We start from the raw sequence: 70,562 nt of genomic DNA on the forward strand, positions 1-70,562 counted from the left end.
AAGGTGACTGCTGAGGCTTTGGAGAAGACCAATTTGGAGTTGGCTGGGGCCTAAGACGACTACAAGTTCTTGGAGGGCCAAATAAAGTTGTATATGGATCAATTGGCCAAGGCAAAGAAGGAGGCCAATGTGGCGAGGAAGAGGCAGTCAAGGACTACATTGCCAATTTCCACAACACTGAGAAGTGCAAGGGCTTCAACATCTACTGGAGAAATTATGCTTATGCCAAAATGATGGAGAGGGCTGAGGAACTCTATCCAAATTAAGACCTGTCATAGCTAAGGTCAGATTTTGTGGATGAAGTGCCTCAGATCCCAGCTGATGAAGCGGTTGGGGATGAAGTAGCAGAGGTAGAAGAAGGGAGTTCTGATGCTCAGGCTGCGAAGGCTCCTATGCCGAGGCACCTCCACCATCATTAGAGGCTTACGATAGTTTACTTTTCAATTAAATTCGATGTACTGGCCTCAGGCCCTCCTTTTGTAACTGATTGAAAATCAATACAATCTCTTTCATTCAATGTTGTTCTTCTTCCAAGTGCATTGGCTCGTTAAGTAATTGAACTTAAGATTGATTGAAGAATTAAATAACGTTGACTTGATATCCCAACTCCAATCACTTAAGCAAGTAAATTGTACTTAAACCACACGAACCATGATTGATATTGGACTTAAGCAAGTAAATTGTACTTAAGCTTAATAACTATAACCTGAATAGATCCTAAGACTAGACCGTCTTTCAGCTGAACTGAGAACATTGCTAGGTTTGATTGAAAAGGTAGTCACGTGAAGCTCGTAGTGGTTCAGCCTTGTGAATCAATGGGTAAAGAAGTTCGATCCTCTTTGAGGCCTCTCTCCCTGGCTTTCAGCCTCGTTAAAGGGAGGCAAGTTGCGTGAGCCTCGGAGTTCAAGCGAGGTGACCCAAAGAAGGGACGCGGACCTCTTCTCTGAGGTGACGATGCTTCCCAACATGGTGGATAGTTCATCCATGTTAAGGCTTCTCTCAGTGGCGTTCAGCCTTGTCAAAGGGAGGCAAGTGGCGTGCGTCTCGAAGTTCAAGCAAGGTGGCCCAGGTGGGACGCTGACCTCTCCTCCAAGATGACGACGCTTCCCAACATGGTGGATAGTTTAGCCATGTTGAGGCTTCTCCCAATGGCGTTCAGCCTCGTCAAAGGGAGGCAAGTGGGCGTGTGCCTTGGAGTTCAAGTGAGGTGGCCCAGAGATAGGATGCTGACCTCTCCTCCGAGGTGATGACGCTTCCCAACATGGTGGATGGTTCAGCCATGTTGAAGATTCTTCCAATGGCGTTCAGTCTCGCCAAAGGGAGGCAAGTGGGCGTGCGTCTCGGAGTTCAAGTGAGGTGGCCCAGAGATGGGACGCTGACCTCTCCTCCGAGGTGACGACACTTCCCAACATGGTGGATGGTTCAGCAATGTTAAGGCTTCTCCCAATGGCGTTCAGCCTTGCAAAAGGGAGGTAAGTGGGCGTGCGCCTTGGAGTTTAAGTGAGGTGGCCCAGAGATGGAATGTTGGCCTCTCCTCCGAGGTGACGACGCTTCCCAATATGGTGGATGATTCGGCCATGTTGAGGCTTCTCCCAATGGCATTCAACCTCACCAAAGGGAGGTAAGTAGGCGTGCGCCTCGGAGTTTAAGCGAGGTGGCCCAAAGATGGGACGCTGACCTCTCCTTCGAGGTGACGACGCTTTGCAACATGGTGGAAGGTTCACCATGTTGAGGCTTCTCCCAATGGTGTTTATCCTCACCAAAGGGAGGCAAGTGGTCGTGTGCTTCGGAGTTCAAGCAAGGTGGCCTAGAGATAGGACGCTGACCTCTCTTCCAAGGTGACGAAGCTTTCCAACATGGTGGATGGTTCAGCCATGTTGTGGCTTCTCCCAATGGCGTTCAGCCTCGCCAAAGGGAGACAAGTGGGCATGTGCCTCGGAGTTCAAGTGAGGTGGCCCAGAGATGGGACGTTGACCTTTCCTCCGAGGTGAAGACGTAGTGCGACACTTGAATTCAATCATGGACAATTTTATTGAATCATGGAAATGTTACATGAGCTGGGAAAGATCATCCAGCAAGGTAGTACATTAATTGATAATAGATTCGGAGGTGCTCAATGTTCCATGAATGGGGTTGTGCCTTGCCATCCATGTCTTCAATCTAGTATGTCCCAGGTCGGATATCCTCTTTGATTCTATATGGGCCTTCCCAATTCGGGCCCAAGGTACCGGTGCCTGATTCCTTGGAGGAGAGGAAGACTCTCTTAAGGACCAGGTCGTTGATTCGAAATGACCTCTTCTTCACCTTTGCGTTGAAGTACTTCGTCATCTTTCTTTGATATGTGGCAAGCTTCAGCTGGGCGTCATCTCTTCTTTCCTCAATAAAGTAGAGGTCGCACCTTCGAAGCTCGTCGTTTGTTATTTCACTAAAGTGCTGACGTCATGGAAATGGAAGTCCAACCTTAACGGGGCTCATCACATTAGTTCCATATGCCATGAAGAAAGGTGGTTCCCCTATGGGGGTCCTCGTAGTGGTTCGGATTTCCCAAAGCACTTGTGGTAGCTCATCCACCCGGCCCCTTTTGACACATCAAGCTTTCTTTTCAGGATGTATTTGATGGTCTTGTTCAAAGTCTCAACTTGACCATTTGCTTACGGGTGGTGAGGTGTAGAGAAGTGCTTCTTGATGCCAAGTTCTTCACACAGACTTCTGATCTTCTTGTTGTCGAACTATTTACCATTGTCTGAGACGATCGAGTAGGGAATCCCAAATTGGCATATAATGTTCTTCCACAAAAACTTGGAAGTGTTTGCTTCTATGATTTTTGCCAGTGGTTCAGCCTCAACCCACTTCGTGAAGTAATCAATGGCTACAATTGCAAAGCTCGCGCCTCCTCTGCCTTTCGGTAGAGGACCTATGAGGTCTACACCCCACTTCGAGAAAGGCTAGGGGCTGGAGACTTTGGTCAAATCTTGCGATGGTTGTCTTTGGATAGGAGAGAATCGTTGGCATTTGTCACATTTTCGTACAAACTGGAGGGCATCCCTTTTCAACCTTTTCAAGGTAGGCCAATAGTACCCCTGTCTTAGTATTTTTTGCGCCAAAGATAGACCTCCAGAGTGGTTGCCGTAAACACCCTCGTGGAGTTCCCTTTAGATATAGGTAGCCTTTTCTCCTCCCACGCATCGAAGGAGTGGAGAGGAGAAGCTCCTCTTGTAGAGTACATCATCAATGAAGAGGAAATGAGTTGACCTTCTCCTTAGCTTGTAAGCTTCATGCTTATTAGTGGGAAGTACCTGGTCCTTTAGGTAGGCTACAATGGGCAGCATCTAGGTAGGAGTCCCAGCCACCCACATTACATTGGGGGCCTCGGTTGATGGTATGAGGAGGTGCTCTATTGGGACTACTGTGAGTAGTTTGGAGTCCTTGCTACTTCCGAATTTGGAGAGTGCATCCGCATGTACATTTTCAACGCAAGGGATCTGGATCAACTCAAACTTTTCAAAGGATGGGATGAGATTTATCACCTTTTTCAAGTAGGAGGCCATGGTTTTGTCTCTACCTGAAAAGTTGTCGTTCACCTGGCTAACGACCAGCTGGGAGTCACTACTGATAAGTAGCCTCTTCACTTGCACTTCTCTGGCTAATCTGAGGCCCGCAAGAAGTGCCTCATATTCTGCCACATTGTTGGTGGCCTTGAACTCGAACCTCACAGCTGAGTTTAACTTGTGACTTTTCGAGCTGATGAAGGCAACTCCGACACCTGAGCCGGTATCCCCAGTCGATCCATCCATGAATAAGTTCCACGTAGGGAGCTCGGCATGTTCCATGATTTCATCCACCTTGGGTAAATTGGCAAATTCTGTTACAAAATCAGCTAAGGCTTGGCCCTTGATGACTGTCCTAGCCTTGAATATGAGGTCAAATTCACTTAGCTCCACCGCTCATTTCAATAATCTTCCTGAGACATCAGGCTTTTGAAGTACCTACCTCAAGGAAAAAAGTTTGTTAGCACATGTATGGTGTGGGCTTGGAAATAGGGTCTCAATTTCCTGGAAGCCGTGATCAAGGCCAAAGCGAGCTTTTCCATATTGGGGTAACGAGTTTTCGGTGATATGAGTGCTTTATTTATATAGTATATGGGGAATTGGGTGGTCCCTTCTTCTCGAATTAGAATCGCACTGATGGCCTCATTGGAGACGGCCAAATACAGCTGAAGAATCTTGTCGGGCTTCAGTTTGGAGAGGATGGGGGCCTATCTTAGGTGCCTTTTCAGGCCCTGGAAGGCCTCTTCACATTCCTCGGTCTATTAGAACTTCTTCCCAGCTTTCAACACTTTGAAAAATGGGAGGCATTTGTCTGTAACTTTGGAGACGAAGTGACTAAGTGCGACCACTCGCCCAGTCAAGTTTTGTACCTATTTGGCTTTTGGGGAGACCTCATCTTGCATAGGGCTTAATCTTCTCAGGGTTTGCTACAATTTTGCGTTGGTTGACCATGTATTCTAAGAATTTTTCGGAAGCAACCCCGAAAGCACACTTGAGGGGGTTGAGCCTCATCCTATACCTTCTCAAGATTTGGAAGGTGTTGTTGAGGTACGTTACGTGGCCCCCAGCTTCCAAACTTTTCATAAGCATGTCATCTACGTAGACCTTCATTATCTTGCCAATGAGGTCCACAAACATTTTGTTGACAAGCCTTTAATATTTAGCTCCGATGTTTTTCAACCCGAAAGGCATCATCTTATAATAGTAAAGGCCTCTGTCTATGATAAAAGAGGTGTGTTCCTCATCGGTCGAGTGCATGGGAATTTGGTTGTAGCCGGAGTATGTGTCCATGAAGCTTAACAACTCGTGCCAGCCGTGGAGTCTACCAGTTGGTCAATCCTTGGGAGTAGAAAGCTGTCCTTCGGGCAAGCTTTGTTGATGTTAGTGAAATCAATGCATACCCCCCATTTTTTTGTTGTGTTTCTTCACTAAAACTGAGTTGGAGATCCACCTCGAATAGGTGGCCTCCCTGATAAAGTCATACCTCTCAGGGTTGAGGGCTCTTCTCTTTTGTCTGTGCGGGACAATCTTAAGATCAATTTTCAAGTGGTGGCAACTGACCTTGAGGTCTATGCCTACCATGTCATCATGCCTCCAAGTAAAGACATCAAGGTTCCTACTTAGGAAATTCTTGATCTTTTCTTTCAAAATGTTGGACAAGCCTTTGCCTACTTTCAACAATTTGGATGGGTCTCGGGGGTCCACCGAGAAGCTCTCAAGTTTCTCAACTGGGGATGCTTGAGGTTTGTGTTCAATTATGCGGGGGTCAATCTCATCGATGACCAATACTTCCGGAGTTAGTGGTACGTTGATCATTTCCACATCTTCTGATTCGGAGGGAGCATCACTTGGGATATCAGCCATGTCTGTGTCAGCGATAATCACATGGACGTCTCGGGGCTCTACCTTTCTGATGGAGCTTAGATAACACTCTCTTGAGCCTCTTTGGTAGCCTCTCACTGTTGCCACCCCATTTTTCGTTGGGAATTTCATGCATAGGTGGTGGATGGAGGTGACGACTCCCAATTTCTTTAGAGCTGGCCTACCCAATACTTCGTGGTAGGTCGATCGACTGTTAACAATGAGGAACTCCATGAAATTCATTATAGTTTGGGGAGACTCCCCCATCTCCACTACAAGGGTGATCTTTCCTCTCGGAGTGATGCTATCTCCGATAAATCCGTACAAAGGAGTAGAGGTGGGCATCAACTCGTGGTCCAGTATCATCTTGTCGAAGGTGGACCCTAATAGAACGTTGACAGAGCTATCGTTGTCAACTAACATTTGTTCGACCCATTTCGGGCTATGACCGCTCTCACGACAAGTGCATCGCAGTGGGGGTAGTGAACTCCTTCAGCATCCTCCTAGGTGAAGACAATAGGTGGAACTTGTTTCCTCTGGGAGCTGTGGTTCACAATATAGCTGGTTAGCGTGGGTGCTTAGCCTCACGGGCGTAACTCCTTTTAGCATTCCTTGTTTCACCGCCCACATATGGGCCTCCAAATATGGTATCCACTTCGTGGATAGGGGCCTCATCTTGAGTTTGCCGATTTCTTCGGTGCCTGCGCCCTTCCCTGGGCCTCTCTGCATCGTGTACCCTTCGTTGCAGAGAAACATCTATTTGACGGAGAGTGGCCTCTTCATGCCCAGGTCGATTGTCATACCTAGGTGGGGGCCTGTTCGCCTGGGGCAATTCATTTCTATCCCTAGGGGTTCTTATCGGGTACGGTGAGCATATCTTGACAATTTGCTGTGTCGTGGCCATAGGACCGGTGGTATATGCAGTATCCGGGAGGTTTGGATTTGAACTATTTCTAGGTCCCGAACCATGGTCGCGGCCTCTCCCCCTACGGAGTTCCCATATGCTGGGTATCGGTGACTGGGTTGATATCCTCATATGCCAAGGTAGGAACTACGTTCAGAGTGGTGGTAGCGAGTGGTGCTTCTTAGAACTCTCATTACCGGCTTGGTTCATTTGGTAATCCATCAAGTGAGAGATCGGTCCTCTAGCACGCTGTCTTTGCGGAGGTGAGAGGCCTTTACTTGCCCTGTTCCTATGCTCAATCAATTCTTCATTGATGATCTCCCGTTTCATCATCTCGAGTAGAGCGTCATAGGTGGTGGGGTCTTGATTTTGCATGTTCATCCAAAACAGGGTGTTCATGTTCAGGCCTCCTCTCAGTGCAGATAACGCTTCACGGTCGGTGACTTGCACATAGTACGTCATCTCATCAGTGAAGCGTGATAGGAAGCTCTTCAGGAACTCCCCACGTGCCTGTCTCATATCTTGGAGACGTTGGATGGGAGTCTCTCCCTCTTTGCTCACAGCGAACCTCTTCAAGAAGGTGGTCTTGACTTTGGGCCAACTTCTAATGCTCCCAGGTGGTAACATACTATACCAAATTTCAGCTGCTTCGCTAAGTGTTAAGTAAAAATCTCTGCATTTCACAGCTGGGGTGGCGTCCCTTAGGCTCATGTGAGTTTTGTTAGCATTCAGGTGCTTCTCTGGTCGCCTCTTTTGTCATACTTTGGTATCTTGGGCATAATGTGGTAGTTCGGGACCTAGGCACTCCTTAGTTCCCTTGAGAATGGCAGGTTTTCATCATCATCGTCCAAGTCATAGGACCTTTGCTCCTCATCTGAATCGTTTTCATCAGTCTCATACCTTGGTAGTTCGTAAGAGGTGTCGAGACGATTCATAGTCTCCTCTTCCCTCCTTTGGAGCCGATTTCTAGGCAGTGCAGCACGGGGGGCATTTTCATGCATTTCTTCCGACTGTTAAGGCATTGGAGGTGGGGGCTGTGGCCTTGTCCAAGGCTCGCAAGGCTATTGTTGCCTAGGCCTCAGTTATGCAGGGCTGATTCTATCAAATACACTACCTAACCTCCTATGTTTTCGCACTTGCTCATATAGAGGTGGGAAGTTATCATGGTTCAAAGGGACCTCGATGGGTCGCCCAGAAGCGTAGTTGGAAGAAACATCAACTTTCACTTCCCTTTCAAATGGGCTTCTACCTTGGCTATAGTCCGGCAAGGCAACCCTCTGACTTTGAACTTTATCTTCTTGTCAGTAGTGCCCTTGGGAGGCGTATGGAGGAATAGGGAAGCCTCCCTGGCCTTGCATTTGGGCCATGAGTTCCCTCATAGCCATGTTCTGGCTAGCAATGTCCCTCATGTTGGCTGCCATGGTGGCCATTTCTCTTGATAGTCGGGCTATCACTCGCATTCCACCTCTTCTATGGCGGTGGTGGAGTCGGTGCCGAGCTGCTGGGGCAGCTGCTGGAGGGGGCACACCTATGTTTTCTCTTACCCTCTTGGGGTGTATCTTCGTTTGAACTCATTTTCTTTGTTTGACCTTCCGATTTTTGTTAAGTTGTGGAGCTTTCTCTTGTTCTTTTTCAAGAACAAATCTTTTTTCAAGGGGGATGTCCAAATGTTCCTCTTCAATAAGCTTTCACCACAAGGTTGTTCGTGTTTATTGTATGGATTCTCACAGATGGCGCCAATCTGTTGACCCCAAAAAATGTTGTCAACAGATGTCGGACCCACCCACGCACACGTGAGCAAAAGTCCAACACGCTAAGACACGTGGACGGTCTAAAACAGACTAATCAAGGGTATGGGAGTAGCTCAACGGTGCGGGACGAGAACGTTCGAAATTTGACGGGATGTTCATAGATCGATTGTACAATAATTACCAATCAATGTTCGCAAATGTGTATCTTAATATGTATGAACTCGTTCGTGTTGCAAGATAATAAGAAAGAGAGAGTTGAGTAAGTATGGTTTCTTGTATTGATTCTTGCATTAGCCTTTGTATGGGGTACATGGGGGAGTATTTATAGTGTCACAAGTTAGATCGTGACCTTTGGTTTTGGGGTACACGTGGCCTCATCCGGTTAATTTACATGTCAAATTATAGGCATCAAGTGCACCTAGCCTGCTATACATTTATTGATTGGCAGAGCCGCCTCTACTAGTGACAAGACTTAACATTTACACTCATGAAAAACGTCCTATCAATCATTTCAAGTAAGATCTTTGTGTAGAGGATCTCTTGGTAGAAGTGTCTATGGAAGATGCTGCTTTGTGATTCGAAGGCTGCTACCTCGACTACAGAGCTTCGGCCAACAGGGCCTCGTCTACCTTCAAAGGGCCTCAGCATATGGGCTTCGCAAGCTCCTCAAGAGGCAATGATAGATGGGCCTCGGTTTGTGTGGACCTCGATTTGTGTGCCACGTGGTTCGACATGAGTTGGCTGTGGGCCCTGGTGGGTTGCCCAAGTATGCAAACACGTAACAATCTCATAGGCTCCTCTCTGTAAGTTAAATAACATCTTATCTTAATTGTATGGTGCTAATGTACCCTAACTTTTACATTCTCCAGGACATTCTCACCAAGGAGATCATTGGGCGTGGCACTAAGAGAGGGGGGCTCTACTATATGGATGATTTTAGTATGGGTCGAGCACATCATATGCAACATTCTCTTGGTACCAAAGAAAAGGAAATATGGCTTTGGCACCATCGATTAGGACATCCATCCTTCACCTACATGAAACACTTGTTCCCGACTTTATTTTCTTAGGTGACATTTTAATTTTCAATGTGAAACTTGCATTTTGGCAAAAAGTCATAGGGTATCTTATCTCTTGAGCTTGAATAAGAAAAGTACTCCTTTTGCATTGATCCACTCCAATGTGTGGGGTCTTTCCCCAGTTACTACTGTATCCGAGTTCAAATGGTTCGCGCTATTTGTTGATAATTATACCTGCATGACTTGGCTCTATTTCCTAAAACATAAAGATGAAGTGTTTGGTGTGTTTAAGGCATTTCATATTATGGTGCAAACACAGTTTTCATCAAAGGTTTAGGTTCTTTTATCAGATAATGGTAGTGAATATATTAATCACCAATTTCGTGAATATTTTCAACAACATGGCATTATTCATGAGACTTCATGCCCCCAGACTCCTCAACAAAACGATGTAGCTGAGCAAAAAAATAAACATGTCCTTGAAACTGCCCGAGCTCTCTTGATTGGTACCCATGTTCCTAATAGGTATTGGGCGAATGCGGTTACTACTATGGTGTATCTCGTAAATTGAATGCCCTCGAAAGTGTTAGGTTTCCAAACACTATTACAAGCCCTCTCTACATATACCACTCTGCCCACAATATTGATGCTTCCACCTCGTGTGTTTGCGTGCGTAGCTTATGTCAATCTCTATAAGAACCAACGAACTAAGCTTGATCCTTGTGCCCGTAGTTGCTTATTTTTGGGCTATGCAGTTTATCAAAAAGGCTGTAGATGCTACTATCCCTCTTCTAATCGCACCTATGTTACCATGGATGTCACCTTTATGGAAAGCGAAACCTTCTTTCCACCCAATTCTCATCTTCAAGGAGAGCTGGACAAGAAGAACCAAATTGGATGAAATTAGATTTGCTAGGCTTATCTGAAGCACATGTAGAATTGATGCAATCAGAATATGTGCCTCTAGCTCCTGAACACCATGAATATTTGCCTCCGATTCCTTTGGCTCCTAAACACTATGAAGCTAATCAAGAAGTTCCTTCGGCTTCTGAACACTATGAAGCTGATCAAGAAACTGCAATTTCTTTCCCCTCTACAGTACCCGAAGGCCCAACTCTTGAGAATGATTCTGAGGTAAACTCCTTTAACACAAATATCATGAAATCTGCTATTGGTTATATATTACCTTATAGGCACAATTGTGGCAAGCCTCCAAGATGTTATTCACCGAACATTGAGGAAATGAGATCAAGATACCCTATTACCAATTATGTCTCCACAAAGGGATTGGCTGAACGTCTCAAGACCTTTATGCATAACATTTCTGTTTGTCATGTCCCAACAAGGGTGGAAAAAGTCTTAGAAGATCCGAAGTGGACTCAAGCAATCAAAGATGAAATGGAAGCATTAGTGAAAAACAAGACATGGAGCCTAGTGCCATTATCAGAAGGAAAGAAAACAGTTGGTTGCAAGTGGGTGTTTTCCATCAAACACAAAGCTGATGGATCTATAGAAAGATACAAGACAAGACTCGTGACAAAAGCTATACTTAGACATATAGTGTAGACTATCAAGAAACTTTCTCTCCCGTAGCCAAATTAAATACTATTATAGTATTGTTATCTATTGCGGCAAACTTAGATTGGCCACTCTACCAGTTTGATGTGGAAAATGTCTTTCTTTATGGTGATCTCAAAGAAGAGGTTTACATGGACATCCCACCATGTTACTCACTGACCATGGAAACTAATGAGGTGTGCAAGTTACAACGAGCCTTATATTAACTAAGGCAGTCGCCGCGGGCATGGTTTGGGCGATTTAGCTTGGTAATGAAGAAGTATGGTTTCCAACAAAGCAATGCAGATCATATTTTATTTCTCAAAAATCGACAGGGTAAGATAATAGCTTTAATTGTCCACGTCGACGATGTGATCATTACAGGAGATGATATTGAAGAAATATCACGACTTCGAAGGCGGTTGGCTAGTGAATTCGAAATGAAAAATCTAGGTGGACTTAAGTATTTTCTAGAAATAGATGTTGCCATATCAAACCAAGGCATCTTTTTGTGCCAAAGAAAATATGTCCTAGATTTATTATGTTAGGTTGGCTTGTTGGAGTGTATAGAATCACAAGCTCGGAATATATCCGGATTAGCAACCAACTGATAAGGAAAGATACCAATGATTGGGAAACTAATTTATATCTCTCATACCCGTCTAAATATTACATATGCCGTGAGTGTAGTAAGTCAATTTATGCATTGTCCAAGTGAGGAATACATGGACGCTGTAATTCAGATACTAAATTATTTGAAGTCATCTCCAGGGAAAGGGCTCATGTTTTCTAAGAATGACCATTTGGGAGTTGAAGGTTATACAGATGCAAACTGGGCTAGGAACATCATGGACCGTAAGTCGACTTCAAGATATTTCACATTTGTTGGTGGAAATCTTGTTACATGGAGAAGTAAAAAACAAAATGTGGTGGCACTCTCTAGTGTAGAAGCAGAATTTTGTGGGGTGGCCAAGGGTCTATGTGAGCTTCTTTGGTTGAAAAACTTGCTAGCTGAGATTGGTTTTGCCCCCAAATCTGAAATGAACCTCTTTTGTGACAATACAGCCGCCATAGATATTGCGCACGATCCAGTTCAGCATGATCGAATGAAGCATGTAGAGGTAGATCGGCACTTCATCAGACATAACCTAGAGACTAAGACAATCCGGTTCCCATTTGTCAAGTTTGAAGACCAACTAGCAGATATACTTACCAAAGCTGTGTCCAAAAAAGATTTCTATAACACACTGGTCCAGTTGCGCGTAACGGATCCATATACATCAACTTGAGGGGAGTGTCAGTGTGAATTGAGGAAAGATTGGAGGAATTATAGAAAATGGGATAGAAAGAAAAAAATTTCCTTACATAGTAGCTTGATTGTAGGAATAAGATTTGTATATACTAGAATAGGAACTCTTCTTCTACCTATAAATTTGTAACACACGGCTGCAAACAATATATAAGAAAATAGATATTATCATTTTCTAACAGAAACAACCTCGAGTTAGAGGCTCATTATCGTATAGCAGGATCTCTATAGGTTTATGTGAGAAACAATGTCTAATCTCTGTTTTTCATTGGCATTAAATCTTTGTATTACTTCAACACAGTTTATTTGGTGCATTTGCTTGGTCTCCTTGTATAATAACTAAAAGTCTAAAAGAAGTCTAATCTTAATATATGCATACTTGTTGACCTTTGTGCTTCACTGGGTATTGCTCACATATTTGATTAGACACTACTTTTTACTTGAAGATCTCCAAGTTGAGAGGTGAACTTTCACCTCTTGGGTTCCCAGATCTGCGACTTCTACACCACTCAAGACTTTTGAATTATGGAAATCAAATTCTATTCACTCTGATGGAGTTTTTGTTCAAATGAGATAATATAATGGATGTGAAAAAGAAACTCAAACCAAAAGATTATGAAAATTTAATTTTGAAGAAAATTTTAGAACTAAAATTTGATCATTGTACGTGAATGTTCTTTAGCCTTCCCTGTATGCATACAGCATTTATTCATCATCTTCGTTCTTCCTCATGGATACTGTTCTTCAAACATCACTTTAAGAGTTCAATATACAAACACAGCAAATTACTATACGGTGTGAGGAACAAGTCTACTAGTCTCCAGACTCGTGGGTATCATCCTGACCCACTTATCAGATTCAGTTTCGCCGTGAGTAATCACCATTGCCAAGCATTCTTTAATTTCCATCACTGCATAAGTCATGGTTGGCCTTTCGATGGCATTGTGAGATACACAAGCCATTGCTAATTCCACAAGCTTCCACACAGAGTCAAGAGAAAAATTGTCTTGTATTCTTGGGTCAAGAAACATCTTAACGTCCCCTTGCGGAAGCATGGAATTCACCCATGGAACTATGTGTGTCGCTTCTTCATTTCCCTTTAATGCTGGACGGCCTGTAATTATCTCCAGAAGGACAACTCCAAAGCTATATACATCACTTTTCTCCGTTAACCTATTTGACGAAGAGTAGCTGCAAGCCAAAGTTTGTTGAAATAAATCACCAATAAACCCTGAAAAGCTAATACTTTCTTGCATTGAATATGTACATATATGACGTAACTGAGGACTCAAAAACTCACTCAGGGTCAAGGTATCCTGGAGTGCCTGCGAGTACTGTTGATATATGGCTACCACCTTCAACAGGGAAAGCTCTTGATAGACCGAAATCAGCTAATTTAGCTTGAAAGTTTTCGTCAAGCAAAATATTAGTCGATTTAATATCTCTGTGAATTATAGGTTGCTTGTTACAACCCACATTTTTATCTAGTCAAAGTCAATAGTGGAATTTTCAAAGTCAAGTCCAATGAGGACTTGTATGAAATAAATCATTTTTATTGGGACTTGATTGACCAAATCATTTTATTTGGGTTTATTTTGCAATTGGCAAAATATGAAGGCTGAATTGGATATATTTAAAAGTTTGGAATTTATATATATACTTTTGGAAGTTTAAGGATTAAAGGTTACTAAAAAGTAAAGTTAAGGGACTTAATTTGCAATTATGGGATTGTGGACAATTAATTCAACCTTTGACCCATTTTTTTCTCATTTTCACACCAAAACACACACACACACACGAAGAGAAGCAGAACCAGCCGAGAAAGAAGAGAAAAAGAGGAAAAGAAAAAGGGAAAAAAGGAAAAGAAAAAGGAAGAAGAAGGGGAAAAAGAAAAGGAAAGGAGGTAAGGTTGATATCTTCAAGTTGGGTTTAATTTTTCCATTTGTCTTAGATGATTAAGTATGGTTTATATTAAAATTTTTAGGGTTTTATCATGTAATAATAAAATGTTAAATTTATGTGATATATGTACGATTTGGAGCTCAAGCTTAGGGATTAATTATGTTTCAATTTTAACAAGGTGTTTAGGCAATGAAAATTTTGGAAACCCTAGAATCCGATTTTGGGGATTTTAATTAATTAATTGTGGAAGTGATTATATAAATGGAATATTTCATTTGGGAGTTGATTTTAAGGAGCAAATGTATATTAGATGGGTGGAAATTATGGTCACTAGTTTCATTACATTGGAAAGAAAAATTAGTTTTAACTTGGGAAGAAGGTTTTGTTGATAAATTAGTTATTAGAAAAGGAATTAGAAAGTGGGATTAGCTCCATTGATCAAAAGAATATTTGGGAATTCATTCGAGCATCGACCAATTTTGGTTAAGTATTATAGAAGTAAATTTTAAAGTTTCTTAATTTAATAGTAGTTGATTAGCCATCTTGTTATGTATTCCAGGTGGTGACGAGGAAGTTGGAAGAGCCTATCGACCAGTTTAGGTTCAGCTTGTGTTATGTGAGTGGATAAATTTAATTATTTTTTTAGAAATAAGTATTTATTTAATTTTGAAGTTACGTATTTTACAAGTTGAGTTGATAGCATGATTTTTTAGAATAAAACGAATTTTATTATCAAATGTTTTTAAAAGTTAAATTCAGTTCAGTTAAATTCTTTCATTGACATATTATTTCAGTATTAATTATTTCAGTATATTCAAAGTTATTTTAAAACCACCAGAAAGTACCCAAGTGATTTTACCCTCGTCTGCACTGGTGTGAATGTGTTTCCACAGTGTATGACTTCATATGGTTATTTTACCCACTCTGCGCTAGTGTGAATGTGTTTCCACAGCGTATGATCAGTATAGTGATTTTACCCGCTCTGCACTATTGTGAATGTGTTTCCATAGTGTATGACCATTTTATAGCTCTGCGCGCGAATTTCAGAATTTCAGAATTTCAGAATTACAGAATTTCAGAATTTAATGACCTTGCTATGTATATCGAGATTAATCGATACACGAGTATGGTTATTCAGGGTACATTTTTGGTGTGATGCTTCAGTATTACATAGCTTATCAGATTTTAGAAATAGATTTTACAGTATTTAGTTGATTCAGTTGAAAGAATGAAGATTTTAATTTAACATATTGTGAAAGGAAATTTTTACTATATACTAGTATTTAGAAAGGTGTTATAAATGATAAAGTATGACCTTTACAAATATCCACTCACTGAGTCGCTAGCTCATATTTTTGTCACCTCATTTCTTATCAGATAGAAGCTGCGTTGAGCCATATCAGAGCCTGTCGTTCGACGAGTTGAGCTTCATCGTGTCCTTGTTTGTATGTCTCATTTTGTTAATCCATACAACATATATTTTGGGGGTTAATGTATTTTGTATCAAAAATGTATTAAGTCTCATACCCATTGCATATTTTGTGTATGTTTTGATATGGTAAATTTCTTTTTCAGTACAATTCCTTGATGAATTAGTATTTTGATGGGCTTGTGTACCCTATTTTAAAGTATGTGTATATGTTTGGGATTTTTGGTTTTATTCTCAGGTGGTTTTAGTCCATTTTTCAGAGGAAACTCTGCCGAAATTTTTATAAAATTATTACAGTCAAAGCATGTCAAGTTTGCCTTGGTGGTGGGTCCGGCATTTAGCTGGTATCTACCATCGGCGCACGACACGTGTCGGATCCATTAGGGTGATCGGGACGGGTCGTGTCATTGCTCGCATCCATGGTGCAGGTAATCTAATCCTGCAGATTTTCGCAAGTGATATTATTTGGAGTTACTCGATTAACATTAGAAATTATGTGAAGAAATAAACATTCATTGGACATAAACCTTGAGCAGCACCGGATGCTATTTGGAGCCTTTCCTCCCAACTTAAAGCATACGAATTACTACCTGCGACCAGCAAAAGATCATTTGGATATGAAGCAACCAATCGAGGAAATATTTTCTCTATTCTAGCTTACGAGAAAAACTGACCTAATCTACCTGAAAGATGCTTTGCCAAATTTCCATTACACATGTATTCGTAGATTATTCCCATGTTGCTGTCCTCGTTACAGTACCCAACAAGAGAAGTTAAGTTTTTGTGATGAATTTTCGTAAGAAGGTTGGCCTGTAAAACATACAATCTATTCAGCTTGCGTGCTAGGATTTTGTTTTACCAATATATTACGTGACATGCTCATGTACACATGGCGGGATAGCGATCAAACCCCTGGCCAAAACCATATTCATCTATTTCTCCCACTCAAATCATATTTCTAGTTTTCTATTTTTAGATAATTGACTTGATCATCGAAGTGCAAATGGTTGCTAGACCTTTTTTTGGGATTGCGAAATTTGCCTCCTAATGTGTCATAGTTTGTAGGTAACGTGTAGGTGGTTGTGGAAGTTGCTGGATCTGTTGACATAGGGATTGCAGATTTTGGGGTTAACAGTTTTTATTATTTCAATGCGCTAGTTAGGTCATGGTGGCAATCCATCAGAAGTTGATGCTTACCTCGGCTCGAAATTCCTTGTAACCTTGGAAAGATGACGGAGAGAGCATCTTCACAGCAACTTGCATGTCACCTACAAAACCATGATAAACTGTGCCAAATCCCCCCTTTCCGATTACTCTCTCGAAGTTATTGGTTATTTGTAGCACCTCGGAGTATGTAAACTCTCTATTCCTTGTCACCAGTACGCTGCCATTTCTGTTGGGGGTAGCATATCCTCTCTGTCTCCCTCTCGCTTGAGACGATAAAAATTGATAAGCATTAATGGACATGGAAAACACCATTTTTTAATCAGTCTTCATTAGGTTTTTCAACAGAGATATTTTAATTTGAAATTGTATATTTCTCCAGTACCTTTCTTTATTCTCTTTTTAACGATCCGAAGGGTAACCAAGACAATTAACAGACCAAATACAGCAGCAAGGACTGATGCTAACACTGGAACTGGAATGAGAATACTATTCATTTTGGCAGATGTTCGAATGGGTGGATCATCAATACTGTACACAACAACAAAATATGCATGACATTATTCCTTTGCAGTAGTTAAATGAATTTTGATATTTTTGTCAATTTCATTTATTTGTCTTTATTTAAACAGAGAGCAAAAATATAGGAGTTTTTTTTCGAAACACTCACATGAGTAACAGTAATCCACTTTTATTCTTCGCCATGAGCTTATCTGAGACTGGCCATGTAAAATTGTTTCCTTTCAAGTTTCTGCATCAGAGAAAAGAATCATGATTGTTTCTTGAGTATATAGGGGAGCCGCAGAATGTCAGTTTCAGGACTCAAAAACTTACAGAACCGTTAGAAAATCAGGTACCCTTCCGATCAAATTGTTGTTTGACAGGTCCCTGAAGTGATAAAGATCTTAAAATCATCAAACAAAAACAAATAATATGCACCTCCATGATCAGCATCAAATTCTTACTTTTCAGATTGACTTACAGAGTTTCAATCCTTTTGAGATTGGACATGGAAGGATCTATTATTCCTTTTAATTGACTTGAAGACAAATTCCTGAGGGAAATTTTGAATTATGTATGTTATTATGCTATAATCACCGATCAGAAATGTGCTAAACACACGTCATAAATATTTGCACATTTATACAAGGATATGATTCTTGGGGAAGTTGAATTGTTATATCTGCACATGAGTCCATCCCATTTAAAATCTTCTGGTTCACATGGATCTCCTTGCCAATTTCTTTTCAATCCATAAGTTGACATGATCTTCAAGATGGCAGTGACTAATATTGCAAAAGAAGAAACACGATCAAAGTCATCAATTAAAGATAAAGTTCCATCAGCAGAGGCATAGAAATTGATAAGGTAGTGAGGACATTTACCATCTGTGTCATCCGTTTCTGATTTCAAGAACACTTTCACTGTATAAAGTTCTATGGCATTCAAGATTGGAGGTTGAGTTGATTTTTCAGATTTTTTTAACTCAAGAGTATAGTTCGAACTAACAGGCACAGGCCATATGCTCCGTTTAGTTAATGCTTGTAGATAAAGTGGAGTCAAGGATTTATTCCAGAACCGATCATTCAGAGCGATGCTAAATTCTCTGGTTTGGTTGGCTGTCAATGGTTGAATCTCAGCAAAATACATGTAGGTATAGAATGAGTCATATGCATTTTCAGGTTTCCAATTAAAGACCAAAGAGTCGTTTGGACTTATTGGTGCCCAGGCAGTGCTCATAACTTCAGATGGTGGCCTGTACCTGCTTGGGGACACAGTCTCTGTAGTATTTATGCACAGACTATTCTGAAAGAAGAAGGGCGTCCAAATGCGATCATAGGGATCATCCCTGTACCTTAACCTGTCAATATTGTTTTCTAGTTACGATTCAATCGAGGAATAAACAGAAATTTTGGCAGTGTAAAAAAAATCACCTTGTCTGTTGCCCATATGTTATTGAGCCACAACGCAATCTTGCATAAAGTTTGAGAGATCCAATTTGAGTAGGAAATAAAGTTTTAGCCAAAGGCCTCAACTCTACCGCTGATATAATAGGTGTTGTAACACCTGTTTTCATCAGGCACACATGAACAAAATCCGACTTAACGATGTGTATAATCTCCTTCGTAATCGAGGTGGAGACACCATCGAAGATTACCGTGTCCCAGAAATTAACTCCAAGGTACAGATCAAATTCCGGTAGCTGACTTTTGTTATCATAATTACCGTACATGAATCGAACCCTTATCAAGTATTTATTACCTTCCCATTTAACAGGCTTTAGGGTGTAGCAGTTCTTAGTTCCTTCAGGGAAGCTTCTGAGAGTCAAGAAGTGCCGATCAAGGTATGTGGTCTTGTATTCAGGCAATATATTCTGGTTAATGCCGCTGTTTATGAATTCTGCATCTGAGGTGTAATATATACCAGTTGTTGCATCGTTATAGTTGGAAACATTCTCTAATCCGCAATCAATGCTTATGTATCCTGCATGAGAGAAGAAGAGGAAGAATAAGAATACGTTCGAGTAATGAATGGAAGTAATACGTGTCGAACATTGAAGTATGAGAAACCTAATGGATGAGTCTGCGTTTGAACCAGAACTGCAACTAGAGCAAAGCCAACGAGAACTTCGACGAGGCAAAATTTCAACATATCCAACACCCTTCTAACGTTTAGCACAACTTCATCCGAACCCATGACAGTTTCACTTTATACATATATCTTGAAGCCCTCTAAATTGAATTTTGGGGGTTTACTTGGGTTTATGGTCCTATAATACTATTAACCTGAAAGTCACACTTTAATAGTCTTTTATGTTTAAATATAAATATTTATTTTGACTGGTAATAATTAAATTTCAAGCAGGCTAAATCTAAGAGCCATCGAAAGTAAGAAGACGATGTTTGATTTTCATATTTGTATTAAAAAACAAATATTCAAAAGAGCATTTTAAGATTAATCCATCCTGAGTCATTAGATGCTAATGTTTACATACTCTAGAAGTTAATTCAAGTTATCCGACATCAAAACTAATCATGTCACGTCACTAGCGGACCCACATGGGGTCATGTGGGTTCAAATAACCTCACAATTTTTTGGAATATTTTTCCCCCCTTGCTTAAAATATAATTTCCTGCCAAAGTAGGGAGTCAACCCGATTAATTTCTCCAATCCAATACCAAAAAAGCCCAAACCCAAATCCTATTGTTGTAACATATAATCTTATTTTCATTAATGAAACGTTGTTCGAAAAAAAATTCATTTTTGACCTCACAGTTCAAACTGTCTAGGTCCTCCCCAGTGTCACGTTTCAACTGTACCCAATAATTCAACTAGCTCCAATCCACAACCAATATATTCATTTTGGTAGCTTTTCAATCTCACCCACAAAGGATAAGATGATGGTGTCGATTTGTAGCCACAAAGGCAAGGAGAAAGCAATGGAAAAAGACACGAAATGAAGGCCAAAACACAAAGTTAATTCACGGGTTTTTGAAAGCAAAGCAGCCAATTTTTTGCACCACAAAGGGAGCCACGTTTTCTCTTCACAAAGGCCATGTTTTTTCCTTCAAGTTTCTCACAAATCATACCACAAAACAGCTAGGGTTAAATCCATATAAGCAGTGTTAGGTTAGGCTTTTAATTGGATCAATAACAAAGCTAATTGGGTCAACATTCAAATCCATCCAAAAGGTAATATAAATGGGTCGGATAGAGCCTTTGGACTTGGTTTTTGGTAATTATTTCACTCGTCGCCCGAGAGCTATGAAATATAATCCCATGTTAACATCATAGCAGGGGATTTGTTGCATATCGAAACCCAACAAAGAACAATTCAATCCCTAAAAGTAAAGTTGTAGATGAAATAAAATGTCAAAAGTTTGTTTATCCTAACCTCTTTAAGTCCAACACAAATTCTAAACCAGAATTTGACAATTAAATTTGAATAGGATTCCACAATAGCATTCCAATTAAAATTCCTCTTGATGTGACTTCAATTAGAACTCTACAATTATTTCAACAAGGAATTTGGGTCACACCCAAATTCTAACAATTGTGTTGGGTGGTATTGGACCCTTCTCACATCAAAAGCTAGCTCCAAAGGTGAAGATTTTCCTCACAATTATAAATTGAATACCAACCCCATTCACAACCAATGTAAAACAACCTCAACAATCTCTTTCTCACACATCGGGCTTTGCGAGAAACCAAACGTTTCTCCCTCCACACATCTGGCTCTGCGGGAGACCAAACCCATCTCCCCCTCACACAACAGGGCCTGTAGGAGACCAAACTCGTCTTCCCTCACACAAATTCGTATCTCTATGACTGTTGGGCCGGACTTGTTGATAAACCAGGCTCTGATACCAGTGTTGGACAGTATTGAGCCTCTCTCACCCCAAAAACTAGTTCCAGAGATGAAACTTTCCCCCACACTTATAAACTGAATATCAATTTCATTCATGATCAATGTGGGACAACCTCAACAGAAAAGTAACAGTAGATCATTTTTATGTAATCCAATACTTCAATCGCAAAATAATAAAAAGGAGAGTCTGTTAAATTTTTATTATCATTAAAAAAGTAAACAAGTAAAATATAAATGTTAATACATCTATTTCGAGTGCCGTGCAAAAGTTGAAATTAAAAATATAGAAATACAATCCTAAGCATAGCTACTTGGTCGTAAAATGAGACATGAGTAAAATAATGCACTAATTCGTGGCAACACAAAAAAGCAACATTGAAGAAATTGCAACACGGAAAACCATTAATTCGTTGATACGTAATAATATAGTGAGTAAAGTGTCGTCTCACAAACAATAAATTTTAAATTGAATTTTATCATTTATATGATTGCATACGTCATACATGTTATTTCTAATATCTATCGTCCGTGTATTAACTTTGCAAAGTTGCGCAAACATTTAAAAATGTAACATAACATACAAGATCTATCAAGAACATAAATAAAGTAAACTACTTGATTTTTGAATTAAAATTAAGTAATAATAAGGTTTATCTTCATTCCAACAAAAAGGAACTCTAACCTAGCATGATTCTAATGTTATTAAAGGAAGAATAATGAAAATATATCATCCAAAATTTATATAAATACAAGAAATACGTGGAAGCAATTTTTTCTTGATCTTCGACTCCAATCCTCGATTCTTCACCTTATTGATATAATTTGTCTTCAATTTCTTATTAGGTTTGATATTCTCTCCCAGAAGATGGTGAATGTCTTTGATGAATTTTGTGATATGAATTGATTAGAGAGGCTAGAGAGAAATCCCTCTAATGTTAGCCCACGTTCTCGACTTACAGTCGTCAAAAATTATGATTAAATCGCATCAAAATTAGCTTTCAAAAGAGTTCGAGTCACGGAAAGAAAGTTATCTGGTCTGGAAGAAATTGGCCCGTGCGCGTGCATGGTTTTCCTCTTTGCTGACATATGGTTAAGAAGACTCAGCCTCGGGTTGCTGAAAAACCCACTTTGCGAGGCATGGGTGTGTTTACTATGAGATTAATTCCAAATTGGTCTCTGAACTTCCACTAGTTCTTATTTTTATTTATTTCTTTTTTTCATGCAATTTCAGCCCTTTCTCTTCTATTCTCATCTAACTGACTCTCCACATTCTTCAATCATCATTATGTGGTCCGAATTAACTTTTTGAATATTTATACTTTGGTTCTTGAACTTTGACATTCCTTCATTTTTCATCGATTTTCGTTACTTTCTTCCAATTTCACATCCAATCATTGATTTTTACCTAACAAACAAAATATATAGCAGATTAAGCCATAATTCATCAAAAGTGCTATCAGATATATTAATTTAACAGTCTAAATAAGTGTATAAATCATACTTATCAGAAGACACATATGTTGTTGATCATAAAAATATATAAGTTCATATGGTACACCATAGTGAGATTCAGAGCCCAAAAGATAAATGATGAATAAGTTGAGATATTAATGAAAGTCATGAATTTTGTTAGTGGGATCATAATGAAATAAGGATACAAAATCATGTGTATCATTACTTGTTTAGCATTCATTCATATAGTTTTGCATTATAGGAATGATAATGTATGTGTTGATTGTTGATTGTTGATTGATGTTAATTTTCTATACCTTTCGTTAAGTTCTAAACTATATTGCTTTATCAAATATTAATAGAATAATATCAAAAGTATGTATTTTTAAAGTTCATTTTAACTAAATTAAGATCAAGGATTTTAAATTCTAAGTACCTCCTTGACAGTTATGCAATTTCGTTAAACTATTTGAAGATCATTTTCCGGACGACATCAGAGCGGTTTGATATATAATTATGTATGTTTTCAAAAATTAGGTGGTGAGTATAAAATCAAAATTTAACGCAGTACAGTTCCGCTGATAAATCATTGGTTTATAAAAATTGACACGTACGTGATTGGCTAGTGCCTAGCTGGGTAGGTGGCACGATACTTGACCGTGTTAGTTTCCTTTTTTTTCATCATTTTTATTTTAGCATCCTTATGTCATACTATGTACTAAAGTAAAGATGATGGACATCACTACAAATCACTCAGCTCGATACGCTGATCTAGTTGGCTTACCTTCCATTTTAATTTTCGTTGTTCAAATCTTTGACATCATATAAAATATAATTATTCAACTTTTTGATAACATGAAAAAATCGAAAGCTATGCCAAGAACCTAAAAGAGCAGGTGCGTAGCCGAACACTACCCCCAAGCCCATTTAAATTTTTTGTCAAAAAAAAAAAAAAATCTTTGGAACTTTTCAAAAAGAATTTTTTTTGTCCCTCCTAGCTCTGTCCCTATAAAGGAGCATGAACATATATTCTCGGAGATGAATAGACACATCTCATTACTTTGATCGGGAGCATTCGTATCGACGGAGGAATCGAAGATCAAGAAGTGAGTTATTTATATGTGAACTTATTGTGAGCGTCTTTAAAATATAATTTATGTGATTCAGAAAGGAAGAACTTATATCAATATCATTTTTTACGTCCCCATGTCCCACTTTGACATTGAATAAGTTAAGACTGCTGATTATTCAGACCTTGTTCATGTTGGGACCGGTGGAAACGAAACGCAAGAATTGAGATTTAATGGACACCAATTTGAAGTATAATACAAGATCGCAAAATACCACGAACAAGTTTAAAGTAAAAGATGAATTAAGCATAGGAACAATGAATTTTATTAATATGGAGAGAGCTACAACTGGACAACAATGATGCTTCCATAAAACTGATAGAGGAGCCTTGTATTTATAGTACACTTGGTCTAGCCCTAAAAAAGTCCCTAAAAGGTAAAAATATAAATTTCAATTAGACTCCTATTTGAGTCACACTTCTAACAATCTCCACCTTGACTCAAATTCCAGTGCAACGAACGAAACTCCTAAATTTCAAATTCTTCTGCAACAAAATGAACTGACCAATCTCCTCAATGCAATAACCAAACTCTCCATCACCAAACCATCGTCCTCTGCACGATGTCCACAAGCGACACCCAAACCCAAAACCCGGGTTCCCGAAATTCCACCAAGGAATTATTGTTGACCAAATAGGGTCGAAGCACACCCTGCAGCAGAAACCATACCACATGCTGGATCAAAAGACCCCTTGCTAGAACTATCGCCTTCAACGTTCCCAAAGGCATCACAGACATTATTGACTCCACTGTACCTACACTCCATGAGTCCCCTAGCACAAGAACAAAATGTATCTGCTAAAGTTGGTGGCAAAACAGAATCACCAACACTCCCATGAGCAAAGTTCAAAACCGACTCAGAGCCAAACACAAGAGGTACTGTACCAAATTAAATTTCCACCACGATACTGAACTTGTCCAAATGTCTCTTCTTAATTGGTTCTGCGCTTCCCTACAAAACGTACAACTAGGATCTCCTCCATCCCTCCAATACGACCCGAACACCTCTCTGAACCTTCAGGACTCCACCTCCACCAGAAAATTTATACCCTTTTGTATCCAGGGTACTGAGTGATATGAGATTCTTTGTCAAATCTGGAATATGGCGAACCTGATCAAGTGTCATCATTGTCCCATCTTGTAGCCTCAATTTGACCCAATCGATTCCTGCAACCTGGCAAGATTGATTGTTTTCCATGACAACTCCTCCTTGCTTCACTGCTTCACCGCTTCATATGTCTGGAATAACGCCCTATTGGGACACATATGATACGAACATGCAGAATTCAGAATCCACTTCCCCATCAGATATAGCCAACATCACATCTCTATCATCAGAAAAATTCTCAACTACATTGGTTTCGTCCGAATTACAAAATCGCCCCGAATGATTTGCATGTAAATTACCTTTATCCTGCAACTTGTCGCAATCTTTCTTGATGTGTCCTTTCTTCTTGCAGTAATAACAATACACATTGTTGTACCTCACTTTCGATCTACCCCTCTGTCGATCACCATGAGTAACAAGAGCATCCCCACCCCTAGATGTAGGATCTCCAACCAACAACTCCATCTTCTCCTTTGAGAACAGGGCATCGTATACCTCCTCAATGGACAACCGTGTCACGACTATACAATATAGTATCACGAAATGACGAAAAAAAATTGGGCAGCAAATACAACAGGATTAAGGCCAAATCCTCTTCATCATACTTTACCTCCAACGTCTCCAAATCTGCAACGATTTCCTTGATCACAGCAAGATGGTCCTGCAGTGATCTTCCTTCCACCATGCAATGGGAATACAACTTCTGCTTTAGAGTCAGTTTGCTCGTCAGACTCTTTGTCATGCACAACTGCTCCAACTTGAGCCACAAAACAGTCGTTGTCTTCTTCTTTAAGACATCCTGCAGTATATAATTGGACAAATGAAGATGAATCCATGATATAGCCTTCCTATCCTTCCGTTGCTTCTCCTCCATAAACCAATTTGCTGGCATCTTCTCAAAACCCAGCAAAGCATCATCAAGTTCAATCTGCGTCAACACAGCTCTCATCTTTACTTGCCATAGCAAAAACCTCCAGCAGGGGAATATCATACTTTATCGAAGCTATCTCTAAAAAATTTCAATTAAATCACGAAGAACTTGCAACTTACAACACCCAAAACTGAAAACTTCCGAACATGCAAAGGGAAAAACAATCCAGAACCACAGTTTCACCCAAAACTAAAATTGGACACCATCACAAAATCCGTCTCGTCGTCTGGAGAAAACTGCCTGAAGACACCGTCGCCAGAAAACACCTCACACGCCGCCACGCGCACTGGCGAATTGTGACCCTTTCTGGACCGTCTCTGCCTGCTGAGTTCACTGGTGGTGTTCGTTTCTCCAAAAGGTAAGTAGTTTCACCGAAAAATGCACAAATAGATCCGGTAGAAAATCGGAAAAACTGGACAGATTCGTTTTCTGATTTTCTGGTAATTTTCAGACCAAATTCCGATCAGTTTCAGGCCAGAAATCCACCAATAACCACGTTTTGATACCACTTGTTGGGATCGGTGGAAACGAAACGCAAGAATTGAAATTTAATTGACACCAATTTGAAGTATAATACAAGATCGCAAAATACCACGAACATAATTAAAGTAAAGATGAATTAAGCAGAAGAATGACGAATTTTATTAATATGGAGAGAATTACAACTGGACAACAATGATGCTTCCATAAAACTGACAGAGGAGCCTTGTATTTATAGTACACTTGGTCTAGTCCTAAAAAAGTTCTAAAAAGGTACAAATATATAATTCAATTAGACTCATATTTGAGTCACACTTCTAACAGTTCGAATTCATGTACTGGTCATTGTAGTTTTCTTTTCTTTTCTAGCATTAGCTATTCGCTCTATTGCTTACATTGATTACTCGGTGATCTGCATTAAGCGGTTCTTTTCTAGAATTTGCATGTTTTTCTGCAGTAATTTCAAGATCATGATCGTATCATTTACAACAATATTAAACTTACTCTGATCATTATACCAAATACAATCATGTAATAGACTATGCTTTTCGGGCAGGCTTCGACTCTGAAGGCTAGATTTTATCTCACTCGATCTTCCACGCATATAGGAAGAGACAGAACTGTGATGCTTTCGCATAGCTTTTTGTCGAGTAATACCAGCTATTGTCGCTGCTGTCACTATGATCACATTGGCTGTTATCTTCCTTATCACTATCTGCTTCTGCTGTACCAGGCTTGAATATGAACATCCCGTGGGCGGAGCCGGGGGCACAGAATAGCCAAGAATGTACGTCCCAAAAGACTTGTATCGGTTGCTTGTCAACTAATACGGTTTGGTTTCCTCTGAATTTCCAATGCAAATTCCGAATGTGTATCAGTACAATCCCGTCTATGCTAATCCACATTTCGGGATCCTTATTCCCTGATGTTGAACTCTCTACAATGATCTCGTGCTCCTTTTGCCTGTCGTCAAACTTTGCTCTTGTGGAGAAACATTTTTTGGCGAAAACGTGTTCTTTTTTAGAAAATAGTGCTGCATCGACAAGGGCAGGTCTGGATTTTGTCCTCTTATAGGCCTTTTTCTTGTAATCCCCTACTAGTAACACAACTTCTTCGTCAGATACTAACGCGACATAGAAATCTTTACTGGGTTCTGGGCTGCCGGAAAATTTTGCTGATCGAAGATCCCAATAGGCGTCCAATTGGTTCCCATCAACCTCGAAAGTCTTGTAACCCTTTTTGGCCCAAAAATGCCAAGGTTTGAAATCAATCTTGCATGTCTGATTGTGATCGCTCTGCATGCTATCGACCGATATGCTTAATGAATTGTTCATCAGGTTCTTGCTCCATAAAACTGTCACATTTCGCCAGAACCCTCCGATATGTGTCTGATAAACGCATGACACAGTGCTATGAGCAGTTTTATCTGTCACGGGATCGTGTTTCGATTTCTGAGGCGGAGGTGGTTGAGAAGAGGAAAACGATTGAGACCTCGTGTGACCACGATGAGCCATTCATGTAATTCTTATCCTCTTCTAAAGAACAAAAACCCGAACGCCCAAGGAACAATCTTGATGAATAAAATTGGTTATCTCTATATGCTTCTTTGTCTGCATGCGTAATATATTCTTACATTGCATCAGAAGAACAGAAAAAATTTTAAACACGGAAATAACGACAAAAAACTAAGCCTTATTCCCAATATATTTGAGTCAGGATGCAAATTTCTCCATCAAGAAGGTAACCTTTTTGAGGATTGATCAAGAAAATCCTAATCATTGAATGAAGGAAAACATGTTTATTATCATAGGGGGAAAAAATCCTCAGATCGTTGTTTGTGTACAAGAAAACAGGAAGAGATTTTGTCGAAAATTTGCTGTTGAAATTATTTGGTGAAAAAAGTTGAAATCAAAATTTTTGTTTGTGGAGGAAAAGAAGACTCTATTTAGAGGCTGCAGGGAAGAGAATCTCCGCGTAATTAATAGGCCTCGAAGGTCCCTTCTATTTTCTTTTGACAGGTAACTAATGATTTTATTAATTATCATATTATTTGTTCAAGTAATGATTTCAAGAATTAATCAAATGGCTAAGATTTTCTAGCTTTTCTCGTTTTAAGAATAAGTAGATTGAAATAAGTAAATTTTTTTTAATTATTATTATTATTTTTTTGGGTGAAAGTGCCATTGCTAAATTAAAAAAGTTGATACACATTGAATTTTTCATTGGGTAATTATATTACGACTACAAATATTAATTACTACATCACATTTTAATCGTACCACAATTAAAATATGCTTTTAATAAATACACAACAATACAATTACAATTATACTCCTAATTCAATAAAAACAAAAAAGTGAAAAGAAAAAAAAAAGTATAATATTGTAGTATACTTATCACCAACATCAATCCTCATCTTCTCAACCTTCCCCCTCATTATTTCACGGCCACTGGAAAGGGAAGATGGAGGAAAAACACCATGCCATATTCATATGAAAAATTCAATGAGGGGCTTCTGCATATGAAAGTGAAGCCATATTTTAATAAATTACTCTTAGAACCTATTTCCCTTGAATGCAATTAGAATTCTACTAGTAAAAATACTTGAGAGCTAGAGATGAGGATAATCATGACCATAGAAATAAACAAGCACAGACAAACCATCAGTAAACCATGAAGCTTTACCCCTTTTTCAGTAGTTTGCATATCTAACTTAGTTTAAAGAACCACCTCAGATTTTTTCTACATTGAGTTACTTTAGTTCTTTAGGGTAACGTTTCACAGTTTAATGAATCTTCCACTTACTTGATGGGTTGACCAAAAAGTTATTCTGAGGATTTACAAGAAGATCAAAAAATAAGAGATTTTATAAATAATTATATGGCATACAGGCATTCCAGCCCCTTTTAATGAAGGGACGTGCTATTTGTTTAAATCAAATACCATGGTCTAATAATCAAACATTCTAATTAGTTGATAATATTAGAAGAGGGACACCCTTTGCTGCTCAAACTACAGCAGCAAATGCTATTCGCTCAACAGTAGATCATGGTTCATATTCTTAGTAAGAAAGAATAATCAAATTTCAATTGAAACCCCCTAATGGTTTTTGCTAGACCAACATATTGCCTTGGATAACAGGTTTTAGGATTGGACACGGTATCAAAGATCTTTTAGATACACATATTCCTTGAGGGAGGGGGGCCCATGAACTATTTTTGTCAATAGATTAGTTTGATCGCCCGAATCCCACAAATGAATTAAAAGTTGAATCTACATTGAATCTCACCTGAATCACCTCATTCATCCTCCTCGTAATGCATGCACGGTAATTCAAAAACCTACGTACACGCAAATTCATAGACCTACAACACAAGCAAATTCATGGACCATTATGACTAGTGCAGCACATATATAGCTCATCAGTATGCTCTCACGTAATGAATGCAAACAAATTCATGGACAATATGATAAGTATATATACGCAAATTCATAAACCCATCTTGTAATTAAATCACCATCTTACATGTTTTCTAATAAACGTGAAACAAATCGTATGTAAATACACGCAATTCATAATAAATTGATACAGAGCATACTAAATAATAGATTGAAGATAATCGTATTAATTTAACAATAAATTAAAGATAATATACTTGCATGCTTTTGATTGTTTCAAATTCATAATAAATCTCTTTGAATTAACAAAAAATTTAGATTTGTAATTTTCAAACTTAACAAATAAACTAAAAAATTCATCAGTAAAATGTGGTCAAATATAATATAAAATTCATTTACCATTAGAAAAAGAAAATTATCTTGACATCGTGGAAGAAAGGAAAAACCGCCAAAAAAGTTAAGAGAAATGAGATGTTGAGGAAAAAGAAATAAAGAAATTAGGTTTTATATTTGTGGTATAACAATAATTTATTCAATTAAAATGTATATTAAATTTCTAATTATGTAATTTTATTGAATGATATTTAAGTAAATAAGAAAATTGTAGTGTACTTAATAAAATTTATAATGGTAATAATACTACCCTTTTTCATTTTACAAAGTCAAACGAGTCGAGTCACGTCAAATGAGGTTATTACCTTCTTTTGTGAAAAAATTATTTACATCTAAATCCGACAAAAATGTATCCGAGTATATGACAATTAAATGAATAACTTGTATTTTATTGTGATTAAGATCTTGTAATCAGAATTAGAAAATAGTAATCATACAAATGTATTTATTTTTAACCAAGAGAACATATTTTTTTTGTAATTAATAATTTCTTATATTAATAAATAAAAGAAGTTAGAATTTTTTAAAAAAAAATTATTTATGTAGATAGTTTTTTTAATTAAATTTTTTTATTAATTTATTTTTTAAAATTTTGAAATTATTTATTTATTTATTTAATTTTTTAGGGAAAGAGATTGTTAATACATTAGTATCGCAATCAAATCAACTGTCAAGAAAGCAGAAGCAATGGCAACGACGCCAATGGTACCGCCAAACCCGGCTTTGGCTGGAAACCCGAATTTCGACGGGGCCGCACCACCAGCTATGGCGGCGCCACAGCCACCGGGAACAGATATGACTGGCATATGCTTCCGGGACCAGCTGTGGCTTAACACTTACCCACTAGATCGGAATTTGGTGTTTGATTACTTTGCTCTTTCTCCGTTCTACGACTACACGTGCAACAACGAGCAGCTCCGACTCCGCTCCATCCACCCCCTCGACCACTCTCAACTCTTGTAAGTAGATAAATATACACAAAAGTTCCCTTGTCAGCTTAACTAATTATCTTCCATGGCTAAATTATAGTTTCACTTAATTGGTAAATTTGAATCATACTATATGGTTCAGTTCGATGCTAAAATGATTGGAACAAAATAGGGGAGCTTTGAAGTGGAGTTGATTTTTATGATATTTTTTAATTTTTTAATTATGGAATTCAAAGAGTTGGTAAATAAAATATTTTGCTTCAACAGATGATTGTGAAATATAAGATTTACATTTTAAATTTTATATTGGGGAAAATATTTACCCCCAATATTTATTCTGGACAAAGATAAGGGATAAGTCAATTATTGTAATTTTGATAAATTTAGTTTTGTTCTATCTTTTGATGAAAAGTTTGACTGATTTGAGTTTAATGAGTTAAAGATGATAAATTTTTGTGGTTTTGGTTTTTCTTTTCATTTGAATTGATATCTGTGTATATAGGAAAATGACAGGCATAGAGTACATGTTGACTGAAGTGACAGAGCCTCATCTGTTTGTGATTCGTAAGCAAAAGAGAGATAGTCCGGAGAAAGTGACCCCTATGCTAACGTATTACGTCTTGGATGGGTCAATTTATCAGGCTCCTCAGCTTTGCAATGTTTTTGCTGCACGAGTTGTAAGTATCCCTTTACTCATCCTTCTCTATTTGCATGAGTGACCATCAAGTTTTATATATCATTTGGTCATCAGTAGGATTGATACTGATCAATGATTTTGTAAGATGTTTACTTGGTTTGTTTTGCATACCCTTTTTCCAATTTTTCAACACGTTGGTTCTCAAATCAAAGTTGATTTTAATTTGGAGAATATGGGAAAAAGGAAACCTAGAATGTTTTATGGAGGCATGCTTCATTAGTGATTATTGCCATTGGCAATATATATATTTTGGTTATAAACTGTACTCATAAAATCTGGCCTAAATCAAATCTCTAAAAAGGATGAGAATATGTTTAACTAATGCCTCTTGCTTAAACTATTTTATTTATCCCCTTTTCTTCTCAATGAATCAGTGGTTGCTTTGTTCCTTCGACCTATGCATAGTAGTAGAACACAGATTCTCTAGGAGTCCTAGGAAGTCTTAAACATCTGTTATTGAGATTATGCGGTCAGTTAGTTCAAAGAAAGGTTTTCCTGCTTTGATGCAAGGCTGTGTAGGAGTAACAGCAATGTTAATCTTTGAAAATCGGAAAGGATTTCAGTGTAAAATCTGAAATTCATTTAGTAGAGGATTAATATTTATTTTAGGTGGCAAAGTCTTCGTACATTGTCTATTGATTACAAGTCAAGTTTTTATATAGTTTCTATCTTACTAACTGAAATGCAGTTGTGGACTTTGGTGGCAAAGCCATTATGCCTTGCTTCCTTATTTTTCCTTAGCTTCTAAGATGAAAAGCAGTTATGGACAGTAAGAGTTAAGCCATATTTCTTTGTATTGAAATTTTTTTGTCGTCATTTGGCAGGGACGAGCTCTATATCACATATCAAAGGCTTTTACTACAGCAGCATCGAAGTTGGAAAAAATTGGATTTGGTAACTCACATGAACCTTTATGCCTTTTATTATGGACCTATGATGAAGGATGAGGCAATGCATTATCGCTACAACACCACGAAGCCCACTGAGATGCTAATAATAGGGGAATAGATAAAATAGTAATTAAATTACATATCATAGTATTTTTCACCTGCTGTCTTAATATAAAGCACTGCTCTTAGATATAGAAAGGGGATTATCTGTTGTTAAAAGGAAAAAAAAAAGAAAAATTAAAAAATCATTACATAAGTGCAGAATTCTACTTTTGCAAAGATCATGGTTTCTTAGTGTCAAATTTTGCATTGAATTGTATATAATATTTAAATGTGGTTCTGCTATATGCCGGGTGGAGCGAGGGAGACAACTCTTTTTGCCCCCCTACTGGACTGACACATAGAAAAGAATTCCAAAGATTTTATTTTTACCTATAAAAAATTAAATGGGCTTGGGAGCAGCCCCTCCCTCCGCCTCTGGCTATATGATTCTATTATTATTGATTGGTGTTCATATTTTTTGTGCTTTCTATAAGTCAACTGCCGCTTGATAATTCCAATGTGTTACATGCCTTAATTTCTATAATGATTGGTTGATGACCATATGAAAGTCGAGTGATTTGTGTTTGAGAGATTTTTGTTCAAGCCAAAGTCATATGATATCACTAAAGCGTTCACTTTCTTTACAGTATCACAAATTCATGGTTCCCAAAATCATCTTTAGCATTACGTTGATCCTTTGTACAACATAATTAGGGGAAAAGGGTGTTGTTTTTCCTTTTGTGCTTGAGCTAAGAGCTGTTAGTTGTTAAGCTTGACACCAATCTTTTCTAAACGGTCTGCCATTAGTTACTGAAGTTTTGTTATGCCACTGTTCAACAAATGCTTTAAGCCTTGTCTAATATCATCTGCTAAAATATTCATGTCACTTGTTTGTTTGATTCTTGCCTATTGGCTATTACCATCCTAAACGTTTATGACTGCTGACATACGATACAATTATGACATAAACCTGTATATATGCTAGCTCATCTGAATTCCTAATGATATAGCTTTCGTAAGTTGTAATTCATTTGCATCCTATTTTTTGAACATGTAGAGAATTATGATTGCTTAGGTATCTTGTTTGTAACTTTTCAGCGAGTTTCTATTTTGCAAAATTTGTATAAAACATCTAGTTTGTTGCACTAACATGGTATAGGAAAACACTTAACCACATGTAATTTTCGTAGTAGATAAAGGCTTCTTTCGATTATCTTCAAGCTGTTTTCCTTTTTGTTTTGTTCTCCAGACTTGATTGGCATAAATTTGTCTCTTATTTCCTTTAGTCAAGTGCATGCTTATTTTAAAGGCACTAGCAGTTCCTCCGATATTTATTTGGACTGTGATTTTAAATGGTATATGGATATAAAGTATGTTATGTCTATGGCTGGCTTCTGGAATGACTGTTGTTTTAAGCACCTACTTCGATAGATTTCATTTCATTACTTTTTAAGCATAATTTGTACCATGGATCATTAAGTTCCATCTTCTCTGATATAGTTGATGCTGAAAACGAGAAGACAGTCCTGGAATCAAAAGCCACCAAGGACGCCATTGACATAAAGGAACTTAAGCGACTGGACCATATTCTAGCATCGCTTCAACGCAAGGTAACTCAAGCATCTGAATAGAAAATCTGTTGTTTACTCTGGATTTTCCAATTCGTTGTCTGGAAGAAATTAATAGAGGAAATTACAATGAGAGGTCACTTTTAGAGAAAGAAAGTAAATGTGTCGACCGCTATTTGTTTTCTAAATCATGTCCACATTTTCAAGCAAAGATTGGCTTTTCTATCTGAGTGCCCACCTTGGCAAAAATAAGTTTTTAAAATAACTCTATTATTAGTCAAGGCTGGAAAGATGTATGTTAATTAGTCTGACTGAGAGGTAAGAGTTACTCTCAAAATAGGTAACGTAACTTCTATACTTAAAAAAAAAAAAGTCCAGACATATTTGATGACAATCTTTTACTTTCTTTAAAGCTCTAGCCAAAATGCTCCTGGTCTTATTCTATTTTTATATTACGTTATTTCTTGAATTTAAAATGATGCTGTTAATCATGCCTGTTTTGAGTTTGATGAGTGGAGAAAGTAGATATGGTTTTGCTTCTGAAAATTATTATATCATACAATGGGCGTCAAGTACTAAGCAATATTCTATTTTGTGCAGCTACCAGCTGCTCCACCACCACCTCCCTTCCCTGAAGGCTATGCCCCTCCAACTGCAGAAGGGGAGAAAAGCTCTGATAATCAGCAAGCAGACACCCAGCCGCCTGTTGATCCCATTATCGACCAAGGCCCATCTAAGAGAAGGAAATTTTGACACGGGAGTCCCTCATTCTCACTTCATTCTTTATCTGTCATTTCTTGAGAGAATCCAGCAGAGTCCAGGGCTAGTCGAAATGGCATGGACTGGGTTACAATATAGCTCAAATTAGCTAGTGTTACAATTTTGTAATATTTCAAAATTTGAAAGTTTGATGGTAATGCTTGTTTCTACGTTGTCACCGATGTACTTTCCCATATTTTCATCAGCTGAATTAGAAAAGATATCGGAGATTATATTGGTCTATAATTGTCTTTAGTCTGTAATGTAGTCCAGCACAAATGTGCCTCTCGGAAAATGTTAGATGTGCTAAAAATAGACAATACATTAGATAAACATTTCATATGCGATGTTGTGGTTGATGCTGCTAGCAAGTATGCCGAGTCAATTTAGCCCGCTAAAGACAATACTAACGTATGGGTTTTTTGAGTCATCAATATGCTCGATCGGATAAGATTGAACAAAGTATAAGACATTAGTATACCAATGTCTTAGGTTCACATGTCACCAAGCAATTTACACTTTACACGTGAGAAGGCTGGGTTGTTAACGTAAACAATCATGTTTGATGTACAACAAGTTTGGCATATGGCAAACTGCCATTTTACAGTTAAAAAATGTTTTTTCCTCCAATTATTTTGTTTTTACAACTATGCAATTGTCAAACATGATGTTTACTTCAAAGTGTACAAATGACAAATCCCTAATATAAATATAAAGAAATGAATTCTTCCACTCACTAATAGCTCAAGCGTCTATTCCTCTCTTTAGATGCATATAGGATAGCTCGATGCAAGTAACCAGAAAACATAACATGACTCAAGTGTTCTTTAACACGAGGTATGACAGAGCTCAGTCTTGAGCAAACTACGCAACTTTTAAAAAATGATTGTATAATTGTCCCAAATAAAGTCCAACCTATCTCGACTTTACAGCTATCTCCATCATACATGCTTCCAAGGAATAGTATAAGTACGCACCCACGAGGATGGCACAATGGTAAAACAGGAGAGTTCTATACGGAGTATCGGATGTTCGAATCCTCGCGATAGCTGGAAGACAACATTTATGTTGAAAGACAGATGTCTTGCGAAAGCTTTTTTGCACGTTGTAAAAGGAGATTTACAGGAAAGAGAATCACATTTAGAATGTTCAGTTTAAGTGTGCATAAATTGTGATTTCATTCGAATTTACTTGGGTGACAAATCAGGAGGAAAGGCCACCACTCCTCAAAATTAGTCAAAGTTTGAACACTTGAGTCACTACAAATAAAAAAAAAAGAATAGTACAACTACAGCTGATCGACACACCAAAATTCCTTCTTTGAACGTGAACGGCGCTCATTCATTCATGTGAAATCCAACGGCCATTAATCATTAGCCACGTCCAGCTGGACCCACCTTTCTGCATGGGTCCCACTCACACCTCACACCGTTTGTATTAATATCCCCCAACATCAGAAACTAAAGTTGGGAGTATTGTCAAAAAACTTCGAAATCCAAAAAATCAATCAAAAAATTTCTGAAAATGTCGTGGCAGACTTACGTGGATGATCATTTGGTGTGTGAAATTGACGGCGTTCATCTCACGGCGGCGGCCATCATCAGCCACAACGGAAGCATTTGGGCTCAGAGCGCCAATTTTCCTCAGGTCCTATTTTTCTCTAATTCCTTTTTTTTTTGTGTGAGCTGAAATTTTATCTGTAGATTAACAGTGTTGATTTTGGCTACTAGTGGTTTATGCATGATATAGGAACTAGCAAAGCTATCTATCTTCATCGGTTGGCGATTGGGCCACGATTCGTTGTCCAATACATTAAAATCCTATTAGATGGATGACGATCTTCACCGGTGATAGATAGCATTATTCTATAGGAATTCGTAAACTATGAATGTGATCGTTATATTTTGTGTAACTGGTTGTGGCTGGAAATTTTGCAAAATAAGAAAAGAAAAAATAGTGGAGCATGTACAAGTAGGAGCAATATTTTTGTTATGATCTAGTGTTGATCAGGGTATACACCAATTGTTATGCATGTAGCTTATATAGAGTGGAACACTGGTCCTGGATCAAATTGGTCGATGCCGGCGTGAAACGGAGCGGAGTGGAGTTGAGAGGAGCTATAAAGTGGATTTTCAGGTACTTGAAAGGTACAATGAAGTGCGGGATCATGTTTGAGAGACAAAATGGTGATATTTCAATTCAAGGATATGTAAATGCAGATTATGCAGGGGATTTGGATGACAGAAGGTCCCATACAGGTTATGTTTTCACACTCGCAAGTAGGCCCATATGTTGGAGATCAATGATACAGTCACTTGTGGCATTATCTACAACTGAAGCAGAGTACATGGCGGCAACTGAGGCAGCCAAGGAATCATTGTGGTTGAAAGGGCTTGTCAGGGAATTTGGATCAAGGAAGATGGAATGATGCTGTACTGTGATAGTCAGAGCGCCATCTTCCTAGCGAAGAATCAGATTTATCATGCAAGAACCAAGCACATTGACTTGAGATTTCATAAGATAAGAGAGTTGATTATTTTAGGAGAGCTGTTGTTAGAGAAGGTGCGTACCTCAAATAATGCAACAGATATGATGACAAGCCAATCACAATAGATAGGTTCAAGCATTGCTTGAACTCGATTAATATCTCTAGATGTTAGAGATGATGTGTCCTAACCCATTGGTCCTAGATGGTGTGGTTTTTCCAGGTTATGTTTTTCTCCTAGGGGGTGAATATTTACTAAGGTGGAGATTGTCGTGCATGTGGCTCATATAGAGTGGAACACAGGTCCTAGATCATCCGCGTTGATATCGGTTTTGTGCAGGTTTAATTCACTGTCTGCTTGTTAGGGACGCTGAATGAGTTGGGTACGGTATAGAGGTATTTCTTGTATGAACCTTAAAGTTTTATATGGACGAAGGCTAGGGTTAGTATAAATAATATGTTTTAATCCTATTTTTCATTATTGAAAAAAAGATATCTTTGCCTCGCTCTCGTGGACATAGACACACCGCCGAACCACGTAAATTCTTGTGTTGAATTTATTTTTCATCTCTTCAATATTACGCATAAAATCCAACACCAATCAATATGCAGTTTAAACCTGAGGAAATTGTTAAAATCACGAAGGATTTTGATGAGCTAGGATTCCTTGCTCTTACTGGGCTGTACCTTGGTGGTACAGTACATGGTGATTAAAGGAGAGCATGGTGTTGTTGTTCGAGGAAAGAAGGTTACTCTCTCTCTCTCTCGTAAAATAAGAATGAGTATGCACATGTGAACATTACTAGTTGGTCACTAGATTTTATTTTATTCTAAACTGGTCAGTGAGAATAAATTTTGTTTCAATAAAAGTTTGAGTTGGTTACTGAACTTAAAGGTTTTATTAAAATTTGGCCAGTCTCTCAGTGTGTGTGAGTAAAGATTTATTTATTTGAATGTTGAATGTACTTTATTGAGATGGATCTGTATTCTAAAATAATAAAGGGGATAATTGAAAATAAATTGAAGAAAAGTTGACTTAGTTGGCCGGGGCATGACTTCATAGATCTCAAAGAGATGCGATCATAGTGAGGTCATGACTGGTTCTGTATACCAAATTAACGCAGATTGGATGTTTCGACAGAGGAAGTTATGGGTTTAATGGAGTGGCCAAAAAATATATTCATGTAGCTGATATCAAATTTATTGAGAATAAAGTTCAATTTTTTTGGCTGTCGTCTTCGTTTAAATTACAACATGGGATTTCTATGCAATATTTCCATCAACTATTAACATAGCACATGATGTGTTTCCCCTTGCTAAATACTTTAAGCCTTAATTTTGTTATTATCCTCTCTGATGCAGGGGTCTGGTGGTGTACCTATAAAGAAAACTGGCCAAGCTCTCATTTTTGGTGTTTATGAGGAACCGATGACCCCGGGACAGTGTAACATGGCGGTCGAGAAGCTTGGAGACTGTTGACACACAAAAGTTTAGCCCAAATCGAATAGTCCAAAGAATGAAACCCAATTGAAGGATCCCCAAATCAGATAGCCCAAAGAACGGTCCAATCAGGCAATGCAGGATAAAGACCTAAATAGGGAAGCCCATGAATGCGGTAATATCGTCCAAGGTTACAAGTCGCCCAAGATTTGAGCGAATGGATTGCCATGCAGTCACCCAGAAATGTGACCCTATTCTCGCACAAACCTTCGAGTCGCCCAGGATCTTAGCAAACATAAGATGTTATGGTTACCCAAAGGTGCGATTAATGAAGCAGTTATTGAGTAGCCCTATCACGTTTCATAATTCAAGGAATTCAATTGAAGACGGTTGAACGACAAAAAGTAATGGCAGCAGTTAGAGAAGGCAGTTCCATGACAAGTTGGCCACTATGAAGAAAGTGGGCAGTTATAGAGCGATCAAGCAGTTTTTAAGCGGTTGATCAGGAAGAGATCATCCTGGGAGTATAAAAGGAAGAAAAGACATAGAGCAAAGGACCCGGAATCAAACACTCTCAAATAGAGAATATATAACTTTCAATTTCTTAGTTTAGATTTAAACACTTCTTTTCAATAACTCGTGTACTTGCGCCCCTTGGAGGCATTCTGTTTTTATTTTTCAATTGTAAAGTCATCGCCAATAAAAACATCCCTTTTTGGAACTTTGTCTCAAGAGATTTGTCCCTTACTCAATCGTCTGATTCCTTTTTAATTGTTAGCGATTAACCCGCGCGAAACAATTTAGCACGCCCAGTGGGACAGTGGTATTGGTGTTGAAGATACAAAATGTGAAACAATATGTCTCAGAGATCTGATAAGGAAGCAGCAAGTTAGGGAGGAGTCCAGTCTGTAATCGAGTGATATGAGGAGCAGCATAGCTCTCCACGAACAGATGGACAGAATCAGAGCAGTAACAGTCGTTACGAATCAATGGCAGAGTTAAGTCCTCGAACTATGCGTGCACTACTTGGAGAACTCACACAGAATGGGAATGCACATTATGACAACATGGCCAAACAACTGAATACTTTGAACGAAATAATGAATAAGTTAGTAGGCCAAATTTGTCAACCAGTTATGTCTCTTGCAAACCACTTTCAAACTAGGACAATTGTGGGACATAATCCTCCAGTCCTAAATCAAAATCAAGGGGTAGAACTACCTTTCGGTCCCTCTACTTCAAACCAGGGGGATGGTGTAGTGCCAAATCATAATAATGGTAGTGGTACGCCTAACTTGGGGGGTAATCCAAATGTAAGAGATAATGTCCTAAATAATGGGCAAAATACCCCACGTGTTAATGAGGGAATAAATGTTCAGGCTAATGGTAACAATGGCCCAAATCATGGTAACTTTGTTGCCAATCAAGGACCAAATATCAGGCATCAAACAAATCAACTGGTTAACCAACCTGTAGGAATTCCATATGACCCAAACGTCATGTTGAGGAATCAAATTATGGAAATCGTACAGGATCAGATGACTTTTGGGGTACGTCCTGTCATTAGGCTGACTTACACAAAGCAATATCCTAATTGGGTAGACCAAGCATATCCATAGCCTAGAGGGTATAAAGTGCCAGAATTCTCACTGTTTATCTGTTTAGGGGAGGTGTCTACTCTAGAACACATAGGGCGATTCACACTGCAAAGTGGAGACGTAATTGATTACCATAAAATGAGGCTTTTCCCTAATTCATTAACAGGAGTAGCTTTCTCCTGGTTCATCAATTTGTCAGCGAACTCTGTTCAAACATGGCAACAATTGGAACAATTATTCCACGCTCAGTTTTATAAGACTGAGTTTGAAGTTACTTTGGCCGATTTGGCGAATTTACGTCAAATGCCAAACGAATGGGCAGAAGGTTTCCTCCAAAAGTTCAAGACAGCAAGAAGTAAATGTTTTGTACATTTACCCGAAAAAGAGTTTCTCAAAATCGCTCAAGGTTGTTTGGGCTTTGATTTGAAAAAGAAATTCCAAGACAAGGAATTTTCTGACATTTTTCAATTGAGCACGAACGTGATTAGGTATGAACGATTGATAAGAGAAGAAGAGCAGATAAAAAATTCTAGCAAGGAGACTTATTATAGAGACCTAAATTTTGATGTTCATACCATCAATAACGAGTCATATGATTAGACCGAAATGTGTTTGGCCGAATTAGTCAAAGGAGACACGTATACTTGTCCTATAATGGCTAAGCCTAGACCATCGGGTAAGGATGAACCTATGAAAAATGAAAACATAAAAGATGGAATGTTCTCATTCGATGTAACCAAAGCTGACCTTATATTTGATAAATTATATAAGGATAAGCAGATAAAATTGAGCGATAAGTATAAATTGTCAAGCCCTGAACAAATTAAAGGTAAAAAATATTGTAAGTGGCATAATGCATTGTCACATTTGACTAATAATTGCTTGGTTTTTTCGCCATGTATTACAGGATTCCATTGAATCAGGACGAATTACGTTCAATGATAAGAAGAAGATGGCAGTAGATGAAAATCCTTTTCCACAGCCACTTGGAGTGAATATGGTGACTTCTGGTTTCAAAAATAAGTTGCCAAAATTCAAGTTGGTTATAGATAATGGAGAAGAAGACCCTGGACCACGTCTTAGTGTCTTTGAGCGTATTAAAGGAAAGGAACCAAAAAAGGATAAAGACATCTTGTGTGCATCGTAAAGGAGAAGTGAGTGGGAATACGGAGAAACCAGGGATATGGCAGCATTCCCATCGCCCTACTTTCTTCCCAAACGCTCAGCCTGGTAGAGGGCGAGGTACATCGTTCTTTAAGGGACCGCCTTTTGAGAGGCAGTTCAGGCTAGTAAATAATGGGAGAACATTCAGGCCGCAACCTTGCCAACCAAATGTATGGCATTCGTTCCAGTATAATGCAGAAAAGGCGATACCCTTCTACGAGATGACTAGAACCCAACAAAGGCGTTTCCAACGAAATTATGGACGAATGATGAGGCAACAACAGGGAGTGCCACGTCCTAAGGCGCCTAAACTATTCGAGGTAGCCAATCAAAATGTTCTCAAAGACAGTGAAGAGACTGGTACAGATGAATCAATGAAAGAGTTGCTAGAAACTTCTTCTGGGAGATCGAAGTTTGAGCGAGACGGAAGGGATGGAGAAGATCCAGATCAGTCCCTTACTATTCAGTTCGGTACGTTACCTCCTGTCGTGGCTAATAACTATTTACTAGCCAACGAGTTCAAGAATAAAGAGAAAGAAGAAGAAGAAAGAGAGGATAACGAAGGAGAAGCATGCGTGCTGAAATATGAAGAAGGCCAGACTTCTAGAGAGGCCTATAATGGTGAGGAAGATGATGGTATGACAGACATTGAAGAGGAAATCGACCTGGAAGCAGAAAGAAGAAGGAGAGGAGTATCGTACAATGCTCTGTTGAAGCAACTATATCGAGAGGGAGTTCGTGAAGTAGACTTATTGGGAGAACCATCTGGGCGTTCTTTCGATTTTTACGTGCTGTACGGGAAGCCTAAAAGGAAGAAGAGAGTGCCTCGCTCTGAAAAGTATGGATCACCTCCAAGAATAATGCCTCCTCCCACAGGTTGGGTAACTGAAGTTGAAGCATCAGAAAACAGTAAAAAGGAAATTCAGGAGACAGAGGCTCAGTGCAATATGCTGCACGTTGACTTATCACAAAAGGATAACTCGACAGAGGGCAAGCAGGAAGTAGAAATAGAGGCTGTCGAAAAGGTTATTTTTAAGCGGCCAGCCATGAAATTGACTAAACACTTGAGGCCGTTGTACGTTAAAGCTCTAGTTAACGGCATACCTGTGGCAAAAGTGCTTGTCGATAATGGAGCAGCTATAAACACCATTCCATCTATGATGATGAGGAAATTTGCAAAGACAGAAGGGGATATGATTCCAACAGAAGTCATCCTTACAAGTTTCAATGGAGGAGCAACCGCAGCTAAGGGAGTTATGCCATTGGACATAACTATAGGTACAACTACTAGGCCCACAGTCTTCTTTGTAATAGATGGTCCTACTAGTTACAATGTGTTACTAGGAAGAGATTGGATACACGAAAGTCGCTGTATTCCCTCATCGCTCCATCAATGCCTGGTTTTTTGGAATAACAAGGGTGAAGCAGAGGTGGTGCAGGCCGATCATAGGCCTTTTGTCGCAGAAGCAAACTCGGTGGAAAGGTTCATGTACAAAGGAAACTATGGACCTGTCAGGGTAGTCCAAGATGGGAAAGAAACTCAGATTGTCACGCAGAGTGAAGAGCCATTTTCAATGGACGCACTCATTGAAAAGTTCAGTCAGATGAGGCCAAATATAGTGGCCTTAGAAGAGCCAGTAATTGGCAAAAGAATAATCAAGGAGTCTTGAATGAGTTCTAAGCAACAAAAGCAAATGGCCGATATTAAGGCCTTCAAAGCCAAATTAATGGCTTTCAATAAAGAATGCAAGGACAAGACGAAAGAAGAGGCAGCCCTGAAAGCATTTAAAGACAAATTAGCAGTATCCGAATTGGAACAAAGTATTGGCCGAGAAGTCAATAAGGTGGATTATTTAGAAGAAGAAGTGCTTACAAGGGAGCTGGACGAAGAAGTAATGCGGATCATCAAGTCTGGATACGCTCAAGCACAAGACCCTCTGATTAAAGTAAATATGGACAATGAAGGAGAAGATCGTTCAACATTCATCAGCCAGATGCTTGATCAAGAGGTTAGTGATAAATTAATCGCTTTGTTAAATGAGTATAAATATTGTTTTGCTTGAGAATATGAACAAATGTCTGGTTTAGATAGAGACTTGGTGGAACATAGATTACCAACTAAGCCTAATTTTAAACCTCATAGGCAACCTCCCAGACGTTTTGCTCTTAATGTACTCCCTGAGATTAAGAAAGAGATAGAGCGATTATTAAAAGCAGACTTTATTAGAACAGCCAGGTATGTCGAATGGTTGTCCAATATCGTGTCAGTACTAAAAAAGAATGGTAAACTAAGGGTGTGCATAGACTTTAGGAATTTAAACATAGCCACACCCAAAGATGAGTATCCAATGCCCATGGTAGATTCTTTAGTCGACTCAACTGCCGGACACGTCATGTATTCTTTCATGGATGAGTATTTAGGATACAATCAAATTTATATAGTTGAGGAAGACATACACAAAACTGCCTTTAGATGTCCTGGGTCTCTAGGATGTTTTGAATGGGTAGTCATGTCTTTCGGCCTGAAAAATGCAAGAGCAACTTATCAAAGGGCAATGCATTTAATTTTTCATGATATGATAAGCAAGTTTGTTGAAGTGTATGTAGATGATATAGTAGTCAAATTCATTAAAGAAGAGGATTATTTCGAACAGTTAAGATGTTCATTTGAGCGAATGAAGCAATATAAGTTAAAGTTGAATTCCTTGAAATGTGCATTTGGTGTTAATGCAGGGAACTTTCTTGGTTTCTTGGTACACAAAAGAGGGATTGAACTTGATAAAAATAAAACGAAGGCCATTCTAGAGGCCAAACCATTTAGCAACAAAAAAGAATTGTAAAGGTTTCTAGGCCAAGTAAACTTTTTAAGATGCTTTATTTCTAACTATGCAGGGCGAACTAAAGTCTTTTCGCCACTTTTAAATCTGAAAAATCAGGACGAATTCATCTGGAAAGAAGAATATCAAAAGGCTTTTGAAAGCCTGAAGACATATTTATCAAGTCCACCAGTGTTGGTGTCACCAATCCAAGGACGGCCAATGAAAGTGTATGTATCGATTGAAAAAGAATCAATAGTTGGAATGGTCGCACAAGAAGATCAATTTGGTGAAGAGAGGGCGATTTACTACTTGAGTAGATGGTTAACAAAATGTGAATGTAATTACTCTGCTATCGAAAAATTATGTCTTGTATTGTATTTCACATGTACAAAATTAAGGGCTTATTTACGGCATGTAACCGTTTATTTGATTTTTAGAGTAAATTTGATTAAGTATATATTCTCTTGCCCTATTTTACCCCAAAGGGTAGGCCTTTGGACGTTAGCTTTGTCAGAATTCGAAATATAATACATACCCCAAAAGACAGTCAAAAATCGGGCTTTGACTAATTTTCTAGGCGATCATTCATGCCTTGACATGCCTGAAGAAATTTAATTAGAAATCAATTCGTTCGAACTAAAACCTTGGGTGTTGTATTTCGATGGGTCAAAAACCTCTAAAGGTGCAGGAGTAGGAGTAGCATTGATAAATCCTTTAGGGATTTGCTACAAGTTCGCATTCACTTTGGATAGGATGTGCACCAAAGTGATTCCATCATGAGTCAATATGAAATCGCCAAAGAGTTGTTAGAAGAATTCGACCAAGTAAAATTTCAATGCGTTAATAGGATATATAATGACGTGGTAAATGAGTTGGCCCAGATAGCCTCAGGGTACTTAAAGGTTTTTAATTGGAAGTCTACTTGTGAGTATGGAACCATATTGCCCATGATCCAAAGAAGGGCGAGAACGATTGAAATTTATTGCATACAAGATGGAGATGCAATATATTGGAGGGTAGAGATTAAGGAGTTCCTTAAAGAATCTAATAAAGGAGGTAGTAGAAAAATGAAGTTGCGTTTGCTAAACTATGCACTGATAGATGAAGAGTTGTTTAAGAAACGCCCTGATGGTATATTGCTAAAATGTGTAAGTTTGCAAGAAGCTAGGACGATCATGGCTGAAGTGCACGAAGGGATATGTGGAGCTCATCAGGCTGGCCAAATGATGAGATGGTTAATTATTAGGAGCGAATATTTTTGGCCAAAGAGTTGTTTAGCATGCCAAAAGTATGGTCCAATACAAAGGGCGCCAGCACGAGAGATGGCACATATTATTAAACCTTGGCCGTTCAAGGGTTGGGCGATAGACCTGATAGAGAAGATTTATCCCCCATCGTCCAAGCAACATACTTTTATTATAGTTGCAACTGATTATTTCACTAAGTGGGTAGAGGCGGTACCTTTAAAGGAGATCACCCAAAAGAATGTCATAGAATTTATCAGTGATCACATCATTTATAGATTTGAAATTCCACAAACTTTAAAGGTAGATCACGGAACATCTTTGAATGGGGATCAAGTAAATAAATTCTTGAGCGAGTTTGAGGTTAAATTAGTGAACTCCACACATAGTACGCTCAATCCAACGGACAAGCAGAATCTTCTAATAAGATTTTATAAAATATCTTAAGAAAAATGATAGATGAAAATGTCAGAAATTGGCACGAATGTCTAAACAAGGCCTTATGGGCTTATAGGACGTCGCCTCGGTCAAGTACAAAAATTACTCATTTCCAACTTACTTATGGACAAGAGGCCATTTTGCCTATGGAAATCAACGTGCAATCGATCGGAGTGTGTTTGCAACATAAATTAAGTGGTGATGAGTATACCGAATTACTAGTTCAAAACTTATTGGAGTTGGACGAATTAAAGTTAGACGTCCTAGATAGATTGCAAGTTCAAAAACGAAGAATGACTAAATTTTATAATAAAAAAGTTATAGCCAAGTCGTTCAGCCTGGGCGAATTGGTTTGGAAAATAGTACTCCTTTTGGATAGCAAAGATCCAAAGTATGGCAAATAGTCGCCCAATTGGGAAGGACCATATAAAATAAATAATGTGTTGCCTAATGGAGCATATCATTTGGAAGATTTAGATGGCACCAAGCACATGAGGTTCGTTAATGGCAAATATTTAAAAAAATATGTTCCTTCCTTATGGGAAATTGAACAAATAAAAGTGTAGTCAAATCGCATTGAACGATCGTAGAGTAAAAAGGGCCAGAGCGAAATACGTTCAAAATAAATTCCTTTATTATCAAACGTTCATTACAAAATTACAAAATACAAAATAATAAATGCTCTACAAGTTACAATTAAGAGTAAACTAATCTCCCGGTCGATCGCCGAGTAAGAGGGTGAACTGGCCTTGATTGCCATCCTGATCGCACTGCTGCAAAGGCAAGCAGAGAGGTCGAGAAGTACCCCCAGCAAGCAGAAGAGAAGAGAAGCACCCTCGCACCACCTTTCTAAATGCATCGCTGCAATGACGGGCAAGGAGGCTGAGAAGCACTTTCAGCAAGCAAGGTGGCCTGTAAGCACCTCAAAAATTATCTTCCATCATTGAACTCCTTGTAGGAACAGAAACGGTGGGAAAAACTTTACTGCTGGCCAAGAATATTTCCTATATCTCCCATACCAAAGGTGACATCAAGAAGGACGGCAAAATGGGCGGATCAGATGATCCATTTCCATGGAAAACGAAGGTTTTGGATTGATTGTCAAAATGCCAAATAATGGTAGCAAATTGATTTTTTTTGAAGAAGTAAATGGAAATGAAGATGGAAAGTGTGAAGTATACGTGCATTTATAGGGGGGTGAAGGTGAAAAGACAGAATATGAACAGCCACATTCGTGCCTAGTAAATGGAATTAAGTGGCCCAAAGTCTTGAAAAAAAGGGGGCAGAAATATCAAGAGAAGATGTGCAATTTTTTTTTTAACATAAAGCAGTTAAATGCCTGAGCGATTGATGATTAAAAGAAAAACGTCAATAAATACACAAGAAGTCAAAATAGTTATTCATTAACGATGATGGCTGCTGTTATGATCAAAATTAGCAATGAATATCAATACAAGGTTACAAAGGGAAAGTCAATACGAAATTACAAAAAGAAAAAGTTAAGGCATTATATGTCTTAATTACAATTCGCCCCATACCAAACGAATTCTTTCCCTAAGTCTCCCCCAGTCCTCGCTCTGCCGAGAAGAAGTGATATTCAATTCAGCCACAACATCATCATCAACTTCCAGGTTCTTGTACTGCTCGACCAAAGACTTAGTTCGCTCAATTCCTTGGGAGGCATTACGCTTTTTAGCAGCATTCTCGCCTTGCAGTCGTCCATCTTGGCTTGAAGCTCCTTCATCAAAGAGTCTTCAATCATGACTTTGGAAGAGATTTCTTTTAATTCGTCCTCAGCTTTGTTGATCTTCAGAAGCAAGGACTCTTTCAGATACAGCGCGAAAATATTGAGTACTTTTGGCCTTCAATTCAACATTTTTGGCCAGCAAGGAGAGGACCTTGGAATGGACAACCTTCAACGTCGCTTTAAAATTAGCAGAAAGATTGAGCGACGAAAGTGTCAGCGCTTGCTCCAATTTCGCATTTAAATGCTCAAGCTTATCATTATGCTTGGCAGCACTAGCCTTACCGATGTCCATATCCATGAAGGACACATACTCAAATATCGACTGTTTGAGAAACTTCATATCTTCCTCTGAAAAAGCAGAAGAACGACTGGCTGAAGCAGGGCGAGATGTCTTGACTTGCCCCCAGGAAGTGAACAAGTCTTGAATGGAACGCACAATTTTATTAGCATCCTGCAAAGAAAGTTGCCAATATTGAAGGTTTTCACTACACTAAACAAAGTGAAAGTAAAGGTGAAGCAAATATTACCTCATCAGCAATCTTGGAAGGTGGCATATCCCCAGCCAAATCTACCACCCGTGGCTTCACCATTCGTGAGGACTTCCCCTTGTCTAAGCGAGAAGAACTTGCCGCAACGGGCAGACTTTTGGGAGCATCTGCAGAACTCAAAAGGCAACAAATCAAAAACCAATAGCACAAGCAAAGGTAAAGCATCAAAAAATGAATTACCTTCTACTTCGACGTTTGGAGGGTCAATGCCCTAGGAAGAAGGTGGCTCATCCATTTGTTGTGATGAAAATTCTGGGACTGAAGATTTTTCTTTAAGCGTAGTCCCTTCATCAGATGGTTTGGACGAAGCAGCCTCAATAGAGGATGATGGAGCAGGAGCTGCCAACACCAAAGCCTTCAAAGGAGAGACTGGACTTTTCTGAGAAATTCAAATAAACCATCAGCACATAGAAAAGTTTCAAGTATGGAAAGGTATGCTTGTGGGTAAACCAATTTAATTACCTTCCTCCTGACGATGAGAGGGATGTCATCATCATCATCAACATCATCCTCCAAAATGGGAGATGCTGAGACTGGCCGTTTGCAGCTTGGGGCACTTTTAGCTGCAGTGGGCTTGGCAGGAAGAGAAGTCGATGGACAAGCAGATTGTTTAGCAAGAGCAGGGGAAGAGGGACTCCTAATGGACACAGGAGTACCAAAACAGGAGAGGTGGAAAAAATGTTTGGCTGGTCCAGTGAATGGAAAGCACGATGTTTAGCAAGAGCAGGGGAAGAGGGACTCCTAATGAACACAGGAGTACCAAAACAGGAGAGGTGGAAGAAATGTTTGGCTGGTCTAGTGAATGGAAAGCATGATTGACATCAATCGAAAACAATCTGCGCTTTACTGACGGCCAGAGTCGTTCAAAAAGGGGATGGATGGCACGGCTAGGATTGAAAGGGGCTAATGAAAAGTTGCTCGTCAAAAGAATATTGCGAGCATCTATAGCTTCTGCATCTGCCTTATTAATGGTGTGGACGCGGTCTATTAAATTTCTTGAATAGTAAGGGGGAACGGGCCAAATTTGGCCAAAGCCAAGTTGGCGAGCAAAAAATTGGGGAGCGTATATTTCAACCCCATCTTTGGCATTGGTTCCAGTCAAAATATTATGGAACAACTCCCTCCCGGTCAAAAATTAAATCTAAACGAACAGAGAGGTGTTCGCACTATCCAGAGTGGATGGAGGTTGCACATAATCTGGAGTCAAAAAGGGAGGAAAAGGAAAGAAGGAAGGGATTGAATCCAAAGTATAAAAGAATGAAAAAATGTCCCTTCTGGACATATTTACAGGAGTCAGGGGATCAATGGCTAGCCCATAGCAGCTAGCAGAAGGACTAGAAAAGGATGGAGTACCAAGCGATGAAAAATAGGATCTCAACCACATTTGAGTGAACCAAAGAGGCCCACTGCCAGTGGGAGATGCACCATTCTTCAATTGGGATTGAAGAGAAGTCATGCCTCTATAGAGGGCAGCTAAAAAGAAAGAACACAAATTTAGAGGCCTACCGCGCGCCACGCTATGGGTAAATAGCTCATGGAGGGCTTCATGCTTGGCACACACAAAATGTATTTACAAAACCAAACCTGAAGAAAGGCCACACGCTCAGCATGAGAAGGCTCAGCGCTCGAGTGGTTATGACAAGTTTGCAGGTTTGAATAAGACTCGGTGAGTTTTTTATCAAATTTTAGAGCGACACCAGAAATCAAAACACCAGGGAAAATGGTATCGCCCAAAGGTAGCAGATTTACTAGGGCCCCAACATCCCTTAAGGTAATGGACATGTGACCAAGAGGGAAAACAAAAGTATTATACTCAGAAGACCAAAAACTTAAAGCGATTGGAAAAAGTGCTCGGTCAAAAATAGGGGGTTGAAGAAAGATTTCTAATAAATCAGAAATCTTAGCACTATCAAAAATTGCCTTAGTAGGACCATGGTCCACAAGGCGAGCATGCCATCTACGGAAAACGACATCAGATCTAGGCCAAGTGCTAATACCTCTTTCGCGAAGCGGCCTCAGCGGCAAAGTGTTTAAAAACGGAGGGCCCTGAGTACAAGGGAACAGCTGACCGACCGCCGCTTGTTCGATAGCTTCGGCGTTGTTAAATGAAGGACCTAGATAGAACTCATTGAGTTCAACATTGGCTGGTGAAAGGAAGTTCGGAGTTATATATGGCCGAGTGAGGAGTTTCTGGAAGTCTTCGAAACTAAAGGAGTCACCAGACTGGGATTGTGAAGCAGCCATTAGGAACGAAATAGAGTTTGTCGAAGTTACGTAGTAGAGAAGCAAGAAGATGAACAGTAATATTGCCAAAGAGAAGCGCTAAACAATGAGACGTGATTTAGTGGTACAATGAAATGGCGTGTATTTGGGAGTTATAAGGGTTTGCAAACGTCGCACCTTTTCAGGCTATGGAAGAAAACAATGATTGAAATTCTTGGAAATTTCGAATGTTGCTGGGAAACACAAAGTGAATATGGCAAAAATTAATAATTGATATTAATTCTGCCATATTGGAGGGTAATCGTTGACACACAAAAATTCAGCCCAAATCGAATAGCCCAAAGAATGAAGTCCAATTGGAGGATCCCCAAATCAGATAGCCCAAAGAACGGCCCAATCAGGCAATGCAAGATAAAGGCCCAAATAGAGAAGCCCATGAACGCGGTAATACCATCGTCCAAGGTTACAAGTCGCCCAAGATTTGAGCGAACGGATTGCCATGCAGTCGCCCAGAACTGTGACCCTGTTCTCGCCCAAACCTTCGAGTCACCCAGGATCTTAGCAAACATAAGATGTTATGGTTACCCAAATGTACGGTTAATGAAGCAATTATTGAGTAGCCCTATCACATTCTACGATTCAAGGAATTCAATTGAAGACGGTTGAACGACAAAAAGTAATGGCAGCAGTTAGAGAAGACAGTTCCATGACAAGTTGGCCACTATGAAGAAAGTGGGCAGTTATAGAGCGATCAAGCAGTTTTTAAGCGGTTGATCACGAAGAGATCATCCAGGGAGTATAAAAGGAAGAAAAGACATAGAGCAAAGGACCCGGAATCAAATACTCTCAAACAGAGAATATGTAACTTTCAATTTCTTAGTTTAGATTTAAACACTTCTTTTCAGTAACTCGTGTGCTTGCGCTCCTTGGAGGCATTCTGTTTTATTTTTTCAATTGTAAAGTCATCGCCAATAAAAACATTCCTTTTTGAGACTTTGTCTCAAGAGGTTTGTCCCTTACACAATCGTCTGATCCCTTTTTAATTGTTAGCGACTAACCCGCGCGAATAAGAGACTACCTCGTTGAGATCAGGGCATTTAATTTTGCCCTTGAGTTCTTGGCTAAGTTATTGTGATTCTGGTCTCTGGGATTGCATCTTCTACTTTACATGTGCAACCGACAGATGAGTTTTTACAGAAAAACAACTGTGAAGAATGGGGCTGTTGTTTTTGTAGGATATTAGTACTTGCCCTTTGCTTCAAATTTGTTGTTATTAACGCTGCCTCGCAGCTAGTGAACTCGTTGCCTGTGTATTTCTTTATTATGTGTCCTTTCTCAGAATTTTGGGCTCTTCACAATATTTATGCATTATCTTATTAATTTCATATACATTTGATTTTATTAATTTGGACTAATTAGCAGAACAGAACTGCCACATTCAGAGACAAAATGTAGACTAATTATCTGAATTAAGAAACATCCATCTAATCTAATCAAACAACCATTTCCTACACAGATTGTAGGAAGATAATATAAAGTAAATAGAAGTAAACAACCTCTTCATCTAGTCCAGTGGAAGAGTGATGAAGATTCATGGAGACATGACTGTGCGGTTGCGAATTCGACTCGACCGCCTAACTGGAGTACTGAAATCTATCTTGGGTTCTCCATATTTGCCTCCCTGCATAAGGAGGGAATTGTTTTATCAGTGAACGAATGAAGACAAAATGGAAAAGGAACAAAAACATGCCACTGAATGAGTGATTCAACATTACCTTTTCCTTTAAAATCTTCCTTTCATCAGCAAAGGTTCCATATGAAGACGATTCTAGAATTCTCCCGTGTGAATGTTTGAGAAGGAACAGACACTGGACTAGATTTTGACCCCTTGTGAGAAGCATTGCTCTCTTCAGATTCAAGCACCGGGATTTTCTTGTGGGAGCTGCAGACTCCTTTAATCACAAATTCTCCTAGCAACTCAATGGTTGGCGCATGGATGAAACAGCTGGCTTCTTGGGGTGCTTCTGCTATTGAATTAGACAAGGTTAAAGGCCTAGTAGAAGATTCAATTTCCTTTCTAATGTGCTCTTCCTCCTCATCAGAAAATCCTGAGGTTATTGTCTTCTCGATGTGCACTTTCTCCACTGCAAGACGTACTCGTGTTATTTTATCCTCTACTCTAGACTTAAGTGGCTTTACCGTAGGCTGAGAATCTTCTATAGAAGTAGTTTTACCTTTCCTTGGACGACAAAAAAAAGCTAGAGATGCCAAAATTATGGAGAATATAGAAACTCCAGCAACAACTAGGATATTAGATCCAGCTTTCTCTGTTTCATCACCGTAATCAAATTCTTTATCGACCAAGTTGACAGGCATCTCATGTGATTCTAGAAGTTCCGTATCAGGCTGATTCACCCCTTCAGTATTCAGTGGCGTCTGGTCTTCTTGGAATGAGTCGGGCTTCTTCAACTGGTCAGAACCCTTAACTTCTTTCACCAATTCATAGCTACCAGCACCATCACTTTGAGCAGTTTTTGCCTCTGCTATATACTCTACTTCACAACCTTCTATATACTCTACTTCACAACCTTCTATAACCTTGCTTTCGACAACTACTGCAGGTGACACCTCTTCAGAAAATTCACCAGTCTTAGCCACATCATTATCACAGTCATATTCAACAGACTCCGTATTACTATCCTCCATATCCGACATGTCATTTTCAACCATTTCTGCCTCACTACTCTCAATTCTTTCCACACAATCGACTTCGACCAATTCTACCTCACTATTCTTGACCTTCTCCTCATTATCGACTTCAACCAATTCTACCTCACTATTCTTGACCTTCTCCTCATTATCGACTTCAACCAATTCTACCTCACTATTCTTGACCTTCTCCTCATTATCGACTTCAACCAATTCTACCTCACTATTCTTGACCTTCTCCTCATTATCGACTTCAACCAATTCTACCTCACTATTCTTGACCTTTTCCACATTATCGACTTCAATCATTTGTACATTATAAGGCTCACCATTCTTACTCATTTCATAATCACAGGGAGATTCAACAGTCTCGCTATTCCTTTTTTCCATATCCAACTCGTCTTCTTCAACCATTTCTGCATCACCACTGTCCACAGTTTCCAAATTATCCCCTTCAGCCATTAGTATGTTATGGACCTCAAGTTCACTATCTCTCTCTTCCACTTCCAAGAAATCACCTCCATAAACTTCCATATATGCAGGTTCACATATTTGATTCTGAATCATAGTATAATCATCTTTGAAACTCAAAATGGCTTGTTGACTTGGTGATGGTGTAGAAGAGTTCGTAGAATATATATATGTCTTTGACAGAAAACATAAATAAAATGTCAGAAGAAATTTCAGTACTCCTCTCAAACTCCATCCTATTCCCTCATACTCCCCAACTTCGTCATCCTCCTCTTCCTCGTTCTCCTCCACATCATCATCATCATCGGTATTACCATCTACTTCCACTAGATTTTCTTCGTTCTCTTGAGCATGAACTAAGGAATCTTGAGCATCTGCTAAAGATTCCTCTTCCCCAGGTCCTGTACCATCTTTTCCCTCTCTGCTCTCACTTACTTTGCGGTGAAAGATCAGACGTCGTTTGTTTGGATGGTACCGCAGATACTTAGGCCTCGGGGAGAGGTAATTTGTCAAAGGGTCATAAGGCTTCAAAGATGAATCAGTAACAACACCATCATCATTTGACACACGGTCACAATTTTTAGATGGAATAAACCAAGATGGGGATAGATCATAGTGACCAATACTATTTTTCATATCCATGTCTTGAGTTTTCCAAATTTGGGTATCGGATAAGCTTGAATATTCATTCCTCTCAGCCAAAATTTTCTTTCTTGGAACCGAAACCTTCGAAGATGCCGATATAGTGGGTGACATAAAATGTTTTGCTACTGGTTTCTTAGGATAATGCAACTTGGAGATCATTTGGTCTTGACTTGTAACATTCTCATTGTTTTCTCTTGAGCCTAATCAAATATTAGATTCTTGGTTTAAAAAAAATAAAAAATTCGAAATTCTACTTAACTTACGCTACAGTAAATATTGAGATGGAGACATACCTGAAGGTGATGATTTTGGAGCCAGAGGAGATCTGGGAGTGTTTGATGATGAAAATCCTTTATCAGAACTCTCCATTTTTTTTTTTTTTTAATTCAATGCAGGTTCTTTGAACAATACAAAGGAATTCCTTTTCTCTCGGGTTTCAAATGTAGGTTTTTCTGATCTCGATTTTATTACTGGATTTCTTAATGGATTTTGGAGGGAGGAAGATTTCGTATGCAAAGCCAATGAAGGGATGATAGATGACCGTTGGCACATGTTGATTTTAAACATTTCAAATTTTGAAATCTTGTTTTTTTGACCGTTGGAGCTGTCAGTTTTGTAATGGCTTAGTCAGTGGAAGCCTTGGTCAATCATACACTTCATGCTTGATAAGAGATTAATGCCATGTTTGCTCTCTATTTTTAAAAATTCATTTTCAATTATACATTTTCTCAATAAAATAATTTTAAACGTAAATTAAGAAATTTAAATAAAAAAATATATTTTTTAAAACCCATTTTCAACCATACATTTAAAAAAAAAACAATATTGTATGTGAATTCAAAAAAATCTCTTACTTTTTAACCACACATTTTTAAAAAAAAATAAATAAAAATTGCAAAACACATTTTTCTCAAAACTTCATTAAAATGAAGCCCATCCAAGAACTTAATCACCGCCAAAGATGGATTATAATTAATTTTATTTAATATATTATTGTCTATAAGAATATTACACACGGAATAGATTTGTATTAAAATTATTTGTATCGTAGAACTTTCATAAATATGGACATATTCGTAAGATTTCAAATTGAATACCACTTTCTTCATGCGCCAAGATGGTTTAGAGCCGGGGAAGGAGGAGGTAGTTTTGATTGTGGCAATGGTTCTGTTGAAAATAGTGGTGGCTGTGGTGGTGGAATTTATGTGTTTCAACGTGCATTCCTTGTGTTTATGTGTGATACATGCGTTATTGTTATTTATAATGTCCGTACGTGATTAAATTTTACTAGGAGATTTAGTCAATAATCATTATTTATATAGGTCCAAAATATCTTAAGTTGACCCTCACTATGAATAAATAATACAAAAGAAAGCTGTCACTTTCAAGTCCTATTTTCAAACATTGCTAAACTGGATAATTAAAAAAAAATAAGTTCTCGATTAGTATTAATTACCCTAGATTATTGTGCTAATTATTGTGCTATTCTTAAATAAAGGATAGCATAGCCGCTCAGCCAATCACAATCTGAGCGGCAATGCTACATAAACAAGCTGAAAAATGAACTACATACATGTCAATATATGATTGAAGAGTTTGAAATATTTAAAAAATGAACATCCAACGACTTGCTGTCACATCAATACGTTTTTTGTTTCCTATTTTTTTAGCCTGTCTATAATCTATTTATCATTTACCATCACAATCTACATTAACAATCCCTTCATAATTTAGGTCTCGTTTGGGAATTGATTTTTTGACCGTTAGGAGAAAAGTGGGGGCTACATGTGAGAAAAGAAATCAAATTTTACGACTGAAATAGTGAAATAACGTTTAAAAAATTAATTTTTTGAGGTAAAAAATCACTCTCAAACGCTCCCTTAGAGGGTGTTCGATACCCATTTTTTTGTAAAAATGCATTTTAGAATAGTAAATTGATGGAAAATATGTGGTTGAAAAATAAAGAATTTTTTTTGATTTACGTGTAATATTATTTTAATAAAAAATGTATGATTGAAAAAAAGAAAAAGAAAAATGTATTTTCAAAAAAATGAATATCAAATGAGGCCTTATATTTTTATGTTTATCTAAATAAAAAGGTGAAATTTTAAATCCAAAAACCCACTCATGATCTCATCGACACGGACCAAAACATCCTTATAATTATGTCTTTTTACCAGGTGCAGTGTATCAAGTCAAATAGATGATGCAGCTACAAGTTTCAAGAAGATAATCATCCCCACCAAAACACATCTATCAAATCAATATCTAATCATGCTTGATTTGATGTTTAAGATCCATTTCGACCAATAAATATCTTTAAACCTTGCTATTAAAATCTTGATCCCACAAAATCACATGGATAATTTAATTATAAAAATATTTTTTAATTCATTTTTTGGCTTTAATATCGTCTAGTCTTATACACTACCAAAAGTACCGTAAACGTTTCCAATCTTGCCTTAGGCCTTGTCTAGTGCAAATTATTGGCTGAAAAGAATGAATTTTTCTATCGTTGTGAATATAATTTTTGATCGACTCTTTTTTTGGTGCGATCCGCAGTTGGACTCAACGGTAAGAAAATGACTGAAAATCCATTGAAAAATCACGGCCAAACGGGTCCTAAAAATTTTTCAAGAAAGTTACTTTAAACCAATTTTTTCTAAAATCTCTTCTAATCAAGCAAAGCGCTTTCGAAAAATTATCTAAAGATAATTAAAATCAATTTCTTAATCTCAAATAGAAACAACTTTGACTTTTAAGTTCTACCATAATGTGAAGGATTTAGGGGCTGTTTGGGCCCTATTTTTCATCCAAAAAATTGATTTTTTGATCGTTATTTTACAATTTCAACCATCATATTTGACTTCTTCTCTCACAGGTAGACTTCACTTTTCTCCTAACGTTCAAAAAATCAATTCTCAAAATTACTTCCAAACATGCTCTTAATTTGTGATGAGAAGATTTTTGAAAACAATGTGTTTATACCCTTATTTGAGCTCCATTTCAATAATATTTTTTTTTCAAACTTATTTTTAATCACGTATTCTCTTAATAAAATAATATTATATACAAGTTTAAAATTTTTTCTTACTTTTCAACCACACATTTTTAAAAAATTCACTATTCCAAAATTACTTTTTACCAAATAATAGAGCTCAAACAAGGGCTACACACCTATCATTTAAAAAAAAAATTATATTGAAACATGTTAACCTCCGAAAATGGCCAACAGGAGTCGTTAGAAGATAATGTACACGTGGATATATTTTACAGTATGTAAACTATTAATAGTATATTTGTAAAAGGAGATGAACAGTAGACAATGGAAGTATATATAGTATTCTCTTGTCTATATTTTCTAAGATCCTTTTAACTGATACAAGAATTGCTTATTTATAGTGATTAGGCCGACATGATCACTGTTAGATTGAATCCACATGGCTTGATCTGTCGACCCTTAGTGTCACATCAACTGTAATACATTAATTACATTGATAGACTTTTGACAAGAGGTCAACCACTCTACAAATTTAGGCTGACATCCTTGACACTTATTAACTGCGCAGTCTCATCAGCTCACATCAGTAGTCAACTCTGAAGACGTGCTTGTCCGACTCTCTTCTGATTTTAAAGGATTTCAGATACTCAGGGAGCTCGAAAGCATAAAGTAAACCACCTTGGAAAGAAGAATAGGGCCACTTCAGCTATTCGGCTATTCTCAGTGAAACAACCTCGACTCTCAATGTGATAGCTTCGGTTGTTGATCCTTTTTGCATACTTGTCACGTGTCCAAATATGAGGATCTTCACGTGGGTCATTTCGTATGATTATTAACAAAACATGTGAAACCTTAATTTTGAATTTTGAAATATGGCATTGGCGGCCATTGTTGCGGAATGAACACGAGAATATTCTTGTATATTAGGTTAGATAAATTCTAAGTAGACAAGAGGAAGAATTTTGTACATGGGAGTTCCCATGGTTGCAAAAGGAACAAGGATTGAAAATTGTGCTCCCCAAAATAAGTTAGCTTAGGTTATTGTGACTGAAGCCACGTGGTAGGTTCGTGTTTCACACTAGGAGAGAACTCGAGATCCCCCTCAAAACTTTTATAACATGTTTAGTAAAACACCCCCTCTCCCCAACCTACGCAAAAAAAAAAAATTTGGAAATGAAAATGAGTGAAATTGTATTTTCTTTAAAAAATGAGTGCTTGAAAAAGAAAGAAAAATTTTCGATTTACACGTAATATTATTTTATAAAAAATTGTGTGATTGAAAATAAGATAGAGAAAAATGAAATGTAATTTAATGAGTACCAAACAGGGGCTAAGAGTTCGTTTGGCAAGTTTCTTAAAATGTCAAAAGCTACTTTTGATACTAAAAAATATTTTTGAACCTATTTGAATAATTTTTTTGGAAATGTTTTATCTGATTAGAGGAGTTTTTACAGAATACTCACTTAATGTAATTATTTCAAGAAACTCTTCTACAAGAAATAAAAGTCTTGACAAACATGACCTAAATAATATTGAGCAGTGTTAGAGATAAGATTTTAATTTTTTCTTATTTAGTAGTCGACTGTACAATAACTTTATTTCCTTATTCAAGATAACTCTCTGCTATCCATGATATCAAACATATCAACATGAAAAAGTTGTATAAAGTAAAAATTAAGTGTTTGTTTGGTAGAGATTTTGTTAATTGATTTTTTAACTGTTAAAGATAAAGTGGGTTTTACATGTGAGAGAAGAGTTCAAAAATGACGGCTGAAATAGTGAAATAGCAATAAAAAAGTTTATGTTAATTTTATTAAAATCTCTACAAAACATATTCTAAACTTATTACAGTCTGCACTTAACGTGTTTCAACTATCTAAATTATTACAGCATAATTTATTATTAGTCGGGATCAGCCCAAAGACTTCTTAAAATACTTATTTTAACTATTTTGCAAGTGCTCACCCACAACAAAAATATATATGTGATCTAGTCCAAAAGAAAAGTAAAATACATCCATAACATTTCCACATTTTAATGATGACTATGAATCCTTTCAATTAGCATAATAAAATCTTTAAGAAGCTTGTTCAACTTTACTCCGTTGAGGAATTTACGACAAGCACTCCATTTTAGTCTTAGATGCTAAAGAACCATGGGACAATAAAGACATTATCCTTGATAGAAACTTCTTAAAGACGAGAGTCGAATCACATTTCCTGTTTCTATTTTCGTGCAACCAAGTCATTATATGTGCAACAATTCCGACACGGGTTCTCCATAAATTTAACTTTTTAGAAACCAAAATCTTCTTGAACTTGAGTACATGGCTGCTGCATTCGAACGCCGCTAAAACTTGTTCTTGATGCCATTACTTCATTCAATGAAAGCCTCCTTTTCAGCCCCGTGTCTGGCCTTTGTTTCGGAGCACTAAGAGACCTCAGCTTTGCTTTAAAAGATTGAGTATTTGCCATATAATTGGGACAGTTTGAGTATGGCATAAAGAAGCGATCCCCACATACACTCTTAGCCGGTGTAACCGGGGCATTGGATGGTCGAGAACTCGAGAACCGGGGAGTGCTTTGTGCAGTAGCCAACTTATAGTCCTCTCCAATGAAGAAATGGTCGAAATCTTGGGGGCGACGGCAATTGGGGATGGATAGACGAGCAGGTATTGGACATGGAATAGGAGATGAAAGTTCTTGGTAATATTGGTCGTCGCCATATTCTGATGTGCAAGAGTAGATCCTTCGAGACCTCACCTTGGGCTTGTACGTGTCTATCTCTACTATCTTTGGGCTCTCATCATATGCATTAAGTGAAGGATCATATGAAGCTGAGAGCCTCTTGCTATGAAATTCGCTTCGAGTTTCATCAAATCTTTCCTGCAAACGTATGAAGTATTAGTGAGATATGGATACTATGATTCCTCAATCGTGCCACTTGGATTTTCTGAGCCAAGTCTATTATAAGAGAGACGGGCTTGGTGAGCATTAAACGGTCCTATCCAGACACAATGTACTCCACAGAGAAAAAATATATTATAGATTTATACTTACACTCGAGTTTCTAGCTCGATTCTCTGCATGAAATCTGTAGTTTGTGTTGGTTAAACGACGAGCCCTTTGGAATTGGACAGTAGCCTGAGCTCTAACGAGAGCTTGCATACTTTGTAGAGTTGCAGCAGCACGCTTTCGTACAATGTAGCCTCTAACAAGAGCCTGTAATTTCACCAGTCCTTTTAGTGCCTTGAGAGCTTTTCGAGACTAGCAATAAACAAAAATTAGATCAACAAGAATAGCACCGCTTATAGAATCAAGTAAAACAAGAAAATACAAAAGAATTTAAGATGAATAGCTCGATTTATGCTTCTTCATAGACAATTTTAAGCCAGATTAAGAAGGAAAATTGCGATAAAATGAATATTAAATACAGGTCCTGAAGTTAGGCTTCACCAAATCTAAACTATTCAACATCAAATTCAAACTGCAAATATTCAAAATTTGAATTCGTAGCAATAAAATAGAAGAAACAACCAATGCATGAAAATAGAATAATATATTTGTACTGTTTGGTTAGAATGTTTGGACATATACTGTACTTCTGTTGAAATTTCAAGCAAACAGTGGAACATAGATTCACAATAACATTCTAGATTGAAATTCTTGCACTGAAACAAGACAATGTGCTATAATTTTTGTGCACAAATTTCAATTACCAGACAACAACAAAAAACAAATCGATCTTAAGGATGAGCTCCACTCTAATAATGAATTGCAATTTAAGACAGATTGAAAACTTAAAAGAACTCAAAAATCAAACATATATTGAAATCCCACTTACCAAATAACCTCTAAAAACAGACTGAATCTTGATGGCAGCCCATCTCTCCCTGCCACCATTGAACAATCCTCCTCTGCCTTGGCTTGTGAGTCTCACAACAGCAACAGCAGCCTGTGCGGCGGCAACAGCAGCATCTGCAGCCGCAGCTGTGGCGGCAGCCACCGCAATTGCGTGCTCGTTCTGATTCTCAGCAATGTAAGATCTCGTCCAGCCCGATTTAGTCACCGGAATGTTGGCCGGAATCTGACTCAACTCCCCTGTTTCCTTCCCTGATTTCCCAAAACTCCATCTTTTTTTATCCCTTTTTTCAGCATAATTTGCATTATTCTCCACCTTTTCCTTGTATTTCTTCATTCCCAACAGGCCTCTTAACCACCTTGTAGCTTTCCCCATTCTTTTCTCTTCAAGAAAGATAGAAACACAATGCTGTCACAGTGTAACCGACAAAGATAATGAGGGAGGATGTGTGTAAATGCTATAGAGTACAATGTGAACGACACTTCTATTCTGATATATTGGATTGGACTATACTAAATAGATTGACGAACAAGAAGAATCGTTCTATTGAGTGATGCATATAAAAAATATGAACTTAGAATCCTTACATGTTGCAAGCGAGCGATGAAAAAGCAGACACACAGCGTGGAGGAAAGATTAACAAAAGGGTACAAACCTTGAAATAATAGAGGGATAAGTAATGGGTTTTTTTCTTTTTAATTTTTGGAAAATTTTTAATCTGACACAGCCTCGTGAAGAACTGTATTACAGGACAAAAAGGTATCTCAGATTAAAAACAGAATTTAAGAAGATTAAATCGAAAAAAGATTGAAATCCCACCAACCCAAACAAACAAGAAAATACATAAAATCAATAAAAAGGTTTGAAAAAATGTGTAATAATAACCTACAGAGACATCAGATGTCTCAAAGTTTCAAACCATTGTCACCTAACCTAAAAAATTCAAAAAGGCCATTGAAACTTCCACCTTCCACCAATGAGAAACTCTGGTATTCTTACAAAAAGCATACTCATTAAACAAATAAAAATCAACAGACAAATTCAAGAAAAGTAGAAAGTAGTAATCACAGAGAGAAAAGACTCAAATTTGAAGCAAAACCCACCTTCTTAAATAAATTCAAAATAAGCACTCAAAACTCCACTTCTTCCAATCAGAAAGTCACAAAACCTATAACAATATTATACTACTATATTCCCTGCTTCTTTCTCTCTCTAACTTTCTGGAGCAACGTGTATAAGAAAATGATGAAATCCCACTAAAAGCAATCTCAGCCGCTGTCACCTTTTCAAGAAAAAGGCCGTTATAGGAAGAAAATATTAGGTGATTTCTGTTTTGAAGGAAAAATTTCAACTTTAATGGCCTTTAATAATGAACTGGAAGGAGGGTTTCTGTCTAATGATTCTATCGACTGTTACATTGTACACTTAACTCTGAACCCAACTTAAAAGCACACAACCGATAGAATTGCTTATATAAAAATTAAATCTTGTGGATTTTTTGTCCCCATATTGCTATTGACTTTGGGTTGATTTGCTCAGATATCTTTGCCGTTTTCGGTGCATAAAATCTCTTTGATAGAGAGTGGCTTCTGGTGGGTAGTAATAAAGAGTGTGGCCGTATGTTGTGAAGTTGTATGTATTGTGTAAGCAGATCTCCATTAGGTTGAATATGGAAACTCAAGGACAATGTATTTTGATTCGCTCTATTCATTGTTAAATCTACTTGAAAACAAGATTCTTAAATGTTACAAGTCACCATGAAAGTCACATGTTAATTGTATGTACAATAACATATGCAGCTGAGGCATCATAACAAATGGTGAAATTGAGAATTGTTTCTACAAGACCTAATCAATTCGATTAACCTGCCATCTATTTTAAGTTTAAAAAGATGAAAAATTATTTTTCAACTCTTTGACAATACGAGAAATCAAACCGGCAAGGTGAAAGTTTCATTTGTCAAGCTCACAAGTGACTTGATTGTAACAAAATGATATGGATGGACTGTGGGGAGTTTTTCTATATTCCTAAACGTTGAGATTTGTTCATTTAATTTCACAGCATCCTACGAGTGTAGGGGTAGATAACTGGCAATTTGATGTTGAAGATGATGTTACACTTGTTGGAATACAATGTGGTATCAATTTTTAAATTTTGAATTACTTGCTTAAATTGGATTGAAGGCTGTCAATTCACTTAATTAATAACATGAAAACAGAATGCCTATAATAAGATAAAAAATGGATTCGTAGCGAACTATTGATGAGATCGCCACTAGCAAATAAATGTGTAACATCGAACTCTTCAATGGACAAAAAATTATTTAATAGTGAAAGGTCAATCTTTGAAATTTTAATCCCTTTCAAATGGGGGCATAGAATAGATGTAGACAATTGATATCTTTCTTTTGGTGTTATTTGTCTCATTTTTTCTGAAGGAAAAATTTTCAAAGATACTAAATTCTCATTTCAGTTAACATGATCATCCACATAGCATTATTGGCACGCCCATGAGCAGACTCACTTGGGCCAAAATTAGACTATAGTCGATGCTGCAAAATATTGCGGACACAACTCATTTTAGCTAGAAAAAATGGTACGAAGCCATATGTGTGAGGGTCATTGCACTTGACTAGTTGTCACAAAGATTAGACATTAAAGGCCTAAACAATTGAGATGTGAAATATCATTTGAATGCGACTTCACTACCAAATCTAATTACATCATTTTCCATGCCTCATTTTAATTCAGTCAAATAGTACTCTTGTATAATTCGTGTCACTTTAGGATGCTCGATTGGACTCTTCATTCGATATTTTTAAGTGTTGCCAGCCAACTTAAATTCTTGTCATGCACTTTCATCACTGATATAATGGAATAACAAAAGAATAAAGCCAGTCAGCCAGAGTTAAAAACAAGGAAGAGAAGACATACTGAGATGACAGCAAATGATTAGATTTTTTTGTTCTAATTTTTCAAATTGTCCAATCGCGAGGAGACACGTGTCACCCCTATTTTTGAGCATATTTTTCACCCTGCATATATAGCACAATTGATAATATTATAAGAGATTGAAGAACAATAACAGTGTTGTTTTGTTTAGAGAATTTCGATATGTAATACTAAACGCGCTTAAATCTAGACAAATAGTTAGAGTTAATTTAGGAGCCAGAGGGACATGGATTTTTATTTTTATTTTTTTTAATACTAGATTGGTATATAGAAAAAAATATTATTATCTTAATGTCTTTTTTTTTTTTTTACTATTTTTTACCTAATAAATTTTAATTGGGCTTTGAAAAAATCATTAAGTCTCGAATGCCTGATAAGACAATGTGATGTTTAGAAATGATTGAAGTAGACCAAGAAACAAATATTGTCCATATATTCAAGTCAAATTATTTGTCAACTCTTCTATTGGGTTTGTATGGATACGAGTACAGAGATTTTAAAATATCTTAATAGATTAAACTGTTATGTTAGCTGAAATTGTGACTCGCAATTATTTATAAAATTTATTTGTCGAATTCATTGGTATAAGGAAGGGCCCTGGGCATATATTTCACGTGACGTGCCAAATTCTTTTGAATGGTACATGACAAAGTAAAATATTGTAGTTAATTAAAAAGAAAACACATTAGGTAATGAAGTTAAATTATTTTTTATACAGTGTATTCAATATTATATACCAGACATGCTATTAATGATACTCCATTACTCGCTTGACTCTTTCTTTGTTGATGATTTTGGACAATATTTTCTTTGTAGTATGCAAGTGAAAAACGGTTGTACCAATATAAAATCTAACAAAATGTTTGGTTTGGGGGAGTAAAGGTTGAAAAAATAGAAACAAAATGACAAATATTTACATTTGACTATGAAAAAATGTGTGTACATTTTTTTTTTCGAAAGTAAGTTTTGAGTTACTTTCTTGAAAGGTGAATTTTTAATATTTTAAAAAAACTATGAAAAATCGACTCATTGCTCTGTAGGCCACCCTTTCTTTAGCCATATGTAGGTGACCGGGGTTTCCAAGATGTTTAAGGCTACGGGTGCATGGGATGTGGAGAAGAATGAGCAAACATTTGTTCTTGTTGATAGTGAACAAAATCTCTCAGTTTCCTTGGATAGCGAGGGCCGGAAGGTAAATTCTGAACAAATTCGATGGCATTGTGCGAAGGATTATCCTTTGCTATACCTTTAGTTAGAGATGGAAGAATGTGATTCAATCCGGATACTTCAAAGTCTCAAATCAAATTTTATTTGAGCTTCAAATGCACCTATTTTGTGGATTTTTTTTAACGTTACATAAAATTAATAGTGATTCTTGTTACGTTATTCTGCATTAGAGGAATAGTTGTTTCCTTTGGCTCTCTAGGTTTTGATACTGGACTTTGGCATGGTTGTATGCATCTATTTGTTTCAAAAATGTTGATCATCGTGATTTAAGCCCTAAAAAAAAAAAAAGAATTGAATTTTCTTCCTGTTGGCAGCCGTCGTTTTTGACCGCCACACTCACGTGCGGGTCCCACTTGACCGAAAAGGTCGAAAAATTAGTGTAGAACTTTTTTTTTTTTTTTTTAATGAGGTTTTGAAGCAGCAGACAAGCCCTTACTTATAAAACAATCAGATATGCTCCTAAAGTGACCAAGATGATTTTCATGAGAACGAGAATATAGCTATAGAGGCTGTTTGGGAGTGATTTTGAGAATTGATTTTTTGACCGTTAGAAGAAAAGTGGGGTCCACCCATGAGAGAAGAAGTCAAATATAACGACTGTAATAATGAAATAACGGTCAAAAAATCAATTTTTTGGGTGAAAAAATAGGGCCCAAACAGGCCCATAGCACATTACCACTTTCTTGATACAAACGTTCTCTTTTGAATGCAATTTTATTTTATTTAAATTAATTTTATACTGAAGTTAATTAGATTTTTGATTTTGATGTTAGAATTAAAATTAAATCAAAGAATCGATCCGTCCTCCGTTTAAACAAGTAAAATCAATTAGATTTGGGCTAAACTGGTCGATTCTGGTTTTAATTTGATAATTTTGTTAACTTTTGCTCATCCCTACAACTTTATTCAATCATTGAACATCTCATGACCGAAAGAAATTACAAGTTTATTTTTAGGAAAAAAAGTGAAAAACAGAAAAATGCAGTTAGAGCAGAGTCAAACACAACATCGGTGGGCGAATGAACAGTAACATAAAAAATATCTCTCTCCTAATAATATTCCAATTCATTGTCCCACTGCTACTACAGTCTCAATTCTCAACTTACCATCTCTTCCTCCAAAACTTACCCCCACAAAATATCCAATTTTTTTCCTTCTACTTCTGGATTTTTGGGTCAACTCACCAATTTTAGGGATTGGCTTTCGTTAGATCTGTCAAATTAATTGCCCAATTTTTAGTTTAATCAATAAATTTAATTTCTGGGGATCCGTTGTTTTCAAATCATAGGGCCTCAAGCATTTATATTTTGATTTGGGTTTCAATTTATTGAGATTCTTGGGAAGGAAATTAATTTTTAGGCGGAAAGTTAAGTGTTTTTTTTTTATTTTTTGGCCGAAGTCAATTATGTTTTAGGGGTTGAATTGTGTACTTTTTTTTTTTTGGTTTGATTGAGAGTTTGGTTAGGGTTTTGCATGAGATTTTATATTGAGGAGAGATGGTGGGAACGGATGGTTTGAATGTTTCGCCTTCGCCTTCCCCGCCTCAGCACAAGGAAAAGCAGTCGGCGAAGCAGTGGGGGGTGACGAAACCTTTGTCGCAAGCGGGGCCATTGGAGGTGGATATTCAGAGAAGCAAGGAGTTGGAGAAGGTTCGGATTTAAAATTTTTGTTTTGAAATTGTAATTCTGGTTCTTTTGGGAGTTTGATATGTAGTGTTTGGCGGATTTTTAGTTTTTGGTGGATGCGGGATTATATGAGAGTGCAGAAGAAGCTGCTAAGAGAGAAGAGGTTCTGGGTCGACTAAAACAGGTATATCAATTCATGAAACTGCTATCCATTCCCTTTGAGTTATAACTTACATTGTTAAAATCAGGGACTAAAATATTGAGGCAGTTTGCAATTGTAATTTGTCATTATTTGATTCAAAATAATTGGAACAAAGAAGATTTTATTTATAAGAAGGGCGGAAAAGAATTCCACTTAAAAAAGGGTGGTGCGTGTGTCTGAATAACTAGTTAGCTGAATGGTTGGCAATTGGGTAGTGTAGATGAAAATGGGTTATGGACGACCCAGATTTATCCATTCATTCATAAATGGTTTGGATCAATCCATGCTCCAAGCAGACAAATCACATGATTCACATCCAACTCAGATTGTTTACTTATTAAACTGGATTCTTGAATCTATGTAAATCTCAATGCATAAGATTGTTTTAGCTGAAAAAGAAATTTGACCATAAATGCACTTCCTTCGTTGCCGTCCCCATTGCTGTGCCATGCCACTATTGTTCGTAAGTTACTTCTATGCCTTTAGAATACCTAGAGGTTGGGATACTGTCGATTATTTTAAAGAGCTTATCATCTTTTCATGTTTGGCCAAGTGAGAAAACCATATTGCCTGATTTGCCTCCCTTTTATTTTCATTAAGACATTGCCCCTGTTTCCTCTTGGCTAGAATTGTTACTTATCTTTACCATCTGACATTGCTCAAATGCTTGCCTCCCTCTCCATTGCCACTGCATTTCCAGGACTTGCTTTACACATGCTGCACTGCTTCTGCCTTGCCCCAATTACAACCCATGCATCCTATAATTATCACTTCTTGGCAGCCTCTTGCCAACCATTTTCCCTTTTTCCATCCACACCATAATCACGGCTGGTTGCAACCCTTTGACATCCAAACCCAATTTCCTCACAAAATCCACTTAAATTATTTTATTTTAAAAATTCGGTTTTCTTTAAGTAAACTGTCAATAGTCAAAGACAATAAAAATCACTTTTATACCTTTTTTTTGGTCATTATTATCAATCTAAATGCTGGGCTAATGTGTGAAAAGTTAAGATCAAAAAGTAAAGCAGAGGGAAAAGAAATGTGGGATGAAGATTGTCGATGCTTACATGCCAAGAGAAAGAAAAAGGAGTACAAGAAAGGGAATGCAAGGGGGTGGTGATAATAGGAAAAATATAAGAAAATTGAAAAAATGAGTGAAAGAGGTGCTAATAGTTTCGCTGCCTTAGGAAAAAAGGCTTAAGGAGGTAAAAAAGGAGGTTGTGTGGTGAAAGGTGAAGGCTGTGCTTTTGGGATATAAGGACTGCAAGATGTATTATTTTTTCCTTGTTTAAGATTTGAAGTGGAGTTTCCTTGGAAGGTTTAAAAGGTTGGTTTTATGGAACTTAACTAAGCTTCTTTTGGGTTTTCTTTATTTTGTAAAAACTTTTTCTAATCTCTTATGAACTTGTGTTGTGAAGTTTTAGAAATACTTTTGCTAATTAAGCTAAATTTACAGGTGATTCAAGTGGTATGAAAGTACACTGTAAACATAAAATTTCATGTGTCACTTTGATAGAAACTCAAATATTTAAGTTCATAATTTTAATTTTTCTAATTCATAAATGCCTGAGACCATATTTATTAATGATCTAAATGTAAAAGGTTGATTCTAAAGAACTTTTCAGGGTAATAGGTTTGTGTTCTTTTTGTTATGTTGACAGTGTAAAGAGGTTATCATCACTGGATATTGCACATTTGTGTTGTTTATCAATTAGTTTTTTATGGTCTTGGTTAAGCTTAGTGAGCTCAAACCTTTTGAGATAATAGTTAATTTCTAGCACTTAGAGACTATCTATTTAGCATGATTAACTGGTCTGCAAATAAACCAAAAGTCTTCTAGTTGAGTGTGTGTCATTCAAAGAAAGGCGAAACTTCTATTGAACTAATCAAGGTCTTTTACATCAAACTGTTGTCGCCGATGGAAATTGCACGTGATGCCAAGCATGAGTTGGAATTCAGTTATCACCGATTCATTTGTGATTTGGCACAGATTCTGAAACTTGAACTCAACATTTTCTTTCCACGTAGCAATAGTTTATATGTAATTGTCTCTTGCTTCATATTGAAATGCATGTAGTCTGCATGGAAAATACATATCAATGAGCTAAATATTTTCTTTTCATATAGCAATAGTATGTATGCAACTGTCTCTCACTTCATAATGAAATATATGTAGTCTGCATGAAAAATATATTTCAATGTTTTATGTTTTGTCGTTTAACTTAGTATTAAATTACATTCTTGGATCTAGATGATATTGATACTGGATTTGCATTTGCTTTTAGGTTGTAAAAAACTGGGTGAAAGAACTTACGCGAGTGAGGGGGTACAGTGATCAAATGGTTGAAGATGCTAATGCTGTTATCTTTACTTTTGGTTCTTACCGACTAGGGGTAAGGAACTCCTAAAGTTACATTAAAGTTACAATCTTTTTGTTGTATTATTATGCTAGTATCTTGTTTGGTTTTTAAGTTCAAATTCGAGGTAGTTGCTATATCTGGGGAGAGAATGTCACGAGTTCTAACACACAATGTTTATGTGTTCATATACTCAATTAAAAGAAAGGAGTTATTTTTTATTTTTTTATTTTTTTTTTTTCCTTCCTGTATTATTTTGGAAAAAGATTAGAATAAATACTGCTCTTGTTGTGCATAATGTCTATGCTTATTGCATAGGTGGTTATGGATCATAGACCTTGAAAAATTTCTGAGGCTACTCTGAAAGTATAGACTTGCTGGGTTGTGTATCGAGATTAAATGAAGCATTTTGATGTTTATTTGAATTTGTTTATTTCAATTAATGAATTGCAGATTGTGCTTTCCTAGAAGTAGGATCTTCTTGTGAAGTGTTCCAATTAAGTCTTATGTTCCCATCTTATCTACACACGTTTTCTTGTTCTTATTGAGTGGTCCAATTGTATGTGCTCTATTTGTTTTCTCAGAATATAGAAATGAACATGTGTAATCTTGAGTTCACCAGTCTGTTCTCATCTCTGTCACTGTGTGCATGTCTGTATTTGTGGTTCTGAATTGCGATTCCTTGCATAACATCATTTATCTTATTAGAAATATCTTGTATATTACATTTGTTTATTTTGAAGGTACACGGCCCTGAAGCTGACATAGATACGTTGTGTGTTGGGCCATCCTATGTGAATCGGGAGGTAATTTGTATTGTCATTGTTCCATTTTGGAACCAGTTTGCGTAGTTTAAATATGTACTGATGTGGACCTTTCTTTTGCCAGGAAGATTTCTTCTATGTACTACACAGTATTTTATCTGAGATGGAAGAGGTTACAGAACTCCAGCCAGTACCTGATGCTCACGTGCCTGTTATGAGATTTAAATTTGATGGAATATCAATAGATCTTCTTTATGCTAGCATTTCTCTTTTGGTGGTTCCTGATGTAAGTTTGCCTTCAAACTCTAGGGTTAGATTTGCAGTTTGCAATTCTTTTGGCCTCATAATGTAGTTTAGTTCAGTTTTTTGCTAACAACTTGAATTTCATCAATAATGGATGCATTTATCGTGAAACATCATTTTTCTTTTTTCCTTGTCTTCTTGTAAAAT

At 37.7% G+C, this 70,562-nt stretch overlaps 6 protein-coding genes and 1 pseudogene across 15 annotated transcripts in view; 3 read left to right on the plus strand and 4 right to left on the minus strand.

The window, feature by feature from the left end:
* Window positions 1–12,573: 12,573 nt before the first annotated feature.
* LOC111380105 (senescence-induced receptor-like serine/threonine-protein kinase) lies at window positions 12,574–19,187 on the minus strand. 2 transcript variants are annotated; one of them, XM_023003574.1, is made up of 14 exons: window positions 19,014–19,187; window positions 18,378–18,927; window positions 17,829–18,304; window positions 17,591–17,729; window positions 17,426–17,497; window positions 17,278–17,331; window positions 17,114–17,194; window positions 16,829–16,974; window positions 16,477–16,709; window positions 15,963–16,089; window positions 15,807–15,869; window positions 15,692–15,718; window positions 13,249–13,411; window positions 12,574–13,139 (listed from the first exon to the last, which is right to left on the minus strand). In XM_023003574.1, exons 1-14 carry the CDS (start codon window positions 19,138–19,140, stop codon window positions 12,737–12,739), a joined length of 2,661 nt encoding a protein of 886 aa, XP_022859342.1. In that variant the 5' UTR covers window positions 19,141–19,187; the 3' UTR covers window positions 12,574–12,736. The 2 variants fall into 2 exon arrangements, with proteins under 2 accessions (XP_022859342.1, XP_022859341.1); XM_023003573.1 differs by having other exon boundaries at window positions 15,954–16,089.
* Window positions 19,188–26,172: 6,985 nt separating this feature from the next.
* Window positions 26,173–27,542, minus strand: LOC111380111. The gene has a single exon (XM_023003584.1). The coding sequence runs from the start codon at window positions 27,425–27,427 to the stop codon at window positions 26,498–26,500; it is 930 nt and encodes a 309-aa protein (XP_022859352.1). The 5' UTR covers window positions 27,428–27,542; the 3' UTR covers window positions 26,173–26,497.
* Window positions 27,543–30,335: 2,793 nt separating this feature from the next.
* On the plus strand, window positions 30,336–34,833 carry LOC111380104 (mediator of RNA polymerase II transcription subunit 6). Its single transcript, XM_023003572.1, has 5 exons — window positions 30,336–30,664; window positions 31,137–31,311; window positions 32,156–32,225; window positions 33,764–33,873; window positions 34,432–34,833. The coding sequence occupies exons 1-5, from the start codon at window positions 30,393–30,395 to the stop codon at window positions 34,582–34,584; spliced, it is 780 nt and encodes a 259-aa protein (XP_022859340.1). The 5' UTR covers window positions 30,336–30,392; the 3' UTR covers window positions 34,585–34,833.
* A 1,281-nt stretch (window positions 34,834–36,114) lies between these two features.
* On the plus strand, window positions 36,115–45,490 carry LOC111380107 (annotated as a pseudogene).
* A 6,249-nt stretch (window positions 45,491–51,739) lies between these two features.
* Window positions 51,740–54,647, minus strand: LOC111380109. 3 transcript variants are annotated; one of them, XM_023003582.1, is made up of 4 exons: window positions 54,415–54,647; window positions 53,129–54,321; window positions 52,072–53,080; window positions 51,740–51,977 (listed from the first exon to the last, which is right to left on the minus strand). In XM_023003582.1, exons 1-3 carry the CDS (start codon window positions 54,488–54,490, stop codon window positions 52,097–52,099), a joined length of 2,253 nt encoding a protein of 750 aa, XP_022859350.1. In that variant the 5' UTR covers window positions 54,491–54,647; the 3' UTR covers window positions 51,740–51,977; window positions 52,072–52,096. The 3 variants fall into 3 exon arrangements, with proteins under 3 accessions (XP_022859350.1, XP_022859351.1, XP_022859349.1); XM_023003583.1 differs by having other exon boundaries at window positions 52,072–52,440; window positions 52,531–54,321; window positions 54,415–54,646; XM_023003581.1 differs by having other exon boundaries at window positions 52,072–54,321.
* A 4,481-nt stretch (window positions 54,648–59,128) lies between these two features.
* Window positions 59,129–61,685, minus strand: LOC111380112 (protein IQ-DOMAIN 14-like). 2 transcript variants are annotated; one of them, XM_023003586.1, is made up of 3 exons: window positions 60,966–61,685; window positions 60,182–60,343; window positions 59,129–60,007 (listed from the first exon to the last, which is right to left on the minus strand). In XM_023003586.1, exons 1-3 carry the CDS (start codon window positions 61,356–61,358, stop codon window positions 59,417–59,419), a joined length of 1,146 nt encoding a protein of 381 aa, XP_022859354.1. In that variant the 5' UTR covers window positions 61,359–61,685; the 3' UTR covers window positions 59,129–59,416. The 2 variants fall into 2 exon arrangements, with proteins under 2 accessions (XP_022859354.1, XP_022859353.1); XM_023003585.1 differs by having other exon boundaries at window positions 59,130–60,007; window positions 60,182–60,388; window positions 60,966–61,683.
* Window positions 61,686–66,225: 4,540 nt separating this feature from the next.
* LOC111380108 (nuclear poly(A) polymerase 4-like) overlaps window positions 66,226–70,562 on the plus strand; it is a 7,872-nt gene continuing 3,535 nt past the window's right edge. For 4 of the 6 annotated variants that reach the window (XM_023003575.1, XM_023003577.1, XM_023003576.1 and 1 more), the window contains exons 1-5: window positions 66,228–66,810; window positions 66,893–66,970; window positions 69,277–69,384; window positions 70,092–70,154; window positions 70,237–70,398. In XM_023003575.1, coding sequence (XP_022859343.1) covers window positions 66,658–66,810; window positions 66,893–66,970; window positions 69,277–69,384; window positions 70,092–70,154; window positions 70,237–70,398 — 564 coding nt within the window. In that variant the 5' untranslated portion in view covers window positions 66,228–66,657. Of the gene's footprint in view, window positions 66,811–66,892; window positions 66,971–69,276; window positions 69,385–70,091; window positions 70,155–70,236; window positions 70,399–70,562 lie in introns of all 6 variants that reach the window. The other 2 variants (XM_023003579.1, XM_023003580.1) reach the window with 1 other exon arrangement.

The sequence above is a fragment of the Olea europaea genome, unplaced genomic scaffold (genome assembly GCF_002742605.1).
Source record: "Olea europaea var. sylvestris unplaced genomic scaffold, O_europaea_v1 scaffold2094, whole genome shotgun sequence".
Lineage (NCBI taxonomy): Eukaryota > Viridiplantae > Streptophyta > Magnoliopsida > Lamiales > Oleaceae > Olea > Olea europaea.

Bases quoted from the DNA above. Each gene is read 5' to 3' on its own strand.
- LOC111380104 (XM_023003572.1), top strand. From the start codon at position 30,393: ATGGCAACGACGCCAATGGTACCGCCAAACCCGGCTTTGGCTGGAAAC. The intron at 32,226-33,763 runs GTAACTCACATG...TCTCTGATATAG, and splicing joins GTTGGAAAAAATTGGATTTG to TTGATGCTGAAAACGAGAAG. The intron at 33,874-34,431 runs GTAACTCAAGCA...TATTTTGTGCAG, and splicing joins TAGCATCGCTTCAACGCAAG to CTACCAGCTGCTCCACCACC.
- LOC111380111 (XM_023003584.1), bottom strand. From the start codon at position 27,427: ATGGCTCATCGTGGTCACACGAGGTCTCAATCGTTTTCCTCTTCTCAA.
- LOC111380105 (XM_023003573.1), bottom strand. From the start codon at position 19,140: ATGGGTTCGGATGAAGTTGTGCTAAACGTTAGAAGGGTGTTGGATATG. The intron at 18,928-19,013 runs GTTTCTCATACT...TCTCTCATGCAG, and splicing joins AACGCAGACTCATCCATTAG to GATACATAAGCATTGATTGC. The intron at 18,305-18,377 runs GTGATTTTTTTT...CAATATTGACAG, and splicing joins ACATATGGGCAACAGACAAG to GTTAAGGTACAGGGATGATC.
- LOC111380112 (XM_023003585.1), bottom strand. From the start codon at position 61,358: ATGGGGAAAGCTACAAGGTGGTTAAGAGGCCTGTTGGGAATGAAGAAA. The intron at 60,389-60,965 runs GTAAGTGGGATT...GTTTATTGCTAG, and splicing joins CTGTTTTTAGAGGTTATTTG to TCTCGAAAAGCTCTCAAGGC. The intron at 60,008-60,181 runs GTAAGTATAAAT...ATACGTTTGCAG, and splicing joins ATCGAGCTAGAAACTCGAGT to GAAAGATTTGATGAAACTCG.
- LOC111380109 (XM_023003581.1), bottom strand. From the start codon at position 54,490: ATGGAGAGTTCTGATAAAGGATTTTCATCATCAAACACTCCCAGATCT. The intron at 54,322-54,414 runs GTATGTCTCCAT...ATATTTGATTAG, and splicing joins TCCAAAATCATCACCTTCAG to GCTCAAGAGAAAACAATGAG.